At 39.3% G+C, this 71889-nt stretch overlaps 5 protein-coding genes and 1 long non-coding RNA gene across 8 annotated transcripts in view; 4 read left to right on the top strand and 2 right to left on the bottom strand.

The window, feature by feature from the left end:
• The window catches only part of snx12 (sorting nexin 12), a 6324-nt gene extending 4033 nt beyond the window's left edge, over positions 1-2291 (bottom strand). The window contains exons 1-2 of one of the 2 annotated variants that reach the window (XM_038707677.1): positions 1925-2291; positions 29-124 (exon numbers count right to left, since the gene is read on the bottom strand). In XM_038707677.1, coding sequence (XP_038563605.1) covers positions 29-124; positions 1925-2089 — 261 coding nt within the window. In that variant the 5' untranslated portion in view covers positions 2090-2291. The remainder of the gene's footprint in view (positions 1-28; positions 125-1924) is intronic. The other variant, XM_038707678.1, reaches the window with a different exon arrangement.
• Positions 2292-2411: 120 nt separating this feature from the next.
• On the bottom strand, positions 2412-8142 carry LOC119894956 (cytokine receptor common subunit gamma-like). The gene is made up of 8 exons (XM_038707676.1): positions 7989-8142; positions 7298-7388; positions 6887-7059; positions 6478-6611; positions 6219-6384; positions 5821-5926; positions 4168-4228; positions 2412-3888 (listed from the first exon to the last, which is right to left on the bottom strand). The coding sequence occupies exons 1-8, from the start codon at positions 8050-8052 to the stop codon at positions 3637-3639; spliced, it is 1047 nt and encodes a 348-aa protein (XP_038563604.1). The 5' UTR covers positions 8053-8142; the 3' UTR covers positions 2412-3636.
• Positions 8143-19571: 11429 nt separating this feature from the next.
• On the top strand, positions 19572-32743 carry LOC119895151 (sodium/hydrogen exchanger 6-like). The gene is made up of 16 exons (XM_038708051.1): positions 19572-19979; positions 20793-20992; positions 21296-21373; positions 21636-21712; positions 21875-21987; positions 22130-22235; positions 23741-23882; positions 24037-24142; positions 25111-25199; positions 26494-26607; positions 28238-28349; positions 28997-29150; positions 29251-29281; positions 29397-29485; positions 29775-29880; positions 30236-32743. The coding sequence occupies exons 1-16, from the start codon at positions 19703-19705 to the stop codon at positions 30551-30553; spliced, it is 2112 nt and encodes a 703-aa protein (XP_038563979.1). The 5' UTR covers positions 19572-19702; the 3' UTR covers positions 30554-32743.
• A 479-nt stretch (positions 32744-33222) lies between these two features.
• LOC119895746 (four and a half LIM domains protein 1-like) lies at positions 33223-48106 on the top strand. 2 transcript variants are annotated; one of them, XM_038709044.1, is made up of 6 exons: positions 33223-33375; positions 44081-44260; positions 44559-44733; positions 45314-45483; positions 45767-45953; positions 47092-48106. In XM_038709044.1, the coding sequence occupies exons 2-6, from the start codon at positions 44105-44107 to the stop codon at positions 47241-47243; spliced, it is 840 nt and encodes a 279-aa protein (XP_038564972.1). In that variant the 5' UTR covers positions 33223-33375; positions 44081-44104; the 3' UTR covers positions 47244-48106. The 2 variants fall into 2 exon arrangements, with proteins under 2 accessions (XP_038564972.1, XP_038564973.1); XM_038709045.1 differs by lacking the exon at positions 33223-33375 and adding an exon at positions 35323-35340.
• A 12154-nt stretch (positions 48107-60260) lies between these two features.
• LOC119895127 lies at positions 60261-60610 on the top strand. The gene is made up of 2 exons (XR_005443034.1): positions 60261-60427; positions 60560-60610. It is a non-coding gene; the product is annotated as an uncharacterized LOC119895127 (long non-coding RNA).
• Positions 60611-69774: 9164 nt separating this feature from the next.
• Positions 69775-71889, top strand: part of LOC119895982 (adhesion G-protein coupled receptor G2-like) — a 2292-nt gene continuing 177 nt past the window's right edge. The window contains exons 1-4 of the mRNA XM_038709429.1: positions 69775-69968; positions 70661-70762; positions 71027-71191; positions 71623-71889. The exon at positions 71623-71889 is cut by the window's right edge and continues 177 nt beyond it. Of these exons, the coding sequence (XP_038565357.1) occupies positions 69800-69968; positions 70661-70762; positions 71027-71191; positions 71623-71759 (573 nt within the window). The 5' untranslated portion in view covers positions 69775-69799 and the 3' untranslated portion in view covers positions 71760-71889. The remainder of the gene's footprint in view (positions 69969-70660; positions 70763-71026; positions 71192-71622) is intronic.

Genomic DNA, 71889 nt, shown 5'->3' with positions numbered 1-71889 from the left:
CACAAACATACCATTATTGCTCACTCACCTTACTGTCTCTTTCCAGCTCATTCTTTAACCACTCAAAGTCACTGTATCTTCTTCTCACACAGGAATCCTTCAGTTTGAAAATGGGAAGGTTTGTCTGCACAGGAAAAGGAGAAAAAACAAAACAGCACTTGACTTCTCATTTGCACGCATTGTAAAGTGAGAACAAGGCTTGCTGATCAACTGGTAACTATCATGACTGAGCTCTGAAGGTACTGTGGAAGTACTTGAAGAGACAAAAGTTGCTATATTGTGACAAAAACAAATCTCTCTTAGCACCATAATTTGACTAAACTGCTGGCATGAAAGTCAACAATTACATTAGCATGCTAGTTTGAGGTGAGAATGAATTCCCAGAGCGCAATGTCTTATCTTCAAATATCTTCAAATTGGTTGTTACGTCCTCTGAAACCCAAATACATTCAATTTACAATCATTTAAAAACAAATCCTGACATTGGAGCATATGGATTCATGGTTTAAACACCAGTTATATATGGCCATACATAATTTAAGGTGATCTTAAATTAAATGAATGGTCTGTGCATAAAAAGCTTTTGTGTGAAAGGGATTTTTAACCTAATATTGTTTCATGCGATTATTAGAAATACAATTAAAGATGCCTGCCAAGCAAACCTCATTCACACTACACTGAAAAGTTTGCATTTAAGCATCTCTCATTGGTTGCAGAATGGTTGATCCTTTTGCATAACTTTCACATGATTCACTGCTGCAGACATTGAGTGGGAGTGGGAGAATGAGACAATGCTTTTCCAGTGAAAGGTGATGACTGTTTACTGGACTGACCTGGTTTGTTTAGGTTTGCCTAACTGTGAGACAGCAGTGGATACTCAAGTTAACAAAAAATGCCTTAAACTAGTCAGTGGTGTGTTGAAAAAAAACCCCCATTCAAGTGGTGAAAACAGTAACCTTTTCATATTGGGATGTGCCAACTCTCCTGGGAGATAGCCACAGACACCTCATAAATAAGGATCTTTAGTCAACTCAAGCCTACTAAATTGCAATTACAGTGTCAGCATGAGGTTCCTGAAAATATTGTCTTCAAGTAAAGCTGTGTCAGTTATTTTCTGTACCTCACGCTTACAAACGTTAACTTCCTAAAGAGGAAGTTAAACTTAATACACCTCCTACAACCACTAGTTATCATTCATATTCTTATTATTTGTTAAGTATAATAATACACCCGATACAAACGTAATTTAAGAGACCAACTTTACTGCATACCATTTCTCCTGGTTCCACAAAACCAGATATTGTTAATCGTTAGCATGTTAACTCATTTATCTACAGTGGTATGTTCTGTTTAATGTTTAGTTAACGTTGTCGACAACGTTACACGTATAGACAGGGAAACAATTTTAAAACGGCCCTAAGTTTCTTGACAGCGAATGTCTAGGGGCAAGTTTGTTTCACGGTGTCTCATGGGACTCCCTCTTTTCCTGCTATCGTTGTTTCATCCCGTTTCACTGGATTTAAAGCTAACTAGCCACATAGTGGTTGCTTTAAAAGGCACTTAACTAACAATGTTAACGTTAACTCGACACTGGCGACATGCCTCAAAACTATAAATCACCTTTCACCGTGTACGTTGGAAGTCGTTGAAATGTCCACGAAACTTCTACGTATCAGCCTTGATGACTACGTGAAACAACATCTGGCAAATACCACAAGCCAGGCCTCTGACACTCCCCGGTTCTCGATTTTTACTGGAGGGCCATGTTGAGCTACTCCAGCCGCCTAACGCCAACGTCACAGCCCCTCACTCCCTGGGCTAAACGTGCTAACTAGCTAGCAACAACATTATAATTACGAGCTAGCTTAGCGAATTTAAGCTAATTCCGCAACAATGTGTTTCGGTTTTTGGTTTGTGCACCTACCCGCATGCGAACTTCGTAAGTTGTGTAACGGTTCCGTCCAACTCCAACGATTTGTGGATCGTAAACGTCTATTTCCAGAAAATTGCTGGGGGGGCCGTAAGCATCCGTCAGGTCCTGCGGCTTGGAATTCAACCGGCGAGTGTCGGCCACCGAAGGATCTGACATTTTGTCGGGTTGTAATGTGTGGACGACCAACGGCGAATTAGCGTCAAACCAACTAAATGCACAGTAAATCCTTAAATCTCATCTGAAGACATCAATTGATTGCGATAGCTGATCGGTTCAGCTAGGGAAGTAGCTAACTTGTATCTCTTCTTGCGGGGGCCAGCCGCCCTGCGCCCTACCCTTCTTGAATCTGAAAAATGCGTTGACTCAGTTCCGTACTGTGTGGGACACTGCACCAGGGATGCATCTGCACTCCCTCTAATGGACAAGGAGATACCTGGCTGGGGCAGATTGGACAATGTTTACAGTTAGACATTTGATGTAACATATTATATTATTATATATTTATTGATCAAAAACAGAAAAATACAGCAAGGATTACTACACAGCCGTTGGTTAATACAATCTATGGTAACGTTATACGCTAGATGTAGGACACAAACACTAAAATACAAGTAGGTTACAAAAAGCAAAAACGTCAAACCAAATGTTTAAAAAGTGCATTGAAATACATTAAAATGTAAAAAGACTGTGTCATCTGGATATTGTTGTGGTGTCACATTCTAATGAGGCACTTTTTATTACAGGGTTTGTGATAAGTAACAAGTGGCTTAATTATTGACTAATGCTTTATAAATCAATTGGATGACCTTAAGAACAGGTTGTGAAAACTCCCTTTAACTGATGTTTATCCTTTTCTATTTGGTAATAATTACATTACATTTAATCATTAATTAGTAGACACTAATCGGTTTCTCAACCAGCAACTAGGGGTTAAGTGTCTTGCACAGGGACAAATTGGTGGGAATTGAACCCAGGTCTCTCACACTAAAGACATGTCTTATCCACCGCGCCATCACCACCCTTTCCTTTTGTTACTCTCTAATCAGTCATCCCGTCCACATAAATACTGATGTTGTTAAAACCTTTTCCAAATAGTATAAAAGACAAAACAAGCATCATGTTGGAATATCCATAGGGAGTTTTCAGACTTGGCAACCATAAAGTTGCAGACAAAGCCTTAGTAAGCTATTTTTTTAACCCATCAATTATTTTCTAACTATTAGTAAATAATTTTTAACCACTAATAAAGCCAATAACTTATACAAGTAGTATAGATAACATATGCCTATTAACTTGTCTATTTGGATCGACATTTTGTGATTTATGCATGTGGGTGTGTTTCATTACAAACTGTCTTAAATAGGTTGTGAAAAATGGACACATATATCAATACAAAGTTACAGATAATGAACAATTGCCTGGCAGAAGCAAAAATGAACTCACAAGTCAATTTCTTATTAGTAAGTCAGCAAAAAATGTAGAGCTCAGTGCAGCTGAATTGAACGAATTGAAAACTTTGGGGTACAGTGGCTATGAGTGACTCAAATGGTTGACAAGTCTTTAATATATATTTTAGATGAGATAGATTTTAAATTGTCCTAAAACAATAACAGCTTCAGAATAGCATAATTTTTCCATTTTCTAATCCCTGCAGTCATGCAGAATATGTGTTTTTGGTAGGCTAGCCCTGACTGAGACGACTCCTAAACAGAAACCTGCTCCGCCTCCTCAGATGAGACGAGAGCTGCTGAGGTGGAAGAGGAGCAGAGGTCTGATTCGTCTACAGGGATGAAGATGGAGCAGTCGGTTTGGTCAGTGGTGAAAGAGAAGGTGGAGCTGCCAGAGCTCTCGCTGTCGGACTGGGAGACATGGCAGTACTCTCGAACAGGACAGGCACGCTCATTGTAGTTGGCCTTAAAACTCTCTTTCAGGCCTTTGGAGAGTTGAAACCAATCCTTCAAAAAAGAAAAAAAGGTTTGACTTGTTTTGCAGTCACATGACATTCCTGTCACTCACTATTGCACCCAATGGGGTACGTCAACAGTGTTGAGTACAGTCACAAAGCTGCTAGCATGGCTGTTTATTCTTAGTCTTGTCATTTAATTCTTTTGATGACAATAGTTTTTGTCCAAAACTGTATTTGCTACCAAATAAAAAAGATTAGGTTTGAATAAAAATCTTTTGTGTGACTGAGGATTTCACGGAGATGGCACAGAGCTCTGGATGCTACTTACCTCAATGTCATGAGGGATCAGGGACGGTTTGGGAACCATGGGGATGAGGATGATTCTGAGCCTGTATAGGAAGAAGACATGTTTTCACTCTCAGATGATCATATCAACAGCTCATCTACATTATTCTTGTTCCCTGTAACTCTTCAGCACGGCAGTTGAGAGATATGGAAGTGATTTATTCAGTTTCAGTTCTCTGCATGCCCCCACAAGGCATCTTGTGGTGATATAATATCTCAAAATTCTACTTTTATGGACTGGTAAAAAGACTGTTCCTTGAATACAAAATATTGCCTCTTACATGTCAGGTGATGTTACAGGAGACCCACTTAAATTCTGAATGGTCAAAAAAACAACAATGGTCGGGCCAGGTCTCCTCCACAGGTAACCAGGGTACTAGAGGCGTATGTGTCTGCAGCGGCCTGGGTTCGAATCCAGCCTGTGGCCCTTTGCTGCATGTCACCCCCTATCTCTCTCACTCTTTCCTCTAACTATCCAATGTCCTGTCAAAATAAAGGCAGAAAGGCCCAAAAATATCTTTCAAAAAAATAAATACACTCTACCCAGTATTCCTATCATGTGACCCTTATTGTTGGAGGTGATTTTAATTTTGTGTCAAACTCAGCATTAGGTTTATCTAAGGGCCCTCTTCTATCTGATAGTCATATTTCTGCTGCTACACACGAGTTTCAGGTACAGTTATCAGTTACAGATGTGTGGTGTATAGTCAACCCAGACAGTCAAGAATATATTTTCTATTCAAACCGCCCTTTCTTGTAAGTGACCACGCAGCTGTCCAAACAACAGCGACGTAATACTTCTCCCCTCAAGAGTAAAGACTTTGTCTCCCTCATAAGAAAGAATGAAATATGAAATGATATACATTTGAATTGTGTGTTATCTCAGTTTCTACTGTGTGCAATGCCTCCAAGGCTACCTGTTGAGGCTGGATTACTCTACTCTGCAGATGTGAAATGCAAGCGAGCAGAGAAAAAGCTACAATTATGTGACAAATGCAGGAGATTGGAGGAACATCATATGCCTGACTCATCCAACTTATATTTTAGGAAATCTCTTCTTGGTACAAGAGCGGACTTGCAGAGGGTGTTACATGAGGAGACGGCTTATGCTTTTATTAAAACACCAAGGCTTCATTTTGAGGCGGGTGACAAGGCAGATAAGATACTAGCTAATAGACTAAAGAAAATAGAAAATAGACCGGAAAATTTAAGACTTCACTGTGATGAAGTGTGAATGTCAAGTGAATGTCATTCATTCAAACAGCATTATACAGAACTATAAAGAACAGACAGCAAGGCTAGTAAGGAGGAATCTGATGACTTATTTGAGCATTTGGAGCTCTCTTAGTAAGATACAGTCAGATATTGAAACTACAATTATGAAAATGGCTTCTCAGAATAAGACAATATCCCCCATTCTGCTTTCATCATATAGGGATTGTTGATAGAATCCAATGTCCTAATGTTTTTTCAGATATATTGCACGGACATTACACTAATAGCAGTTTGATTATGTACATACTATTGATACTAGCAATACTATCATTTATGAAAACCGAGGAAGTAAATACACATTGGTGATACTCTTTGGCTATACAACTACCACCATTTACATATGACATATGAGCCAACCCACCTTTCGTGGTGCAGCAGTGTCATGACCATGAGGATGAGGGTGATAGCACCCACCACACACAGCACTAGGGTCCACACAGACATTGAACCATTCATCTTATTGATGTCTGTTGGGGGGAGGGGGAGAGAGAGGTGCATTGAAAATGTTTCATTCAGTCATGACACACATGTAGTCAAATTCTAGTCACATGAAAGCATTCTAGCTGACAATGTGTTGCACTGCCATGCCTGTTGCCCCTATAGCTGTATGGTGTTTTAAAAAGATTGCCCACATATTGTTTAGTAGATAAATTGTTGCAGTCTGTATTGGTTGCCATTAGAAGTCAGTAATTACTTCATTGTTCCTACTGTAAGTTACTGTATATGACCTTTTTCACAGCAGACATTTTGCAATTTTACCTGTGCTGTTGTTGGATCCCCAGACCACAGGATGACTCCAGTCACTCCAGAAATCAGAGTCTCCACAATTGTACCCCACTTTGCTCCGCACTTGCAGCTCATATCGAGAACTGCTGGAGGGTAAGTTGATGCAATAATTCTGCTTCGCAACAGTGATTTTAGACATCTGGGGATAATAAGATTGTGTTGAGTAGGGAGATGGGCGGCGAAAGGAAAACAAAAAATATAATACAAAGGAAGGATGAGATTTATAGCGTACCTCCCACTTCTTGTTGTTAGTCCTGATGCGAATCTCACTCTCAACACAATTTGTAGCCGTCTGGTTCCAATAGACCCACAGGTTAGAGTCGGATTCATTCTTGATAGTCAGGTTGGTTGGTGGATTCAACTTGACTGGAGACGACACAGACCATTCAGTGATAGAGAATATACAATGTGACAACAAGGTAATAGTGCAAGCATGAAAATATATTTTTATTGCCTGTTTTTAAATATCAAAAAACTAGCATTGTTTTCCTGGAGAAAGATTATAGATTTAAGTTCAAATTGTGCTGCAAGTAGGTAAACCTCTCCCATCAAATCTTCTTTTAATGGGAGTCTTTAACTCATTAATTGGTTTACTGTTTTGAATAGTACCTCCCAATGCTATATTGAACCCCAGTAAATACCTTTTGTTTTTAGTTCATGCTCTTGTAGAGATCTCTTTTCGCCATGTACCAATTCGGAGTAAAATCTGTAGAATCTGTTGAGCCGGTCGCCATATGGCTGGTTACATCCAATGTTTGTGCTGTTCTCCAACACATAGGTCTCGCACTCACTGACTTCATTGACATTACTGAAACTGTGGAGAAATCACAATTTAGTCACACACAAAGCCAAGTATGCAGCCAGTCTAGTTTTTATAATATCTAAACAGGGATGAAATAATAAGACATTTGCTTACATGGAAACAAACTACAACACTGACCAATACCACACTGACAATTGCAGACCATAATTGTGTATGGAAAGTGATTGCAAACAATTTCAGTGCCAGCTTTTTCTATTTGTTAGGGTAACTGTCATCAAACTTTACAAACCGGCTGTAGAAGGTGTAATTGACCTCTGGAGTTCCCTGCTTATGCCAGGAACAGTGAACATATTGCAGATTCACCACCAAACAGTCCACATCTGTCAGACACAAGCGGGTTGAGACCAACAGAATAGTTTCATGAAGAAAATAAAGCAAAAATCATTAGGGTTACACATAGAGTAGGTAGACCTACACAAATGACAATAGACTACTAACAGCCCTGTCTGTCTCTCAAACATACACTTACAATGAGGAAATGGCAGCGCATGACGTCAAGGGGAATTTAGACAAAATGCGAATAACTGAGGAAGTAAGGCTTTATCTTAAACTGATTTTAATTAAATTTGATAATTAAGAGCTGATTTACAACATCATGGTCTAATCTTATGTCAAGGCCGTTGTGGTTACCCCCTTTATAGTATTGATTTCATGAAAGTTATGGTTAAAATCTCTCATACAGTACATTATGTACATATTAAGATTTGTGTTCACTATAGCTTAGTAACTAAGACTAGATATAAAATTGAATAAAAAAGTGAAGCAGCTTCACATCATGATTACCAAATGTAAAACACTATAATAAGATCTGCCAGAGCACATAAGCAAACTAACTGTTCAGACATATTTAAATAGGCTAAAACAGTAATTGTTAAAATCAAAATTCACCTATAATTTAAAAATTGTTTAAATGTTCTCACCCGGTGGTTCTTTGGCAATCACAGGTCCTGTTAGAAAGAGAAGCAGAAGCAGTCTCGTCGCCATCGTGGCAGACAGAAAAAGAACTCGTTCAGCATGGGCGCAAGTCTACTTCTACATCTGAGTGTCGAAATTTCATTTCATGTGTATGCTTCTGGTCGTGGCTTTTGTTTCCTTCCTGCGGAAACTGTGGAGATATTAGCCTGTAGATCAAGATGACATGCCTGCCTTATGCTATATGGCTGTCATGTTAAATAACACAGACAATTTGTAAAACATTTAAAATGTTAATCAAAAAAAAAAAGTAAACTGAATATAAGCGAAACCACACACAGTATTTATTTGGTCTTCAGTGGCTCTTTGCTAAAAGTGTTATGACCTCTCTCTCTCTCTCTCCCACTCCTGCTCGACACACAGAATTCAATGAGGTAGCACCAGGATGCACTGGACCGATGAAAGGTCCGGCTGGTGGATGACAAACTGTGAGTTTGGTTTGGTATCGTCCGTTTTCAACATGGCGGCCAGGTCAGAAAAGTCCTTATATCAGAGCTGAACAGTACACTATATTATGTTTATGAAAACATTTTAGTCTTAGAAATATGTTTAGAAATATGTCCTGCCTTGACAAAATCTCGATTCTTATTTGATCAGCACTGCCTAGTTTTACAGATGATTACAGTTAATCTGTGTTTTGTGGCGGAACTCCTGCTCTCCATAGAAAATTACAGTTTTTCTAGATTGCTTACACACATTTCTTGAAATTATGCACAACACACCAAACAACAAATTATACTGCCTCAGCATCCTGTCTTTGGTCTGGGACGGGCCAGAGATTCTCGTCCCCCAACTCTTCCTGCATCTCCTACTCCTCCTATACCTCCTCCTCTCCCTACTCCTCCTCCAACTCCTACTGTTCCTTCACCTCTTTCTCCTCTCCCTGCTGCTCTTTCTCCTCCTCCTCTCTGATGTCCACTACCTCTTCCTTCACATCTCTCTGGATCCATCGCTCCCAAACGGAATGAACTGACTCTGGCCCTTTTATCTATCTATTGAAGGTTCTGATTGGTGTGTTTTCAATTATAACTCTTAATTCATACTTTCATTGTTATGAAAAACCGTGAGTGAAGCAGTAATACAACAGACAGGCAGTAAGCTGCTTTCACACCTGTCGTTTGGTTTATCTGGTTCAGACCAAGGGAAAAAAATATATGTTGTTGCATTTTTAATCTGATTGAGTTCATGTTTACACTGGCCTTTTATGGTAAAAATAATATATTCTTTCAATCAATCTTTACACAATGGCCCACCAAAATATAAATACTGCTATCAATATGAGCCAGTTCAACCTCAGTTTGTGTTATAAACCTATGCATTTGTTGATAGTTTACATAGTAATAGTATGTGCCAAAAAAGGCAAGCAAGCATATCACAGCATGAATTGTATACTTTTCTCCAAAGATAGTTATAAGAGAAAACAAACGTTGCACCTGCACTTTTCACACTTTTTTGAGATCCTGCTCTATGAAAAGTGCCCTGAGTGAACTTCTGTTATGATTTGGCACTATATAAATAAAATTTAATTTCTTTTGGCAAACTTAGCTTGAACAGCATTAAATGTCAGAATATTTTGTTACAGCGCGTTTTGAGTTACTTGTTGTTGAGCTTTTTGTCAGCTGTCAAAAAGCACATACACAGTTCTTTCCTATTTAAGCCATTAACTACCTTTAGCTTTTTAACAAATGAAAGAGAAAGTGGAGTGAAAGTCACAACCACATCATTCTTTTTAGATTTCTATGTTTGTCATCTGTAAGGTTTGAGTTTCTGATGAGATGTAAATGTAATAGTGCTAACTTCAAACTCCAAGATATCCGATTGTTTCACTTTTTCTTGACACCATTACGTCACAATATAGACATCACTAGTCTCCCTAGCATTTTAGAAAAATTTTGAATATTCGGAGAGAAGAGTGTTTATGAAAAACATGCACAAAAATGTTTTGACATGGACAGAATATCTTTATAGTGTCATGTCCAGACTTTTAATAAGAATTAAGAGCTAAAACTTACTTTGTGCATGACAGAATCATGTGACATCCAATATGTGTGTAACTTTCTGTATGTGCTAAAAGTCTTGTGGGTTTTACTTCCTGTCAGAGGAAACTGTTTAAAAAAAAATAAAGATTGGTCATACATACATGTTTCTGAAACGTGCACAACACACAGACTACTAACTTATTTATTAGTATATTTTGGGTGTAGCCTACATGAAATTAGTGAATAATAGAACAGAGCCCACTCAATAAAGCTTTTATATACCTCAGATGACATGCTCACAACTCATGAGCTTAATGAGCAAAATCATACACACAATGCTGAGATCAGTCCGTTATGTCAACTATCTGATCTTCCTCAGTGTTACATAAAAAGTTTAACTGCATTGTGAAATTTTGTTTCTAATATGTCCCACAACATAAACAAATGTGTCAGTGACATTCTACTACCAGTATAAATGATGAACAATGTCATCAAGAACAAGCACTCAACCCCCACATATGTGACTAACTTTTAACTTAACATTTAATCTCTGACACCTCTGCTCATTTCCAGTTAATTGGACAGGGTTTTTTTTTGTGGAAATTACTGTGGTCATATTGCTCGCTTTTCTGTTTCTTTACACAGAAAAGGCTGAGGCATTTTTTCAGTTGTGAAAAACTGCACAGGCAAATAACATTTTTGAAATCAAAATTATTCAGAAATATATAATACTTTAAAAAAAGAAAGTAATTAATGCTCAAACTATATGCAAATATTAATAATGCATAAAGCCTCATGGAGCTAAATATCTTCTGATGCATCCGATGTATGATGCTTCAGATACTAATGCTGCATCCAATCACAGCTGCAGCCAAGTTGTAAGACAAGAAATCAGTTTAAAAATCAATACAATTGCTATGTGGGTGAGCAAGCTCATTAATTGCCAAGGTTGCCGTGAGTTATATAAGTTTTATTATGTAAATATTGTTGATACTAACAATACTATCAATTATGAAATCTTACACTTACTTTAACTACACATTGGTAATACTCTGTAGCTAAACTGTAACCCTACATATGAGCCAACCCACACACAGCACCAGGGTCCACATAGACACTGAACCTTTTATTTGAATGGTGTCTGTCAGGGGGAGAGAGAGATAGTTGCATTTTAAATGTTTCATTCGGTCATAAGACATACAGTACCTAGTCAAATTCTAGTCACATGAAAGCATTCTAGCTGAAGTAGCGTCACACTGCCATTCAGCACCATATTTTTTAGACAACAACATGCCTGTTGACCCCTATACCTACAATGTTGAAAAAAATGCCCACATATTGTTTAGTAGATAAATTGTTGCAGTCTCTATTGGTTGCCAGTAGAAGTCAGTAATTACTTCATTGTTCCTACTGTAAGTTACTGTATATGACCTTTTTCACAGCAGACATTTTGCAATTTTACCTGTACTGCTGTTGGATCCCCAGACCACAGGATGTCTCCAGTCACTCCAGAAATCAGAGTCTCCACAAGCGTACCTCATATCAAAAATTGCTGGAGGGTAAGTTGATGCAAAAATTCTGCTTCCCAACACTGATTTTAGGCATCTATGGACAGTAAGATGGTGTTGAGTAAACTCTAAACACAAATGCATAACTTATCACCCAATTCCCCAGACATCCTGGCGTGATCTTCATGAAGCTCTCTACTCAAAACCATTCAATCTGGCTGACAAACAAATTTTTGCCCTCAAACATGACACACAAGCCCTCAAGCCCTCCTTCCACCAACTTCAGCCACCTCAAAACTCTCTACGTTACATAATACAAGGTAGTTTATTCTTAAGATTGCAGAAAGAACAGTACAATTCCTTTGTTGCTTTCCAATCATGAATGCAATGTGTTCTTTGATTACAGTTTTAGTCAATTGCTATCATGCATTGGTCAAACCTGAAGTCACACTGTCAACACTCTACACACATTCAGCAAAACAGAAGTATATGTGGACAAAACTGTGAATCATTTTCATTACTTTCACATAAAATGCATTCAATCACCACTTTCTCCAAAATCCATGAACTCTTTTTTTATTACTACTTTACCACCTGCAAAACACTATATATCTGCAGCACTTTTTTCAAATGCTAACACACTGTGTCCAAAACAGTTAAAAGCACATTCAAATCAGAGGGATGGTAAATATCCTGCATTTCCTGAAATATATAGAAAATCTTAGCAGAATATTTACATAAATTTTACGTTTACATAGTTTATGTTTATGTGCGTGGAAAACTGTATGTAAGTGTTTTGAAATAAATGTGGTTTAGAACTGCAATCTGAGTGTAAAGCACATAATGCTTGTATTTTTGCAGAATTGCTTAAAAGTGTTGATACATAAATTACAGGTTTTGATTATTGTGTCTCAAGTACCAGTGTTACTGTGGAAACAAGTTAGAAAAACTGTATCGCAGCACTGAAATTTCAGGAATTAGTTTTTTGTTTCAACTTATATTTCCAGTCAATTACTAGGCCTACATTCAATGAATGAATGAGTAAAAAACTCCAAGCTGTTTTGCCTCATGATGTTTGTGTTGGTCTGAGAATAGAAGACTTGCCCAGGTACTTCATACCATGCAAGACATTCTGTGCCCAATGCCCAGGGAATGCTTTTCTGCCTGAGCCGATTCTCGTGACCCATAAAGCACAGATCAGCATTTGCCATAAGTAGTTTTTGGCTACATTCCAAAAATTATTGAGAGCTAAGACATTACAGATTTGAACATAACTTTGTATTGTTAAGATGTTTTATATATAAATACATATTTATTTATCGACAACTCATGTAGTGGGTTTATTTGGAACATCCATGGACTTAAGGGTATGCTAGATTGAGTCCATGCCAGACTAGCAAAGTAAACAATAAAAATATTATAAAATAGTAAACAAACTGTCACACTCTGCATTTCTGTCTCTGTTTTCCCCTACACTCGCTCTCTCTCTCCCTGCCTGTGTCTCATTAGCCTCATGTCTTTCACCTGTGTTGCTCCCGCCCTGCTCGTTAGTCCCTGTGTGTGTGTGTATATATACCTGGTGTTTCTGTCTTGTCTTTGTCGGGTCATTGTTCATGTTACCCCCCAGTCTGTCGTGTGTGTACTCTCTGCCTGTAACCGTCTCGTCTCGTCTCGTCTCGTCTCGTCTCGTCTCGTCTCGTCTCGTCTCGTCTCGTCTCGTCTCCTCTCCTCTCCCTGTACTTTTGGATTTTGGATTTTTGGATTTCTGTTATTCAGCCACTCACCTGTAAGTGTGCTCGCTTTTGTTTGTTTATTAAAACCCTTCGTTATACCATACCTGCTCCGCTCTGTGTCCTGCGTTTGGGTTCTCCAACCTGCCTCCACACCACGATCGTGACAGAATGACCCGACCAAATATGGACCCAGCGGACATTGTTAAATTGCCCAGCACCTGGGAGGAACTGGGGGTGCCTAAAGAGGAGCTAACAGCCGAGGAGCCGCAGTTTTTTGAGTTACTCTCTAATATGTGGAGAACGGACCCAGAAATGGCCCTGCTCGTTGCCTCCTCCCGATGGAGAAGGTCTTTTGAATTTGAGACTGTGTCGAGACTTTGCTCTGCAACCCCCCAGTGTGTGACTGCTAAGCCTGCTAGCCCCGAGCCCCGGCCTGCCGGCTGCATGCAGGGAAGCACCCACTCGTCCTGCCCGACTGGCGCTGCCAGTCGCCAGCCTGATCCGCCAGTACCCAGCTCGGCTAGCGTTGCTAGTCCTCAGCCTGTCCCCGGTACTGCTAGCTCCAGGGCTTGTTCCCGGCCTGCTAGCTGCATGGTGGGAGGCTTCTTCCTCTCCCGGCCTTCTAGCACCCAGCCTGCTAGCCGCCCGCCTGGTCATCTCCCTCCTGTGTTGGCTCCATCATCCGGACTGGTTGGGGACTCCTGGACATCTAGCTCTCTGGTCTCTTTTTTGATGGACTTGCCGTTAGAACCAGAGAGCCCTAGGATTGCTAGTTCCCAACCAGTCAGCCACCCAGCTCGGAGTCGACCAGCTAGCCTATGGCCTGATAGCCTGGAGGCTAGGCTCCCCCCAGAGTCCTCCTTCGAGGGAAGTCGCCTGGCCATCTTTTCGGGTTCCCGTGGTGGTCATCGGAGGCGACCAGGTCACCAGCAGCGACCGGTCTGCAACCAGCGTGATCCCAGGCCAGCTAGTGCTACTAGCTTTGTGCCTGCCCACCTGCCTGATCCCCGGCCTGCTAGCGCTGCTAGCAGCCAGCCTGCTCACCAGCTGACTCCTGTTCCCTTGTCGGTGGTCCGACCAACACCAGCTCCGTCGGTGGTCCAGCCGACTCCTGTTCCTCGTGCTCCGTCGGTGGTCCGACCGGCACCTGCTTCGCCGGTGGCCCAGCCGACTCCTGGTCCCTCGTCGGTGGCCCCACCAACTCCAGCTCCGTTGGTGGCCCAGCCGACTCCAGTTCCCTCGTCGGTGGTCCGACCGGCACCTGCTTCGACGGTGGTCCAGCCGACTCCTGCTCCCTCGTCGGGGGTCCGACCGGCACCTGCTTCGTCGATGGTCCGACCGGCACCTGCTTCGCCGGTGGCCCAGCCGACTCCTGTTCCCTCGTCGATGGTCCGACCGGCACCAGCTCCGTTGGTGGACCGAACGACTCCAGCTCCTCGTGTCCGGTCCATGGTCCCCAGCCCAGCTATCCAGTCGGCGGTCAGACCGACTCCAGCTCCTCGTGTCCGGTCCATGGTCCCCAGCCCAGCTGCTCAGTCGGTGTTCAGACCGACTCCAGCACCTCGTGTCCGGCCCATGGTCCTCAGCCCAGCTGCTCAGTCCGTGGACCTCAGCTCAGCTGTCCAGTCGGTGGTCAGACCGACTCCAGCTCCTCGTGTCCGGTCCATGGTCCCCAGCCCAGCTGCTCAGTCGGTGTTCAGACCGACTCCAGCTCCTCGTGTCCGGTCCATGGTCCCCAGCCCAGCTGCTCAGTCGGTGTTCAGACCGACTCCAGCTCCTCGAGTCCGGCCCGTGGTCCTCAGCCCAGCTGTCTCGCCCGTGGTCCTCAGCCCAGCTGTCTCGCCCGTGGTCCTCAGCCCAGCTGCTCAGTCCGTGGACCTCAGCCCTGCTGCAGCTCCAGAGCACCAGAGCTTTGGGTGCCGACCTCCGGAGAGGTCTTCCCGTCGGCCTCCAGTGGGTTTCCAGCCTCTTTGTTGGCCTTCCTGTCGTCCCCCTGAACAGTCCGGCCTCCAGGGCCGTACTCCGGGACGGCCACCTGAACTCTGTGGTCCCTCTGGTCCTCCCGCCCAGTTGGGTCGTCCTCCCAGGCGACCTCCCGAATTCTGTGGCCCCCCTGTTCTGCCCAGCCTGTTGGGTCGTCCTCCCAGACGGCCTCCCGAACTCTGTTCTCCCCCTGATTTGCCCGGCCTCACGGGTCACCCTCCGGCCTCCTGAACTCTGTTGCCCACCTGGTCCGTTGGGTTATCCTCCAGGACGACCCCCTGAACTTTTGTTCCCCTCTGGCCGCCTTGGACGGCCTCCTGAACTGCCTTGCCCTGCCAGTAGTTGGCCCTTTGGGACTTTTGGTTTTGTTTTTCTGGCCCTCCACCTGGCCTCCCTCCGCCCACCCTGGGCCGGCTTGACCTGTTTGTGTTTTTTTTTGTTTGTGATGTTTCATTTTAGGACGTCAGGGGCCGTCCTTTTGAGGGAGGGGTACTGTCACACTCTGCATTTCTGTCTCTGTTTTCCCCTACACTCGCTCTCTCTCTCCCTGCCTGTGTCTCATTAGCCTCATGTCTTTCACCTGTGTTGCTCCCGCCCTGCTCGTTAGTCCCTGTGTGTGTGTGTGTGTGTGTGTGTGTGTGTGTATATATACCTGGTGTTTCTGTCTTGTCTTTGTCGGGTCATTGTTCATGTTACCCCCCAGTCTGTCGTGTGTGTACTCTCTGCCTGTAACCAGCCTTGCTTGTCTTGTCTCGTCTCGTCTCCTCTCCCTGTACTTTTGGATTTTTGGATTTCTGTTATTCAGCCACTCACCTGTAAGTGTGCTCGCTTTTGTTTGTTTATTAAAACCCTTCGTTATACCATACCTGCTCCGCTCTGTGTCCTGCGTTTGGGTTCTCCAACCTGCCTCCACACCACGATCGTGACACAAACTAATGACACCTCGCACAGTACCAGACAACATGATGATCTTTGCTTTATGGGAAATGAGAATTGGCTCAGTTGTAGGAATATTCCCTGTGCATCAGGCACAGAATGTCTCATCCTCTTCAAATTACAAAAGCAACATGTTGTTTTCTTCAATCTTGAATGATATATATTTATTTGTCCCGAAGAGCACACCACAAAGGTGTGAGGGTAGGAGCTTTGCAATATAGGCATGGTGGGGTCGTTCAGTGCGAGGCTGGCCAAGGCAATTTCCTTGTTCAACTTGTGCATTACATGCAGATGAGTGAATAGCTTGATAAGGGTCATCTCATAGAACCACATTCTGGAAGTGACCCTTTTTGTTGCATATATTCTAAACCCAACAGGAAGTCAGCCATTTTGATTCTTTCCCATTAAAACACCCACATACAAATACTGACAGCTGAAATCAATGTAAGCATCGTAGGGAGGGGTGACGGTAACATGTTTTAGGGGTTATTGGTTGCATTTGAAGTAATAAGTTTTACTTCCAATCAAAGTTAGGATGTTAAGAAATCAGACAATGCAAAAGCAATTTATTGATATTCCCAAAGTTATGGTCTTGACTGGTCTTGAAATAAAATCCAGAGTCCTAAATGACCGAGATAAGACCGAGTACAAAGACGGTCGAGTCCGAGACGAGACCAAGACTATCAAAAAGTGGTCTTAAGACCGGTCTTGGTCTCGAGTACTACAACACTACCATCTAGTATTTTTAACCTCCTAAAATAACTTATTTATTTTGATTTAAAATCTTATTTATACATATGAATTTAATTTAATTGTACTCTTTTGTAATTTGATGAGGGAACAAAGCCATATCGTGCCTTCAATTTTAGTTTGTTACAGATACTTTGCCAAATCACTGGCAAAAAACAATGTCATTTTATGTTATAATGAGAAGTTTGAGAATGTTTTTGCTTCATTAAGAAACTGTGGTGGAACAGATTAGACTCTGGTGGGGCCACACTGGACTATATATGAAGTCATATCTATCTATTTACATTGTGGTAATTTTAATGAGATATCATAAGCATTAGTAAAATAAAGAACTAGTTACCAGCAAGTTGCTAATGCCAACCAACATTGTCATGCACCAGAGTCTTTTTCGCTATTTGGAGCAAAGCATTTACCAAACTATGAAAACTTATTTTTAACCACCAATGGAAGTGGGCTATTATTTAACTGACCTACATCAGGGGTCCTCAACTACATTTCTTCAAGGGCACGGATTTTTCTAAGCAGACACTGTGGGGGCCAGACTTTCAAAAACATGTGTAATTGCCATATTACTCTTTAATATTTTCAACTTTACAAAAATGAAGGTTTTTATTAGCTTATATCAGTGTGAACAGACTCCTAAAAACATGGTAGGCCTAGATCCATAATGATAAATCTACATAGGCTACTACATAGGCCTACTTAACTAGAAAATGCTCTCAGGCCGCAAGGAAGCAGTTCACTGAGGAGTGATGGTTAAAATCTGTAATTGTAAATGTAAGTCTGATTGGCATTAATTAACTGGTTTTGAAACTTTTATGCAGCTGCCTGTTATTGTGCATGAGATAACATATGCCTTTTAATACCACTGGACACAGAAGTCTGGGGCAGCTAAAGAAACTATTGTCAGGCAGTTAACTGGTATTTTCCATAATTATGTGAGTAGTCATGATCTGACTTTATGCTGCACACAACATGAGTCAGCGAACAGCGACAGTGAAAGTTGATTACCTGGCTGAGAAGGTGGAGGTGTGCAGCCTGTCGCATGCAGCTTTTATCTAACAGCTCACTGCTTCTGCTGCTCCTGACTGTTGCATTACTCACCGCAATATTTCAATTTGGTCCGCTGTCAGAAAACCGTTGTCTTGTTGTGTAGATGCATTTTGAGGAATTAGTGCTTACAGACCGCATTTCCTGTGACTACTCCAAAATAAATATCAACTTGTGTTTCGCCAGAAGCAGGAGCAGGAAATGTTCGCACTTCGCACGTTTGCACTAGCAGTAACTTAATACAGCATTTTTTTTTTTTTTTTACAGCTTACACTGCATGATAAAGCTGTTCTCTTGTAGCCTATTTGAAGCCAAGTGGTCGCGAGTTTTACTTTGCCCTTTTTTTTTTTTACTTAGTAACGGATGTAATTGCAAAATGTAGCGATGTACAACTTTAAACAAAACACACTTAAGTAAAAGTAAAATTAAAGATTTAAAAAACTACTTTTAAAAGTACAAGTACACAAAAAAAACCCTACTGCATTACAGTAAGGTGAGTAATTGTAATTCGTTATTTTCTACCTCTGAGTTTCAACTTGTTAATGTCTTTATTGTCCTTTTTTATATCTTATTTTATTGTATTGTCTGTATTATATTCTATTTTATTCACTGTACATTTATATGCTAGAGGTCTATTTAATGGCAGTTTTTTCATTTAGTTTTTCCTATATAAAGCACTTAGTTTGTTTATAAAGGTGCAATACATATAAAGTTTATTATTATTATAAGTGTCTTTGACTGAAAGTGTATAAATTATAGCCTAGTTATTTAGAGAGCACTAAATAAAATAGTAATTGGGAAAACAAGAATCATATGCATTTTATTTATTCATACATGTTAGAGAAACACCAGTGATGTGTGAAGAAGATGTCATATGATTTGTTCCAGTTCTAATGAAAGGCAGCAACTAGACGTTACAAAAAATCAGACTTGATTATTCTAAAATCATAACTTACAACAATAGTTTTGACATACACAAACCATCTCAACGTTTTGTACAACATTTTATCACTCACTGTAAATTCACAGAAATTTTGGCAGGGTTTGCCACTCATTAGATTAATAGACAAAATGCATGAAAGTATAGGTGACGGCTACTTCACATGGTCTGAGCCTGAACTTTCCAAAGCAAGGCAAGAAAATAAGAAAGAAAATAGAAATAAGAATAACAACTAAGGTGGTGCACTTGTGACCACCTTATACACACAATACATTTCATCACTGCACTATATATGATCAGTCTGTGTAGTGATTACATAATGTATATCAAAGTTACACAAAATACATGTATTGCAAATAATTTCAGCCAAATTACGTTTTAAAACAATTTTTCATTGTCATTATCATTCTTGTCATTTTTCCTATACTATATATACAAATTGTTTTATTGTTTGTTTGAATTAGTTTTTAGTATTTCCATTTTAGTGGATTTTATTGTGCAATTTCATTGTGCAATGACAATAAACCTCAAACTTCACACACCATAGTGTAATTTATACTTCTGAGTCGAATCGACGGCGTAGCCTCTGCGTAGCGGCGTAGCTACCTCTAGTCATGGGGTGACTTTTACTTTGAAGGACCGGAAGTTTTAGTGTTTTGATAACGGCTGAGGAAGTAGCTGTCATTTGCTCTCGTCTCGCCGATTTCTCGTCCAAGCAATAGTTCTCTCGTCAAAACCGATAGGAATTAAACGACTAATGTAACCGTTTCACAGAAAGCCACAATGGGATTTACAATGAGACGCTTCCTTGGTGTTAAACCGTCGAAAGCGCTCCTGTTGTTGCCTTTTCTGTTGACTTTATTGCTCGTCGGGAGCCAAGGCGAGAGCAATGCGATGGACAATGTCGCAACTGAGAGGATGGCTGAGGAAAGCCACCGTCAGGACAGTGCCAATCTACTGATATTCATAATGCTCCTAACACTCACAATTTTAACCATATGGCTGTTCAAACACCGGCGATTTAGGTTCCTGCACGAAACAGGACTTGCCATGATTTATGGTAAGACCACTAACGTTAGCTAACGTTAATGTCAGTCAGTCAATGCTAGCTGGCTATGATGTCGATAGCTCCTCAATCTTAACCAGAAAACTACTTTGACAGCTTATTCTCAGGTTTCAAAGTTCATGAGGATGCTTCATGGGAGATATTAGCATACTGTTGCTGGGAGTAAGGAATAATATTTATCCAGTATTTTATGTAGCGTTACTGTCAATATTAAAGTAAGTGTATTAGGATTGTGGAATTGCCTTTTTGTGGTCTTTTTCTAAATTGCTGTCTTCTGTCAGCTGTTAAAATATACAATAGATTATAAGGTAATAAAATATATAATAACATAATAAGTTAACAAGTTAAGTTAAAAAAAGCAAACCATTCACCTGCACCATTATCATCTGCATTATCTGTTGTGCAGTGAGAAGCTGCTTTGATGAATCAGTTCATTTGCAATAAATCCCACCCCTTTCAGAATAATTAACTTGCTCCAATTAAATTTTTTTTGTAAGACTCCAATCTTATTAAAGTATTTAGCACACCCAAATAATTCAAAACAGGTGTTTTAAATATAACCTCACCCGATTTTGGAACCAGACAAGCAACCTCAGTGTCTCCTTTAATAGACTAATTTTTATAAACTAGCTTTTATTTTGTTTTTATGATGATGTGTTCTTTTGTCTATGAAGTATTTTGTAAACTTGTTTACTATATACAAATAAAGGATAGTACAAATAAAGGAGACTATTATTATATACTACAAGTCCTTGGCTAACTGCTTTGCCTTCACTCCCTCTCTCTTCCTACCCCCCTTTCTTGAAGGCCTGCTGGTGGGTGTGATCCTGCGGTTTGGCGTCCATGTGCCTCAGAGCATGAGTGACGTGATCCTCAGCTGCGCTGTCAACGCCAGTCCTGCTACTCTGCTGGTCAACGTCAGCGGGCGATTCTACGAGTACACTCTGAAGGGGGAAGTCAGCCGGGGCAAAGGGCACCAAGTGCAGGACGATGAGATGCTGAGAAAGGTAAGGGGATGAACAGATGGAGGATTGAGTGGAGGGTGCAAGTGGTTGTTTTTGACGTGCCGCTCTCGACACAGTTTATGAAATTTTCCGCTGGTGTGCGCCAAAAAGCAGTAAATATGTCTTTTGTATAAATTGATAAAGGCTTGTCAGTATAGGTACATAGTGTACTAAACAGCCTCTGCAAACTCTGACATAAACATAATCTTTGTCTATAAAATGTAAATCATGTTAATTTAACAGGCGCAGGAATTCACTACTTGAAAATAAATTTTTTAAACTATTCTACCTTACCACTGTCTTAAGGTGACCTTTGACCCAGAAGTGTTTTTCAACATTCTGCTGCCTCCCATCATCTTCCACGCAGGTTACAGTCTGAAAAGGGTAAGAGGATTAAAGTACATATGATACGCTAATTATGTAAATCAACAATTCAGATTTTTCCCAAATGAACTAATCAGGTAATATTATTTATTAATAGGCCTCTATAGTATATTGCCATGCACCACAATGCAAGGAAATTATTATGTTATTTTTCAAATAGAGATATTTTTTATCATTGTGATATTTGTCTGTATTGCCCCAGTCTTACTGCTCGTACTAGACAGCCTCTCTTCTAATAAATATGTGTCTTTGTCTGTCTCAGAGACATTTCTTCAGAAACATCGGCTCCATCCTGGCCTATGCTTTCATGGGAACAGTTATATCCTGCTTTGTCATTGGGTAAGTCATTTGGTCATCTCTGAAATGACCTCAGGAGGTGCTGATTTTTTTGTTTTTACACTTTACATTCAGACTCAAATACATTTCATATGATCAGTTTGTTGAACAGGAAAGCAGTGCCAGTGTCTTTTAAGACTTGTGTACATCCTTCTTTCCTTCTAGGCTGATCATGTATGGCGTTGTGTCCTTCATGAAAGTTGTGGGCCAGCTTGGGGGAGATTTTTTCTTTACTGACTGTCTTTTCTTCGGAGCCATCGTTTCGGCAACAGATCCAGGTAGGTAGTGCCATAAGATAATGGTTTCCAAAGACATATTTTTTTTACTTGTCTGTACTAATTATGTTTATTATGGAAGCAGTGTGACACTTTCTTGTTCCTGTTATTACTTTGATGTTTTCTTTTCTCCTCTGTGTCTCAGTGACAGTGCTGGCTATCTTCAATGAGCTAAAGGTAGATGTGGACTTATATGCTTTACTCTTTGGGGAGAGTGTCCTCAATGATGCTGTGGCCATCGTCCTCTCTTCGTAAGCATTAATAAACACAGTGCAGAAATATACACACACAGCAAGTATGTACATTTCAAGAGTAAGAGTGTTTCTTTCCCCTGGTCCATGCTGGCTGTGAGTAGATCACTTCCCATCTTATAGAAGAGACAGAGGACAAAATCCACAGTCCTCTTTTTGTGCAAAAAATGCATCCTCAGTTAAAGCTCATGTGAGGCTTCACTGGTCTGAGTTAGATAAATCAAGTAGGGTTTTTTGCAGAGAAATTTCCTTTTTGGTGTGAAATTCAGCCATTTGTTTTCCGGTGAGGGATAGTAAAACAAAGAGGGTCGACTCTAGCTTTGGAAGATACCTGCTGGTTTTTGTCTGACTGACAGATGAAGCCTCATGTCACCTTCATATGAACTTTTGCATTAGGAAGGGATATTTTCATGTGGCCAATAACTCCTGAAATGAACATACATACATGCCCATACATGTATTGTTTTAAGATGGACTTTTTAACCTACCCTTCAATGTCTAGTAATGTCCTGCACTGTAATGTGGGAAATTCATCTTTTTTGTTTTGTACATTTCACACAAATGGACACTAATCATACTAACATCAGTCCCTGTCATTTCACTGCTTGCCTTCCTTCACCCATCCGTGTCATTCATCGCCTACTTGTACGTATGTATGCAGTGTTCTTCTCCGCTTGGAGAAGCAGGGTAGGCAGGGGGCCGGAGCTGTGCTCTACCCAGGAGACAATGGCACAGTCCTGCCCGAGGGGCCAGAGGAATGGCTGGGTGAAAACCAGACATTGACTCCCCGGTGGGATGTTTTACGTGGTAGATGGTTATAGTGTTAGAACCTGATCATCTCAACTATGTTGCAGATCATTACCTTGAATAGAATGTAGCCCATTAGAATGATCACTGTCCTCCCCTACACCCTGTGGCTACTGCAACCCTTTCATATCTAGTCCTTGTATCATTTTCATTTTCTTTATGCTCTGTAGTCCCTGCAAATTACCAGAAAAGACTGCTTTTTCATTAAAGTTTTGATAATCTATGTGTGTGAAAGGTTTATTACTGCTGGTGATTTGCTTTTTTGTTTTTGTGGTACTTTGGAAGCTTCTCCTCATAAAGGAGTAGCACAGTTGGCTGTTTCTATACTCTTTTTGGATATCAACCAAATGGTGTTGAGAGATCCAAGACCCAGTTACAATTAAGCATGCAAGACCCTGACCACCTCCATTTTTATGACTGTAAAACCCAATTCCAGTGTGTGTGAAGTCTTTGTTCCTAACTAAAAGGCTAACTTAAATTCTCTAAATTCATGCAGTACATGTAACATCAGCCACTATTGGATTTGGGTTGCTGCAGGTTTGATTTGATGCCTGACTTTATCTTGAAAATCTCTGTTTGTGAGCATGTTGTTTAACATTTGACCAATTCCCCTTTCTGGATTCTTAGTAAGTGTGCGTTTAGTTTTTTTCCACGTAAATGTTTTATTTGTGTATACTCTCTGTCTATCTGCGCTTCAGCTCCATTGTGGCGTACCAGCCTGCGGGAGACAACAGCCACAGCTTTGAGGCCATGGCCTTGTTGAATTCCTTCGGCATCTTCCTGGGCGTCTTCAGTGGATCTTTTGCTCTTGGGGTGGCCACTGGCGTCATGACCGCTCTCATATCCTTTCAGCGGTTGATTATCCATCGTGTGCATGTATATTCTCAGATTGCTTCATTTCACTAAGGCATGTAATTTGTATTTTTACACTTCTGCAGGTTGACTGTGGATGTGCCACTTCTTGTTATGCTCCTTGACTTTCAGTTTTCATCACGTGACCAAGTTCACTAAGCTGAGGGACTTCCCATTGCTGGAGACAGCTCTCTTTTTCCTCATGTCATGGAGCACCTTTCTATTGGCTGAGGCCTGCGGGTTCACAGGTCCACCTGCACACAGCACTCATGCATGTCACTTACACAGAGTTTGGCCATCTCATTTTGACTTAGTGTTGGTGAATTACTTGTAATTAATGACATTTCAGTCTTTTGATTATTTTTTAACATTGGGTCTAATTTTACTTAGTTGTATTTTTTCTTACTTGGAAATATTTACAATGAACTTTCATCAAGCACTCATATATATATATTTTTTAGCTTAGGTTTTATTCGTAGGAAGTTTCAACTGTCACTTAATGACTCCATATTTAGTACAGCAAGGACGATGAATCATTAACACGAGGGCAAATGAAACCAACTGAAACACACCCTCAAACTACTTGTTGGTTTATCAGTGTAATGCAGAGGATGTCAAGGTTAATTCATAACCTTTTGCTACTTAAAAACAAGTTGTTAATTAATAATATTTAATAATTAGATGCTTAAATTAATAATAATCAAAAGATAAGGCAGACAGTATTCTGTATTTTTGTTATTGTCAACAAAACCCATGAAAACACCAGAACCAACAACGTGTTAGTCTGGCTCACTACTTCCTGACCTCCCTACCTATTGGTTCTTACTGAAGATGTAAAACAAAATTTCTTTTTTTTTTTTTTTAACTGCTGGTTTTAGCTAACTTTACTCAAACATGAGCAATTATTGGCTTTGTTGAGGACTCTCTAAAGCAGCAGATAAAGACACATTCTGTCCTCTAGTGAGTATTAACAGCAGCAGGACAGTGAACAGTACGTGGGATTGACTTCAAATAAACTACAACTACTACTTTTTGTGGTAATGAAGAAACATGTCAATTCATCAGTGTCTTTTGGCTTTTAAATTACATTTTACCATGAACATCACCAGACTTTCCCTTTAACACAGATTTTTAAATACTTTTGTCCTCCTCCAGTAAAATATAATTCATTGTACTTTGAGTAATATTGAATGTGTGTATCTGTGTTTTTATTCAGGCGTTGTGGCTGTGCTGTTCTGTGGGATCACTCAGGCTCACTACACTTTTAACAATCTCTCCCCTGACTCTCAGGACAGGACCAAACAGGTGATACGCAATCACATATCTTTGTGTACTTGATCCTTTCTTCAGCTTAAATCATTGCTCTCTAAAATGTACACATGCTGCCAAGACCAATACTGCTACTACTGCTAATAATATTGATGATAATAAATAGATTTTATTTGTTTAGAATTTCAAAATAATCATTTCAGATTACTATTATTATTGCAGAAAGTTCTTAGAAAGCTGATGCCATCTATGCACTGAAGTAGGGAGCTGATAGACTTGAATATAGCTCTGTGTTGTCTGGATACGGTTGGAATCAGAGCCGGGATTTGATAAGAACTGGATTTGATAAGTAGAATCATAATCTGAAATAATAAAAATTGAAAGGATACCCAATCCTAGTTTTCAATAATACCAGTTATTGGAAGCACATAGAGGCTAAATAACAACTGTGACACCTAACACCTTATCACCACACAACACGGCAGGATGTTTGTGGCATGAGTATGTAGCACAGCACTGTGTTTCCAATGGGTTAGATAGGATCTAAACTAGTGTAAACTTGTCATCTCAGCAGCAGCCTGATGAAGAACCAAGATAGTTTTACATCTCTAACTCCAAGATAAAAACTGTGAGAAAGTCAGTTTGAGTGCCTGAAAACCAGACTGAATGTTTCTTCATAAACATCATTTGTGTTGAGGTAGCCACTTAGCTGGATGCACACTATGTCCTCAGTTATATTCAGGACATCAGCTGTTTAAGCATTTTAAGAATACTGCAGGTGCTGACAAAGTGTGGTGGTGGATTAATTGTTCTTGTCTTTTGTGGCACTAACTTTATTATTAAAGAATGCAAAAAAAGAAACGCATCACAATTTGGGGTCTGCCAATAGGTGAGAATAGCACTTGACAGTTTAAACATATGTGTACCTTCTCATTTCTCCCATTGTGAGAAATGTTTCAACATGGCCAATTAAATACCATTATTCATGTCACTATCTAGCTGACAATTATTTGAAATCTATACACTTAAAAAACTAGACATTAAACATGGCTGAGCAATAGAGTATATTGATACTTTATTGTTTACTGTAACTTAGAAGTAACTAGAAATCTTGCACACTGTTGGTCACTTATATCCACTTTATTTAGATATTAATCTTAACTGAATTCTGGGTCTTTCTTGTTTTTAGTCCTATTATAAAGATTTTATGGTGTGCAACACCAAAGAACTTTTTGAAGTTTTAAATGTCTAAATTATGTATAAATATAAACTTTCCTGTGATACCTTACATCCAAAATGTACATTATTTTTTCTTTCTCTTTCACATCAGCTGTTTGAGCTGCTAAATTTCCTGGCAGAGAACTTCATCTTCTCCTACATGGGGCTGACTCTCTTCTCCTTCCAGTCACATGTCTTCAACCCTTTGTTCATCATTGGAGCCTTTGTATCCTTTACTAAATGAATCAAAGCCTTCCTGGATGCTCAAGAAATCACTGAGTATCTGACCAAGAATGTTGTTGCATAAAACTACTTCCTTTTTGGCTCCCATAAATGTTTTAATAATGTGATAATTGTTGTGGTTAAAAGGATAGTTTGTGTATTTTGAAGTGAGGTTGTATGAGGAACTTAGCCATTTTCATTAGGGGTGTTAAGAGATCTTGTGCCACGAGATATTTCTCTCACCTGTCTTGCAAGACTCATGCAATTGAGACCCTTTACATGCCATCATGCCACACATCAATTTTGTCACACAGTGAAAAACAAATGTATAACTGATGACAGAAAGTGCCACAATCATGTTTAAAGAGGTTACTTCCCCAAACAAAATACACAAAAGAAGAAGGAAGAATCACACATGCATGTGTGCTGACTCAACATGGATGTAATTACATGAAAAAGTTGATCTACAGAAGTAAACACATCTGAAAGCAATACAGAATGCCTGAGAGCATTACTGCATTATATTCTGTAATATTTTTATATTTTGAATTGTCACCTACCAACTGAATTTTGTGTTTCCCTTTACATAAAGACATTTCCAACATAAATTGATGCAGAAAAGGCAGAAATTAAGTGTATAATGCTCATTTTTTCATATAATTTGGCATTGAAGAATTCTTAAAAATAGTGTTAAAATTGCATTTTGTCTCGTACTCATGAACCCAGTATCATGTCTCGTTTTGTCTCGTGAGCTAAGCATCTCATCACACCCCTAATAATCAATGTATTACCTGCAGTAAATGGCGGTGAGGTCATCCCCAGTTTGGAGAAGCAGACATGAGTCCTGGCAGGCAAGCTAAGCAATGCACTACTGTGGACTGGTGCAAAAAACATATTTTAGCTACATAACAAAATCCATATCAGTTTATATATATATATGTTAAGAATATTTTGCCTCGCCTTCAGACAGCTCTAACTATAGAACGTCCGTATTCTCACGCATAAGCCCAACGACAACAGACCAGCCGTTTGCGTTAGTAACTGTGGCGCAGCCCTGAAAAAACCATCTTTGAAGTCTTCAGAAACGTGAAGTTTGATTTCATTCTGATCTTGCTACAGTACTTGCTTAAAAAGCTTATCTGATGGAGAGGTAAAGCCATGAAGCTTCTCCAAGTAGATCTACAGTAGATAATATACTGACTGTGGATAAGTACCTTAAACAACCTCACTTTAAAATACCCAAACTATCCCTTTAAGTATCACAGGTTGTTGTTTCTTACTTGTTTATCTATCATAGCCTATTACAGTCCATAATACTATAACATGATCACCCTCCATGAGACTACACCTGTCAGTTATGTATAGCAACTCCAATGTATTTAAATACATTATGATACACCAATGCTGATAATACAGTGTTTTCATACAGTACATGTATTTTAAAAGATATTTTAGTCACTGCCTCAGAGAGCCCAAGAATAACAGAACTAACCAACACATTTGAAAGACAGATTTGTCAAACATGAGCTGGAATTTCCAAATTGCCATCTACCCATGATTATTTTCCATCTCAGCTTGCCCGTGCTGGATTGCTTTGCGGTGTGTTGTGACCTTGACCTTCCTGCGTTGCATAGGTGGCCGTGTTTCTGGGGAGGGCAGCGAACATCTACCCTTTGTCCTTTCTGCTCAACCTGGGCCGCAAGAACAAGATCGGATTTAACTGTCAGCATGTCATGATGTTTGCAGGTACCGAGACCATAAAGTCTCTTTTGTCAGCTCTTGGCTCTCAAACTTTGTTACGTAGTAAAGATGAGGAACCAAAAATACTACAGTACCTCTCAGCTGGGACCTGGTTCAATTAAAATCAGTGGAAAGGAGCAGATCTAAGCCTGTACTTAAAAACAATATTTGCCTAGATAATAGTGTGCTAAGACAGTCTCCTTCTAGACCAGCAACACTCCCACTCAGACACAGTATTGTTATAAATATCAGCCCCATACGTCAGCTGATATTTACATTTGAAACTGGCTAACAATAGAAATCCCCTACATGTCTGTACATAATGTATCTTTGTGTCTGAGCCCGCAGGATCACTTCCTTTTATTATGCAGAACATTTTAACTGTTTGTGTTGTGTTTATGTTATGGTGATCGATGCCTATAACAACAGCCTTGAGAGGAATAAATACGTACAGCACATTGTGCAGGATGAGCTTGGCAACATATGTGCAGTAGTTGGGGGAAAAACATCACCCCAGTACATCAACATGACATATATGGCTTTTCTTCAGTATAACAACAAATGAAAATGCGCACATTACCTCACTTTAGGTCTGTCACGGTGTGAAACACAACCACATACTTATTCTCACACTGTCTTGTTGTCTCCTCCAGGTCTGCGTGGGGCGATGACCTTTGCTCTTTCTATCCGAGACACAGCGACATACGCGCGCCAGATGATGTTTTCCACCACCCTCCTAATTGTCTTCTTCACTGTGTGGATCTGTGGAGGGGGCACCACACCTATGCTGTCCTTCATGAGCATACCGTAAGACGGGGCATCTGCTTTTATGCATTTATCTCTCCGTTTGTGTGCTTTTTTGTTCCCTCCTCTATTGAACATTTTTCTGCTACCTTTTCCCTGTCAGGGTGGGTGTGGACTCTGATCAAGACAACTCTGTAAGTAATTAGTACAGATTAAAATTTAAATTCTTTCAGGTTACGTTGTGAAGTTGCTATTCTTAAATAAAAATAAAATAAAACAGTAACTAATTAAAAATGTTCTGCTTAACAGAGTTCAGCAGTGTTGGACGGGTCACAGCGGAGGAACACCAAACATGAGAGCGCCTGGCCCTTCAGGATCTGGTATAACTTTGACCACAAGTATCCTTTGAGCCATGGATCACATATTTAAAATCCTGTCTTCAGAAGTGTGGATGCTAGATTCAGCTTTGGACACCAGAGGGTGCTCTTTGCAAACTGTCAGAAAATATACAACAGTAACTTACTCTTTCTGCACAGGTTCACAGTTTTCAAAGTACTTTCTAGCATTAAATATATCATTTCATGCAGCCTTGCTGTATCAGAGTTAGCACAATTGCATTAGATTATTAAAGATAATTAAATTGTTTATTTAAAACTGTTAAAGTCCTTGACAAAGCCTGTTCTCTAGCTACCTGAAGCCCCTCTTGACCCACAGCGGCCCTCCCCTCACTGCTACTCTGCCTGCTTGTTGTGGGCCGCTGGCACGATGCCTCACCAGCCCACAGGCCTATGAGGTTTGGAGACGCAGGCTGATATGATACTGTTAAAGTAGCACTTTTTAAATGCCCAATCCGTAACTTCTTGACCATCTGAATTGTATATTTACAGATATAACAGTGTCAGTTATGAGTTTGATATTTTTGTGTTTCTTTACTTATTGTTATTTGAAATAGATACCTGCTTAACCACATTTCAGATGAAGAAAAATCAGCTTCATGTCTTGAACTTATTAGAGTCCTAGCAGGTTTTAAACTTGTGTTGAATGTAGGTGGTGGCGCTCCCCTTGTGTGTCCATTTGGATTTTTTATTTAAAGTAGCAGTTTTGTTTTACTCATCTCCATTTTCTTTTTTTCCCTCTCCACACACCAGAACGAAGGTCAGCTCCGCGACGACGACTCTGACTTCATCCTGAACGATGCCAGCGTGAGCTCCATGTATGCCGACGTCACTGTCAGCACGGACGCCTCCGGATCCCACACCATCAACCACAAGCGTGCGTCCAGCACCGGGGGCGGCCCACCTGATGAAGGTATGGATCACGAACTCGCATTGGCAGAACACGAAGTAGCGATCAGGGGCACACGCCTGGTCCTGCCCATGGATGACCCAGTCGAGCCCCCAATCACAGTCACCCTGCCCCCGCCTCCTTCCCCACCACGCTCCGACCCTCGCAGGCACAGACTGTGAGAAGGCTTGCACTGTCAGGATACCGTTTGTAGTTTTCAACACAAATCATCTAACTTGATTTCACAAGAAAATAGCATCTGTTAGTTGATTTGTTTGGATTTGTGACAAACGGCCTTAACAGATTGAGTCCTATAAAAGCACCACCTTGCTAATGGTTTTAAAAAAGTCTCATCTTTGTGACTTGAGGTGTGCATTGATTTAACTACCCATTAAGATGGATTACTATAATGTTGAATATGATTGTACTACATGTAAGCCACCATTCCAGGAAGCTTAACAATGAGGCTATGGTATTAGTGAGTTTGTTCTACTGTGGTGATATGCCAGTGCTGCTCTCTAAAAGTGAAACTCCCTCCAGCTATGGGGCGATCCCTCAGCGTTAAATATGCAGTTCATTTTTTTCTCTGTTGTGAAGTTGCTCCTGACAACAGGACTTGTATTTGTCTACTATTAAGGTAAGATGACCTACAATAACTAACATTTAGGGCGGCATGTTTTGCTCTGGTACCACTTAGTAAGGGGTGTTAAAGACCCCTCACACTACAGTTACATTACTAATTTTACTCCACAGACTTGTAAGTGTGCGGTTTGTTTGCCTCCCTCTCAAACTGCTTCCACAACAGAGTCAAGCCGCTTCTCCACTATCTTAAATTTTAGCACTGCCTGCCTCTTTCTCTTCTTGATCAGACTTTTTCATTTATTTATTTAAAAAAAAAAAAGATCAAAAATACTTTATTTATAAAATTTATTTTGTTTATTTATTATTTATTTATTGTTTTGTAGTGGGAAATAAGTGATTTATCTTTAAAAATGGGACTGCTTGGTGGTGAAAGGCTGTTATGCACCTTTTCCTGTCTAATGTGTGCATATTAAAATATCTCCTTCCTGTTCTGTAGCAGATCCTTCTACTTTATACTTGGAAACTAGAGCTTCCATTGTGTGTATTTTACAATTGTGTGTGTGATTGTGTGTAGCTGATGTCAGAATGAAACTGTCCAAATCTACTGACGTGGTTATTAGGGCTACTGTCTGTTTCTGGGTTTTCTGTCATCATCTGGTTTAATTTTCTGTCTAAAAAACCCCAAAACACAACAACAAAAAAAAACAAGTAACTGCCGTGTCTTTGTGATGTTGAATCAAAGATGACTGAGGGCTGGCTGAACTGTTTTGAATTAAAGTGCCTATTCAGAAATTCAATTACTTAATGTAGATTTGTACATATTTTGATTTGCTGATGTGCAGTAAGATGATTCTTGGTTTTTATATGACACTAAACCTTTTGATGCTGTTGAATACTGTTTTGCCAGCTTATGTAGGCCATTAGGTGATAATCTGTAATGTATTTGTATTTGATGTATTCAAAAGGTGGAGAGCCTAAAAGAACGCAAATAAAAACACAGTCCTTTCATTAAGGGGAAATAACAAGTATCATATATATTTTATCAGATATAATCTTTTTCTGAACAATGTACCTATGGAAAATGTATACATGAATGCAACAAAAACCTGGCAACATGTTTTTGGCTTTTTATTTGCCAGTTAGGTCAAGAGAAAGACACTGTTACAGTAGGATACCACTGACTTTTTTTCTCCTTGTTGGGGAAACCAGCTTGTTGGTTCTGTTCCCACCTCAGTGAGAGATATTTTGCACTAAGGCATCTCCTTAGTTAACTGAGATCCGTGTCTGTCCTGTTTTCTGCAGATCAGGTTGGATATTTATTTAAATTCCCATGCATTTCTTTTTCTTTTTACATTCAAGCAGAATTCTTTGAGTTTCTACATAATCATCTGGAGATGTGGGAATGAGTGAAGTAGCATTTTGTTCTTTCAGTAACGTACCCTTTGGTTTTCATTTATTGTTTAAATGTAATTGTAAACCATTATAAACACACTTTGTTGTACAATTACAACAGATGTAACCACACTTAAAACTACAAATCAGAACATGTTTGATTTAGTTTTTTTACTGTTTGTAGAAACAGTTTAATGACAGTTGTATTTGTGAAAGGTACAATTGCAATAGGTCTATATAGGTGAATGTTTTTAAAATGTGATTTTTTGTTGATTGGGAAATAATCTCAGATTGAAAAAAAAAATCTCTGTGTATTCCTGAAGTTATTAACAGTGTCTCTTCAGTCAGACATCTTGCAAATGTACTAGAAGAAAATAAAAAACAATTCTTGAAATGGACACGTCTTTTTTCATTAAAATGTTGCAGTCCCATAATTACCTTCCTGCATTGTTTTGTTCTACAGCATTAGGCTATTTAGGGAATCTCATTTTTTATTTAATTTTCCACCTCTTCAGTCAATTAAGCAAACCGCATCCACTGATGAAAGACTGTGAGATACAACTGAAAGCTCCACAAAAAGTGGATATCAAGTTAATCTTGTTTTTTGTCTAAATAGACATTCACATTCCATTTTCTGCTTGTTTACAAACCATAAAATGATGTTGGCTACAGTAACATTAATACAAGGTAGTTAAGTGAGGCTACTGTCTTTTTTTTTTTTTAGCTTGTTTCCACATTTTCTTGAAAAACATGGTGTGCCCTATCACTTATTTCAAATGTCAGTGTTCAAATATTTACTTTTATTTTGAAGGTAATGTCACCCCGCTTCTTTTCGAACGTTCCGCTACTCTTATTGTGACGGCAACCCTTCCTATTTCCGGTCTCAGACTGGCAGTTTGCGTGGAGCTTGACGCAGCTGCAGATGGCAGTACTTATAACGTGTGAGGGTCTCGTTAAAGCGGAGTTCCGCTGCCTCCACACAGTTCAGAGAGCACCGCTCATCCGCGCCGCAGTCATCACCTTGAATCCGGTAAGCTGGTTGATGAGCACCGCTGTTTATTACCGCACACAGTCTAACCAAATCTCTTTTTTTCTGAAACCTACTTTTAGTTTTAGACTACCCGACCTGCAGGGATGTCTTGTTTGCACTTGAGCATGCATTTTATATGACGCCTGATGAAATTGTCGGCACAACTGCGAGCCGCACTTCATCTTTTATTAGTCCAGTGTTAATATGTGGCCACTCTTAAGGTTGTCGCTTTTAATGAATAGCCAGGTTATGGCTGATCCCCTATACCTGCAGTATTATGCCACACTAACAAATGTACAGTAGCGACTCTTCCTCTTTCACACATCTTATGATTTCATACACGTTTCACTTCCAAAGCAGCAATTTGATATCCGGAGAGGAAACAAGCCTTAACGTTGTCTGGGGCGTTGGCCATCTCTGTCTTTGTAAGTTTGTGTGTGTGTGTGTGTGTGTGTGTGTGTGTGTGTGTGTGTGTGTGTAAGCTACAGTTACATGCTGACTTGTGGAAGCCTAATCTGCTCCTGAAATCTGTTTCCAGTTAGGAAGTCTCTTTTTTTCACTCAGTGATGGAACCACTGAGGCTAAAAAATGCATCACAGAGGTCAATTAAAATTCCTGTACCTCAATTTTCATTGTCCTGTGTGTGTGTCCATGTAAGTGGTGCATATGGCTTCAGTGTTGGCTCCTTATTCAACAAGAGGCTGTGAAGTAAATTCAGGATCCATATGTGACATATGTGAAGTCTTTATCCTAAACACACACACAGGTTTAGGGTGTAACAGTTCACACATGACCGATTGTGTGACTGCAAACCTTTAAGATATAGGAATAAAACTATTAATTATTCATAAATTGATAGAGGAAAAGGTCATTTGTCTGGTGAATGACCCCAAAACAAGACTGAAAGGGGAAGGAGACATTTTCCAGTGTGATTACAGAAGGAAACAGCTTGCTGGACGTTGTGAAATAATGCGTTCATAAATGTTGCAACTGAGTGTAAAATGTCATCTTAACATAAATATTTTGGATATATGCAAGTAAATGGTGCTTTTAACAGTAATGTGGAAGTACATGCAGTATTTCTACACACTATTGCACAAACACACATACAGTAAGTACCCCTAGGCCCAGATGTGTGACCTTTCGCTGCCTCACTCACACACACACACACACACACACACACACACACACACACACACACACGAAATCCGTAGGGCTTTTTTGGCTCGATTTGAAGCTGATGCCTGCATGTTAAAGAAATTACCATGAGCTCAGTCCCATAAAATACATCACAGGCTCATAAAACTTTATGCAATTTGTCTGACTGCATGTCATGGTAACTCCCTGTTGTGTTTCGCCTGTTGTGACTTTAATAGGTTAGAATGAAAATGGGATACAGACTGTATGTCTTTCTTTTCACTGATCCCCAACGGTAAACTACATATTTTTAGTAGAGGCTTCAGTGGAGTTCTGCAGTTTTAATCCTCTGACAACATGAAGTCGAAATAGGTTTTGATCGAGAAACTCGGCAGTGTGTTATCTATGGCCTGTAGCCTGTTGTGATGTGCATGGGCGTGCTGACAATCAGTGGTTGTGAAATGGACAGGAAAGAAAGCTTCTGTATTATGTGGAAGAACTACTGTCCAATAAATATGGAGCTACAGACAGGTGATGGTAAGGTTATCTTAGCTCAGCATAAAGACTGGAAACAGCTAACAGCGCTTTGTCCAAAGGTAACAAAAATATTTGTAAATATAAGCACCTCTAAAGCTTACCAATTAAAATGTGGTTATGCACTGGACTATTTCTTGGCCGGGGTTAGTGACTTCCTGTCTTGCCTTGTCTTCACTGAATTTGCCAGGCAACCAGCAGCAACCACAACTTGTCATTTTGTTACACTGTTTTTTTTGTACAGATAAAGCAAACAAGATAGAACATGTTCATCGTTGAGTTTTTGAGATGCTGGTAAGCAAATTTTGTTACTTGTAGACTAACCCAGGCTAACTGTCTAAGCTAAGCTTGTAGTCTCCTGCTTGTAGCTTCATATTTAAGGCACAAACATGAGTGGAATCAATCTTCTTATCTAACTCTTGGCAAGAAAGCAAATAAACATATTTCCCAAACTGATACAGTAACAGAAGAAGGGCACATTAGGTGTACCTATGGTAGATTTTGGAGCAACCACCACATTCAAAACACTAAATGAGGAAATATCTTTGTGAGACTGTTGTTTCATCCCTTCAGTATAGTTAGAGACTTGAAAAATCTATGCCAAGGGATATTTAAGTTGTTAGCCTAATGGACTTACTAAGACATTTGACTATGTTGGTTTTTCATTTAATTTGGCAACCATCTGAGTTTACTCAGCCTTGTGGTTTCACAGTTAAATTGTTGTTAAACAGGGTCTGGGGTGTGGTCATTGTTACGGTCAGAATATGGAAGAATGGTTAGAAACTGAGATATGCAGGGATTTTGTTGGTTGGAGATTTATGGAGAGAGATTGGAACAGTTTGGAAGCAAACAAGGCCCTAAGATAGCACTGAGGGCTTAAATGTCCCATTAGATCACTTTAACATTCAGTTTTACCGTAAGCTTTGGACCTCCAGCAGTGCTCCTACAGGACCAATGTTGGCAGCGCACATGCGCACACAATGTCATAAATATTCATGGAAATGGAAATTGGTCATACATTGCTGCTGAAGCTCTCTAGTTTAGTCAGCTGCTCTGTTCTGAAAGACGCCTCAGTTACTGAATTGACAACTGTGGGGAGGGAAAGGAGAGAATAGGAGATGAGTGCAGGAACAGAAGCAGTGTGTAACTGATGAAGAGAAGAGGTTGAAGTACAGCTAACCAGCAGCTTCTGCTAAAACCATCACGTGTTGTAGCGAGACATGCTGCGTTTCTTAGACCTCGCTCTACATGACTCAGATCTGGTGTATCGGCTTTATTCCACCGTCTGGAATGTGGCTCACCAGAGCCAAATAAAACAATTATCTTTCTTTGGATGCTGATGTGGAGCACAAATGTTTAGCTTCTCAGTTTCCAAAACTGATGTGTATTTATTTTTGAGATAGAATGACTGGAATCAGGGGATGGGAATGCTCTGTGTGATGTTGAAGCAGTTGGGCCATGATTTGGGAGATAAAGTGATCTTTAAAGTTGCTCTTATCTGTTATTTATTTAAACAATGAATCAAGTGACTGTGTTAGTGCGCAGTTTAGTATTAAGGTTTTCTATTGAGTTATGTTGTGACTGCAAATTTAAAAAAAAAATAGTTTACAGTAAAAATCATTACTATTATTTATTTATGTTCTGTGCATTTTTTTATTTAGTAATTTTATACAATTCCCAGAGTATTTGACACACACCAGAGGAGCCTTAACTTACTTCTGTAGTGTAAGATAGTTATATAGACATTTGTATAGGCACAGCCAACTAGCTTGTGAAGATTGAGGCCTGTTTATGAGGGCAGCCGCTTACTCACTGACCTTGATAATGCAATGCATTGTGGTCTTTTGAGGCTTTTGTTAGTTCAGACATTGATGTATCTCTTCTTCTTCTGCAAAGGATGTTTTCTTGTAAAATAGTTGAACATTGCTGGAGACTTCTGAATATAGTAAAAAGCTCTTGCTACTTCATTCTGAAAGACAAAGATGTGAAATTTACTTAGAAAGCTGAAATTTGGCCACAAATTTAATTAATCGATTTTAATCAGGCTTAGCTTCTCAAATCTTGATTCTAAGTTTTTTCTTTTAGCCATCTATGATCGGAAATTGAATATCTTTAGGTTTTGAACTGTTGGGTGGGGGAAAAAAGCAATTTGAAGACATAACCATGGGCTGTGGAATATTTTATTGGGTATTTTTCACTATTTTCTGACATTTTGGAACAAAAGAAAATAACTTGACACCTTAATCGACAATTAAAATAACTGTTTGTTGCCGTCGTAATAACATTTTTATTCAGCTTGCTCTTTCTGAGTAAAACAATCTAACCCTAATCAACCATCACAACATCTTTATGTTGTTGCTCATTACTTGGCATTTAAACAATCGGAGGAAATGTAGCTACATAAAGAGGAGTAGGCAAGTTGAATAGACATTTTTAAGCATTAACGTAGCACAGATGTGGATTGTGGTTTAGGATTAAGTTGAATATAAGGTGAATATTTTGTACGTTCAGCGTTCCAACCCTAATCTATTTTTAAACCACCAGGAAGTCCCATTAAGAGACACGCTCCACTGGCTATCCAACCACATTAATGATTACAGAGTTTCTAAAAGCAAGTCTGCATGGTCCTGGGGTCACACCTGCAGCACACACTGCATGTCACTAAAGTTCAGCCAGGGTTTATGGTATGTGAATCTGCAGGCATTAATGATATGTTAATGTAGACACAATATTCAGTGTGTGTGTGTGGCTGTACTGTGCCAACGTCACCGTTCTGATGGAGACTTCCTGTTTCTCGGCTTTCCACCACATTCTTCAGCGATAAGCTCATGCCAACACACACACGGACACACACAGATGTTAGGTACAAGCAGACACTCTCACACTATTTTCGTTGGTCTGGTCATAGCTGTTTTCGTCTCTTATCTTTCTGTTTCTTTATTTTTGCCGTCTATGTCTCTTTCCCATCCCTCATGTGTTTTAACTGTGTGTTAAGATTTTCCTCTCGTCCCCATTACATGATGTCACCTCTCTGTGGTTCCTTTGTACACCACAGACCTCCGACCGCCATGTAGTGACTGGGTCTGGACTTCTGAGAACCAGCACTGAGTAGTAACTGTTATAGTCAGGTGAATGAAACTTTAACAGAGGTGGGAAAGGATACACACACACACACACACACACACACACACACACACACAGAGAGCCACAAGACAAGACATGAAGGGATCCGGAGGTATTAAAAACTAAATCACAGGAAGTTTTACAATCTTTTAAATGGAGTGGTTGCAGACTGCTTGACTACACACACACTGCATTTACTTAACATTCATTCCCCGGAGACTTAACCCAACCTGAAAAGGATAAGACTGGTGATATTTTAATTATTGTCAATAAATGTCATGAAAAGACCAAAACCAACAATGAACTGATCCCACTAACAGGTACTCTGTGTAGCTTATTCCTCTATGCCAAAGAACTCTGTTTTTGTCAAAAAGTATTAACAACACATCAATGAGCCACAGTGTTGCACTGGATGACATGTTTCTTACCATGAACACGGGCACTGTAGTTTATCTGTGACTGAAAATAGTCTTCAACAAACGCACAATTTACTCCTGTTTGTGTTGAAAGTAAGAAAAATGAACATTAACGCCAAACTTTAACCTTAACCACTACATGCCCAACCCTCATGTGAACCATAAACCAAGTCTTATGGTGCTTTCAGACCAAAAGCAAAGAGAGCAATGGGGGCGGCGCGTTTACATTCAAAGTAAATGGAAAGACGCAGAGAGCCGCGATTTCCTGTTGGGTGGTGCGGACGGGGCGATGCCGGCAACATGATTCTGAGTTGCGATAGCCTATCAGCGTTGAGATTATCAGGAAGCCATCGACGGCTTCAGAGCCTTGTTTAGAGAGGACCAGGCAGAGTGGAGAAGTAAGTGCGGGGAAAAGCCGAAGACAGAGCGGGAGCAGCGCTGCAGCTTTTGGACAAATAAACACCCGTAGTCTGACTGGTTTATGCTCTGACAACTACGGCATTTACTCGCGGGAGGAGCTCGGAGTAAACTGCTAAATTAGCTTTTTACTTTTTAACTTTATTCCAGCTTTGTATTGTACTCTGAACAAGTTAGAATAGCATAGCCCTGATTGATCCTCACTCCACATTTAGAAGTTGTTGTCATGCTGACAGACCTGACAAAGCATGAATTCATATGTTTAACAAATCTGCATCATATTGTAGTTATTTCTGCATCAGTTTGATCCGTTTATTGCCATTTAATCACAGCAAAATGTTTATTTGGCAAAATGTTTATTTGGGGTTCATGCAGCTAGTTTATTCCCGTTATCGTGTTGTGTGTGAACACACTTGGCAGTTGTGCAGCGATAAAACCCCCGCAAGGAAAGCGTTGCGAGGATTAAATTTGTGTTTGGTCTGAATGCACAGTCAGTCCTAAAATCTAATGGTTTTTCCCAGTGGTATGCAGGTTTTTGCCCCAATATGGGAGGTGAGTCCCCATGATGTGATTTTCAGATTTACGTCCCCACATTGTGATAAATACAAATACACACACAGAGTTGTCCTTGGCTGTGGTGCTGCCTCCCAACCCTGCCTCCAGCTTCGACTGCGTGACACAACTTAATTGCACATTTTAGCTGTTTCCATGGCGATCAAACAAAGAGTTTTGTATTGGCAGCTTGGATACGAGAAAATGATGTATACGTGCTGCCACGCCATGACACAGCGAGAATATTTATTGCAGAAAAACCAAGTAAAGACATGAAGCAACACTGTCTCTCAGAGCTGCCTGACGTCAGTGTAACCTGATTTATTTCCTTCGAACCTGTGTGGATACTGGCTCACTTCCCGTCAGCCATTGTTTGACTCCCATCAGATAACATTTTCATGATGCTGGTAGCCAAGTGTTATTGTTGCCTGCTCTACAGCCTTAGACGTACACAGTACTTAATGTGGCAGTGGTCTACACAGCCACATTAAAAAAAAGACAGGGACAGAAAACTATATATTGATTGTTATTAGTTTAGGGAGAGACAGGAAGTACAACTGAAGATAACAGGTAAATACCAGACTGTGCCTTTGGCCAGGTTGACTTGCTGTCTTCAAGTGGAGATGGATAAGTAACCTCACTCAGTCAACAAATAAACCAACTTCTGGTGTTTCCATTAATAAGTAATGAATTAACTGGTCACCCAAAGGGAGATGGATGTCCGCTCCACATGATGTCAGTGTCCGTTTATAGCTTGACTGTCTGTTGAGGAGACACGACTACAAAAGAAGCTATTTAATCAACTTTATTAACAGCAGCACCTTTAACCTCAGACACTGTCTAACAGCAGTCTGACTCTGGCTAAAAAGTGTAAAAATCTCTTTAGTCTAAGGTGGACTGGATATTTTACTTACTGTATTAAAATGTTATTTTCTTGGCTTATTATGTTTCAGTTACTTGATTAGGTTGGAGAGTTAAAGTGTGACTCTAAATGCTGTTTTAGAGACTTTTCCAGAAAAATAAAATAACATTCAAACTGACTAAAAATGGACAAGCAGTGTTCAGTTTTTATGCTCCATATATCTGGAACAAACTCCCAGAAGACTGCAGGTCTGCTGAAACTCTCAGTTCTTTTAAATTAAGAATTTTCTTTTTACCACTCCCTTCAATGAACTCAAATGTAAGGCTGTAGATTAATATTGTACACTGCACTGTGACTTTTACTGTCCTGTTTTACACTGTTTTTATTTCCTATTTAACTCTTTAAAATATATTTTACCCTGTTTTATTTTCTATTTCACCCTTTAAAAATTATATTTTAATTTTATTTTTTTCAATTTCCCTTTGTTGCTTTTATGTTTTATGTAAAGCACTTTGAATTGCCTTGTTGTTGAAATGTGCTACACAAATAAACTTGCCTTGGCTTCAAATGATTAAATTAAAAGATATTTAAGGCTCAGAATTTTCAGAATTTTTGCTGTTGTCTGCCTGGATTTTTAGCTACTTGCTTTTTTGTATAGACATGGTGAGGAGTAATGGTTAGCATATGCCTCTGCTAATAGTAAGTAATTCAGAAAAGTGGGGAAAAACCCAAAAGACCCACTGAGTTGCACTCGAAAACAACAGAATGTTTGTCCTACAAGTGATATTTTTAGCCATGCTATCAGTGTTTGTCAGTCAACCACTTTGATCCAGACTAAAATATCTCAACTGTGAAATGGTTTGCCATGAAATCTTTGCACAATTGTCCCCAGAGGATGAAAACAACTGACTTCGGCGATCCCCTGACTTCTCCTCTAGCGCCACCACGAGATTCACATTTGTGGGTTTGAGTGAAATGTCAACACTTTAAGACATAATGATTGCAAAAGTACTTGTTAGTTTGCAAGATTTATTTGGTAATTACGCAAATGCTATACTAAGATGGTGAACATAATAAACATTTCTTCGTAGTACCAGCATGTTAGCTTGGCTTAATCTTGTTATAACCCATTTTATTATGAGATTTTCAGCATGGATTGATGTTTGTGATCTGTGTTTATTACAAAACATTTCAAATTTTTATGTTGTATAATAGCTGTTAAGAGACCAAAAAAGAAGAGACTAGTGGGACAAATATGAAGGTCATGAATCTTTTCTCTGGTCCACCATCCTCCCAGATCTTTACTCAGACCTTAATCCTCAAAAAAACAAACCATTTTTAACTTAAACCCTTTACAATTTGAAAACTAGAAAAACTTGTAGTACAAGTCCTTGACATGAAGATCATATTACAGGACCTGACAGACTGCCTTTAACTGCATCTGTCCAACCACGATTTCACTGTCGTGTCTCCTTTCCAAAGCATCAGAATAAGTATCACCATTAATCTTATCTATTGGCCCTAGCCTATAGAAAGGAATCTCTGACACATCTGTGATTTTTGCCGAGAGTTTAAGGAAAGTCACAAGAAAAGGGAGGACTTGGATGTTTTTGAACGCATCCAAAACTCGTGGTAACGTCACTCCTCAGCCAAAACCAGAACTTCCTCATTAATCTGTGCTGACATGCCGCTCCAACTGCGAGGCCAACGCTAGATTTTGTGGTTTTGGCGGTCTGCTAGGGAGTGGTCCAAGTAAGGTGGAGTGTGTGCATATGAGTGTATGTGTGTGTGGGTTCTGTCAAAGAGTTGTCAACGTTCCAGATCTCACCACATTAGTCATACCAGGCATTCCTTCATGTGTTCACCTCACTGTGCTAACACAAACACACACACACACACACACACACACACGCACACACTGCTCTCTCACAACAGTTTAGGAGAATTCCTTGCAGTCGGCCAGCGTGAACTTAATGTGGGTGAACAGACTTTAGCCATGTCTTCCTCCACATTTCTGTTTGTTTGTGTGGCTGTGATTTTGCCATCATGTTGCATTTTATTTGCCATGTGAAATCTTGACCCTGTAATCACAGCTCTGTGATAAGTTATGGTGATCAACATGGTGATTTTGGTTCTATGTTTAGGAAGTTTATGTGTGTTGTATTTTGGGGAGAAATTTTTTTTGGACTGTTGTGTGAGAAAGCAGTTACATAAGGAGGCTTCAGACATTGAATCAGGCCCCTCTTCTGTCCAGTTTTGGAATTTAAAGGTCGACAGCAGTGCAAGAAGTGTTTAGATTCGTTACTACTACCGTAAAACTACCCATACATGATACGCAATGTAAACTCCATTACAAGTATAAATCCTGCATTCAAAATATTACAGAAGACAGAAGTCATATAAGCATAATTTGTAAACAGCATTTTAATGTAGTAGTTCGTCGAAGTGGAGGTAATTTAAACAACTTTTGGTAGTTAAATTCATAACTATGCAATATTAGGATGAACATAGTAGTGGTTAGAAGTATAAAGTAGTACAAAATGATAATACCGAAGTAAACTACAAGTACATCAAACCTGTACTTTATTGTAGTACTTGAGTAAATGTACTTTAATTACATTACACTAATAGACTTGGACTACTAGATTTGGGACTTTGTCACCTTTGAATTCTGCTGCAGGTCTTTTCAGAGTTATCCTAAATTTTTACCTAATTATCCTCTGATTGAGTATACACATGTAGCCAGAGACTATGGAAAAGCACTGTACAACAAAAGCAGTAACATTATCTTATAGTTACAGCTCATTGGTTTAATGTTTTTTTGTGATTTTCAATGAAAAACACTGATGTTTTAGGAGCAGATGTTTAAACTGATTTTTCAATATAGATAAATCACCACTCATAATTAGATATAATTAGCACTTCTAACTTTACTTGCAGACTTAATGTTTGGTAGATCAACTAACATTGCCCTTTAGACTTTAGTATTTAAAATGCCAAAATCTGATTTGAAACCATGAAATAAGGTTTTAAATTTCATCATCAGATTACAGGATTCAAACTTGTACTGTGGCCATTTGTCTTGACTCTCAAATCTTCAGCTTTATTGCTGTAAGTTATCAGTTGTGTGCGTAGTTTTATCAGACAGAGATAAGATGTATGAGTGAGGAGGGCCGAATCACAAACAGAATACAAAGGCACTGTGTCATAAATGCCGTGCACACATTATAAAACAACCAGGTGGACATGCACATAGCAGATATGTACACCTGGTTGCTATGCTTTTACATAATACAAATATTTCAGCATCAAAGCTGGTGAAGAAAAGCATCTAATCAGCAGCCTGCAGCAGCAAATATTACAGTGCTCATTTGTCCAACTTTCTCCTTCTCTTCAGTCACAGTAAATGTGTCCAGCGCCCTCATGTGGTGTCCTCGGCAGCCTTTTATGTTGTCAGGAAAATCATGTCATTTATCAAGTTAAAATGGCAAACATTTGGGTTTCACCTTTTGAAATGTGAGGCCTGGCAGCTTTTTCTCTGTTTGATATTATTGTAAAGTGTCGCTGTTCTTGCCCTAACAGCATAATTTTAATGTGTCTACATGATGAGTTAAGGATGAGCGGGATGTTCACCTTTTCTCTCTTCTTGTTTTATTTGTTGTAGTTCTGAGTCTCCCTTGGAGTGACGATGGCAGACAGCTCGCACTGCTTCTACTGTCGGGATGACCTTGGGGGGAAGAAGTTTGTCCGCAACGAAGGCAAGCCAGTGTGTGTCCGCTGCCACACCAAGTTCTGCGCCAACTCCTGTGCCGAGTGCCATCGACCCATCCCCCTGGAATCAAAGGTGTGCGATTGAGTTTTCTATGTACACTGAACAAAATTATAAACGCAACACTTTTGTTTTTGCCCCTTTTATCATGAGCTTAACTCAACTAACATAGATTTTGACAGATTTGTGAACAGTATTTGAGAGAAATAGGCCTTTTGTGTACATAGAGAAAGTCTTAGATCTTCTGCTCATAATGAAAAACTATAGTGTTGCATTTATAATTCTGTTCAGTATATGTATTACTCATCAGTGTTGCTTTATTTTCTCTCCACGTACCTCTCATCAAACTCTCCACTGTTCTGTCCTGCACCAGGAGCTCAGCCACAAGGGCCGCTACTGGCATGAGGAGTGTTTCCGCTGTGTGAAGTGTTACAAGCCTCTGGCCAAAGAGCCCTTTAGCACCAAGGATGACCGCATCATGTGTGGGAAGTGCTGCTCCAGAGAGGATGCTCCACGCTGCCATGGCTGCTATAAACAAATACTTGCTGGTAAGACAATCAACTTCAAACTGTGATTTTGAACTGTTTGAGCTTAGTTACCTTACTGACAGGGTTTTGGGAAACTGGCCCATCGGTCAAAATACTGAAGTGATAAAATAATTATTGAAAGCTTAATTTTCCTTGAAAAAACTATTAGCACAGGCATTTAAAAACAGATGCAATACAGAATGATTTCTAAAGAATTTAACTTTCTTCATACATTTATGTACCAGAGAGCAGAGGTATAGTCCTGCTCATCATAAAGTCATCACGTTAAAAATGATTTTTTCCAGCTAACAATTACTTTCTCAGTCTATCAGTGCTCATCATTCCCCTAAAGTGGCATTTCTAAATTGCTTGATTTGAACAAATTCAGAAGTCACTTTACAATGACATCAAACAGAGAAAAGCTGTTTCTTTCAATAATGGTACCAAAACCTTGTAAAAACCCAATTTGGTTTTGAAAGCGGCTCAATTTTGAAATTGAGCCACTGTCTTGTATTGAGCTTTACAGTCGAGTTGTGTTGGCGATTTGACTTCATTACCCGTTTCTCTGACCTAATAGCTCCCCATCTCTCATCTTCTGCAGGCACAGAGAGTGTGGAGTACAAAGGGAACTCGTGGCACGACGAGTGTTTCACCTGTTGCAGCTGTAAACGACCAATAGGATCGCAGAGTTTCCTCTCCAAAGGAGATGACATTTACTGCAACCCCTGCTATGACAAGAAGTTTGCCAAACACTGCTTCAGCTGCAAAAAGGTTTAGGTTTATTCTTTTTCTTTTCAAACAGGAGGCCAGATCCACATTTCTCAGTCTTCCCATATGATAAAGCTTTTCAAGCAGTTCATGTACTTACAAAACTACAATAGTAAAGTAAAGGGAGGTTAAAATCAAGAGTGTGGTAGCAACATTATGAACCAACAATTATTTTCTGGACTGTAGACAGTTTGTCAAAACCATATTAATTTAAAATAGGATTTTAACATTAGCACAATGGTAATACATATGTTCATACATTTACATCTTTTGCATCTGTCTCTAGCCTATAACCTCTGGAGGAGTGAACTACCAGGACCAGCCGTGGCACAGCCACTGTTTTGTGTGCAGCTCCTGTTCCAAGCCTCTGGCAGGGACGAGTTTCACCAACCACCAGGACCAGGTCTTCTGTGTTGACTGCTACAAGAGCTCTGTGGCAAAGAAATGCAGCGGCTGCCAAAACCCCATCACAGGTTGCTTGAAATTAAAACATATTATGTTATAATATATAAATGTAAAAACAAAACATATGAGGCTAAAATCTGCAACAATGATTTTTTTTTTAATCATTATTTTAACAAAAATATTTCATGCCAATCAGTGTTACTAATCAAGTAAAAATATTAAAGGAAACGCATCAGCAGACTCCAATATGCACAAATGTGTTCATTTGAGACTACACCTCCCCAGAGATCTTTGGTCACATGTTCCAGCCAGAACTTAACCAGTGATAGTCATGTTCCAATTTAGGGTCGGGAACCCTCGAATGTGGGTCCTCGAGGCAAGACTTTATGTCTGTATGCCGTGCTTACATCAGTTGGAATAGTATAAATGGGAAAGATTCCCACGCTTTCAACTTGTGAGTGTTTAAGTGTTGCTCCTGTTAAGGTAAAAAACACAGTGGATTGATTACATACATACTATATTCATTAATTCTGGGTTTAATTATCATGAATGAAGGACTTTAGACTATTCCATGGGGCAGCGTGGGCGACCAGGAGAAAAATATGGAGTGGAACTTAGTTGAATGAACATGATTTATGTAGGAAAAACAAAAAACAAGAGCTTGCTGACCGAAATAATTTCTTTTATTTCAATTAAATTCAACAAAGTAGAAGTTAAATGGTGACACAAATATGATTTACATGTCGGAAAATGGTAAGGACCCAGCATTGAAATGAGACATTCCAGCCTCACAAAAACCAAAACTAATCTGGATGTTTTTTGTCAACTCTTAAAAAATGGGACACGTTTATCATAAAGACGTAGGCCAATAAGGTGTTCATTAGGTGGTAACCTATACTACAAACTGGGTAAACATTGATAACAGTTTGAGTGTATAGTACAAGTCGTAACTTCCAGATGTGTTCCATTCATCTATAGAAAAAAACAATAGATGTCTGGCACATTCAGTCACCAAAATGTGAATAAAAGGTTATCCACTCCTGATTAGAAAAACCCAGCCATTGAACATTCACTTGTTTTCCAGATTGGAGGTACTTTTCCTGCTGTTACAGGGGTGGTGAAAATGATTACAGCTGCTGGCTGAAGTAAAGAAAGGAGGAGGAAACAAAAGTGACAGATATGTAACTAACTCTCCTTTCCTCTTAGGTTTTGGTAAAGGAGTGAACGTGGTGAACTATGAAGGCAGCTCCTGGCATGAATACTGCTTCAACTGTAAGAAATGCTCCCTCAGTCTGTCCAACAAGCGTTTCGTAGTCAACGGGAAAGACATCCTCTGCCCCGACTGTGGCAACAAGTAGAGACGGAAAACCTGGTCACTTTTTTCCTTTCTTTATACATAAAGTCTCCTTTTCAATATTTGCTTAATTTTGGGGTGATTAACCACAAAGTGATGGAACAATTGGGACCAAAATGTAACTTGTGTCCACTGTTGATTGTTTCTTCAGATGCCGCATGCAAACATTAAAGCATGTGATGCCAGTGACAAGCTTTGTCCTAAAACATAGAAATCAGAGGCTTGAAAGATAAATAGTATGTAGCTAAGGCTGGCAGTGTAGAAGACTGTTATGACATAAAATATATATGATATAAAACACATAAAAACAACTTAACAGTCAATTACAGTAAATGAGCAGCAGATTAATGCATTACTTACCTAAAATAAAAGTAGCTCTATACTGAGGAAATGATGTAGGTGATTTTACAGATCACAATTTTATTTTTAAACTTTTCTTGTGCTTTTTTATGAGCTGATGGTTGAGAGTCATCACTTTGTGTTAGTATAAAGCTAGACGGCACCATGTTTTTTTTTTTAAACATACATTTAAAATAAATATGTGAATTTGGATCATTCTAAATGTATTTTTTATCCTCTTTTAGCAGAATTAACTGCTTCCTAAGTGGCTTTAATGTTGTTTTTCTATTTTTGAATGCTGATATTTTTCCTGTGACCAAAAAAGTGATTTTTTTAAATAACCAAAATGATATCTATGTAGGTGATTGCTGTTTAAGGGATTACTATGCTCATTGTACATTTTAAGTAAATAAACTTGGATGCACTTTTATTAACTGAGGAAAGTGGAAATTTAAATATCAAATTGGAATATATACAATCTGCATGCCTTCATGTGTTGCTAAAATAAAAAACTTTCTACAAAGCTGAGCATTACATTTGTTTTTATTAATTTAATGTTATTATGTGAACCTAACCCTTGTGGAAATGGGAATTGAGTACTCTACTGTTGAAAATACACTTACCTGCCACTTTATTAGGTACACCTGTTCAATACACAAATATCTAATCAGCCCATCACATGGCAGTAACTCAATGCATTTAGGCATGTAACAGAGCATCAGAATTGGGAAGGTACAGGATTTAAGGGACTTTGAACGTGGTATGGTTGTTGGTACCAGACAGGCTGGTCTGAGTATTTCAGAAACTGTTGATCTACTGGGATTTTCACACACAACCATCTTTAGGGTTTACAGAGAATGGTCCGATAAAGATAAAATATCCAGTGAGCGGCAGTTGTGTGTACAAAAATTCAATGTGGATGTCAGAGGAGAATGGGCAGACTGGTTAGAGATAACAGAAAGGCAACAGTTACTCAAGTAACTCGTTACAACCAAGGTACGCAGAATACCATCTCTGAACGCACAACACATCAAACCTTGAATCAGATGGGCTACAGCAGCAGAAGACCACACCGGGTGCCACTCCTGTCAGCTAAGAACAGGAAACTGAGGCTACAATTTACACAGGCTCACCAAAGCTGGACAATAGAAGATAGGAAAAATGTTGCCTGGTCTGATGACTCAGCTGCGACATTCAGATGGTAGGGTCAGAATTTGGCATAAACAACATGAAAGCATGAATCCATTCTGCGTAGTATGAACGGTTCAGGCTGGTAGTGGTGGTGTAATGGTGTAGAGGATATTTTCTTGGCACGCTTTGGGTCCCTTAGTACCAATTAAGCATCGTTTAAAGGCGACAGCCTACCTGAGCATTGTTGCTGACCATGTCCATCCCTTTATGACCTAGTGTACCTATCTTCTGATTGCTACTTCCAGTAGGATAATGGACCATTTCACAAAGCTCAAATCATCTCAAACTGGTATCTTGAGCATGACAATGAGTTCACTGTACTCCAATGGCCTCTGCAGTAACCAGATCTCAAACTGATAGAGCACCTTTAGGATGTGGTGGAACGGGAGCTTCACATCATGGATGTGCAGCCAACAAATCTGCAGCAACTGCGCAATGCTATCATGTTGATTGTTTCCAACACCTTGTTAAAAGTATGCCACCAAAAATTAGGCAGTTCTGAAGGCAAAAGAATCAGAATCAGAATCAGCTTTATTGCCAGGTATGTGTACACATACGAGGAATTTGACTCAGGATTGTACATTGCTCACGATGTGCTTACTTATACAATAATACAATAACACAATAATAAAATAATAATAAAATAAAATCTGACACAAACTACAGAATAGACAACACTAATATACACACTATGAACAAAACAATACAGATATATTGACAAATAGTGCTGGTACTAGCAAGGTGTACTAATAAAGTGGCCGGTATATTTCCCTGTATAAAAGGAAGATGCAATAAGCCTTTTCTAGAGCAAAAAAATAATTATGGTTTTACAATTCCTGGAAATATTGATGGTATTTCTTAATGTTACTCACTTTTCACAGAAACACAGACACCAATTTAAGGTCAGGTTTTATATGAGCTTCATGGATTGATTTAGTTTTACATGTGCAGACAGAGTGTTTACAGAAAGCAGAGCATGTTTGTCAAAACTAATCACGTCTCTGTGTGGGATATCCTTTCCTGTCTTTGCACACAGGTGCACACACATAATTAACACAACTAGCGGACCAATCACAGCAAGAATACACTTGCCTCCCCTCCACACAGGGTCATACCATCTTTGTATGCAGAGGCAGGTTTGCGGTTCACCTTAAGCTTTGTCTCAGAGCCTGTTCTCTGAAACAAATGAGGCACTTTGAAGTCCTCTGCAGTATTTGCTGCAATTTTGAGTCTTTCACAGGATTTACCTTCACCGATCTCCTTTGATTTTAGGATTATTTCATTTATGCAGGTAAGTACTTCTAATTATTTCAAATGACATTTTAACAAAACCGTGACACTTGCACTTTAAAACCAGTACTGGCAAATGTTTAGGTGATTACAACTCAAAATACTCAATTTTATATTAATAAGAAATAATTGAATGGGATGAGAATGGGGTTTTTTTGTAACTGAAAAATACTAAAAGGAAAAAAACTTTTTTTCAGATTTGTGATGATTTTTCTTCAAAAATTCCTGAAAGTGTTCATCACTTTGTCTTTGCTGAGCAGCTGTGCCTCTACTGTGGAGCAAGGTCGGAAATGTTTTGAGTTAAAATACTTAAATATGGGTGGATGGGGGATTCACAATTCATTTTATAATTATTTAGTTATATAAGAATAAAGACAAGTGACTCTTCCGGAGATAGAAGCCTATTTCTCAGTGTTTATCTTTTAGATTACAACCTGCGTGGCTGAACCCACAGTTCTGTGAGAAAGTCACTGTGTTCATTCATGTCACTGTGTTGACGTGTCAAGCATATCTAAAACAAACATAATACACAGTAGTTAAACACTATATGACTATGCACTTACATATATGGCCCCTCTAAGTTACAGATGAAAGGTCAAAAGCTTGAAGCAAATATCAGAAACTAAGGACAGTTATAGTGATATATTTACCAATTTAACTGGTAACTATCTGCCTCTCCAGCTTCCATAGACTGGAATTCTGATTATTTTAAACATCCATGAGATTACAGTTTTTCTCAATTGCTTATAACCAGACTATTGAACTAAAATTTCAAAACCATACATCCATTTTTCAAATAGCACACCTATTTCCCTAAACTCTACATATAAGTGTATCCCTTTATTTCTCATTGCCAACACCATGTGGTCATTGAGAAAGCACTAACATTCAATATTGTTCACTCAAGTCAGCAAAGCTTGAGCTCAATTAGCACAAAACTACCCAGGTGGAAACACAAACTCATTATTGATAACACACCAATCAGAAGCTTCAATAGATAGATAAAAGGACCAGAGTCAGTTCATTCAGTTTTGGAACAATGAATCCACAGAAATCGAAGGAAGAGGTGTAGGACACCAGAGAGGAAGAGGAAGAGGAGGAGGAGGTAACGCAGTATGGACAGGAGTAGGAGGTGAAGGAAGAGGAACAGTAGGAGATGGGATAGGAGGAAGATGAGGAGGCGGAGCAGGAGTAGGGCAGAGGAGGAAGGAGGAGGAGATGGAGGAGGTGGTGGTGAAGAAAGAGGTGCAGGAGGGAGGAGGAGTAGGTGGTGAAGTAGGTGGAGAACAATAATTTCTGGCCTGTCCCTGAACAAAGATGGGACGCTGAGGTAGAATAATTTGTTGTTTGGTCTGTTGTACCATACAGTACACTAAGGAATGAAAAATGTGTGCAAATGTAAACATTTATTATTTCTTTTGATGTGTTCATCAATTGAAAAGGTTTCTGAGGGGGAGAACCACAAGCAACATTACTAATAACCAGTTTTTGTAGTATTGTTTTGAATTTATCTCACCAGTGTGTAAAACTGTGTGTGCGTTTTTGAGGGCTTGTGTGTTATGTCTGAGGGAAAGTTTGGTTTTCACCAAGATTGAATGGTTTTGAGTGGAGAGCTTCATTTTGACCCAAGAATAGGATGTTTGGAGAATTGGGTGAGAAGTTATGGATTTGTGTTTAGAGTTTTGAGAAAAAGAGGCATAATTTCAAGAAATATGAATCAAGAAAAACTGTAATTAAAGTTGTACAAATTGATGTTTCTCAATATGGCGACATTACTGACTTTCCAGTAAACTGCAGGGATTTCTAACCATTCAAGTCAGCTTTGTGTAAATCTCAACAGTAATATGTTTTTTAGAGTACTCCGCCGATTTAGCATTGCACTCCTATAAAACTAAGCCTCATGATGGACAGTTTAAAAAAGGAAATGGTCAAAATCAAAGCATCAGAACCAGAGATATAACCAGGTTGTTTTCGTTCTTCAACTCTAACCGATGCTGACCGGCAATTTATTAGATTTCATCAGCTTCCTCTGGAGCCACAATTTATAAAACTTTTTTTTCTCCACTTCCCAAGACCTATAAACAGACTCTGATGTGTAAAATTTGTGGAATTCCTACTTTAAAATGCACTATGATGTGACGCTGGAAATGTCATTTTGTTCTATCCCATGTTAGCCTATATGACTTTAAAGTTTGGATTAAGTAATGTTTATGTCGCTTTTCTCAGTACTGCATGTTAATTATTTACGGTCTGTTTCCGTCAGTCGCTCAGTCCAGTCTATGGGGGAAGGTGGCTGACTTCACCTTCAGGTGCAGCCACTGGAGACTAAACCCTCAGGTCTCCATCCCCGCCCTGCAGGAACTCACTGTCTGCTTCAGTCTGAAGTTAGAGGTACTGATGACAACTCCACTGCACAACACTGCTAAAAGTTACACTGCTATGACTTCCAACGGGGTGTAATATTTCATCAACCATATTTAGGTCTGGGCTTTCTCGCCATGGACTGTCTTCATGTACCATCATCCGGAGGTTCAGTGTGCTGAGCTGGGTTTGGGGGTAAAGTCGGGTCGTTTAGTGGTCTGGCTATTTGGAACGGAGTGGACTGCGCCTGAGAGACTTCATCTCTTAGATTGGTACTCGCTGTGCCTGACCTGGACACATACTAAAGACAGACCTGCCCTATACGTCAACGGCAACCTAGTGGACATCATGGCAGGTGGGTTAAATGATAGACAATGGAGCTGGAAGTTACTTAACTCTGGATGGTGGCTTTAGCATCAAATTAAAAAGGAAAAACCAAGACAAATGTTATAGTGTGGATTCAGGGCACCTATAGCCTCCAGAACAGCTTCAGTGCTCCCTGCGAAGTCTGTGGAACTCCACTGGAGGGATGAACACCATTGCTCCACAAGATATTCCCTCATTTACATAAAAACAACATTTATTTAATCCAATAATATCATCGAGATCAAGATTTTTTTTGCAACAGAGACCTGACTGCAGCAGATAAAACAAACACAAACAGCCAGACGTAAAAGGACATCAGAGACAGACACAGCCATTACTAAAGAGATTTGAAGAAAGTTTATATCATATAAACACACACATATATATATATATATATATACATACACACACACACACACACACACACACACACACATATATATATATGGCATGCCATTTAGGAAATATATATATATGAAGTTAGTCCATCTGAATATATGGAATGAACCTTGAATATATTGAATGACAGTCTGAATATATTGAATGAAAGTCTAAATATATGGAATGAATATATGGAATAAAAGTCTTAATATATGGAATGAAAGTTTGAATATAGTGAATGAAATCTGACGTCATTGATGTGAAGTGTGACACTGTTAGTGATCAGCAAGAAAGTGTCCAACGTCCGCAATTTTGAGCAATGAAGAGATTATAAAAATACTGGCGAATGCATGTATGAGCCAAAATACTGGAAACCACATCCAGTACCGTTCTCCTGATCTAGAAATGTATTCTCTATTATCGTGGAAGACCAAATGCAGGAAACCTCCCAAGCAAGGCAGTTCCCGTTTATCAGGCAAACTGAAATACGCCTTTAACCTCACAGGTGCCCCCCACAACAACCCCTGTATACAATCTTCGTATGTCCACCCAAAAGGGCTCAGGCAGTAACTTTTTAAAGAGTAAGATCCTGTGTTTAACCAGAAATAGCTATTATATCGCTCTCTTCAAAGCCACCGAACTCCATTGACAAAAAATGTTACTGCTGCCCGGTTATTTTTTCTGTGACTTTGGTGTTTAAAAGATTAGTTCGGATGCGAACTAACTTAAGCTGTTGTGGGGGCACGTGTGAGGTTGAAGGCTTGTTTTCCTGATAAACGGGAACTGCCTGGCCTGGGAGGTTTCCTGCATTCGGTCTTCCACGATTAAAGAGAATAAATTATTTCATCAGGAGAACTACTGGATATGGTTCACAGTATTAGGGCGTGTACATGCATTTGCTAGTGTGTTTGTAATCTCTTCAATGCTCCAAATAGCTGACACTAGATTTCTTATTCGCTCATAGTGTCACAATTACATCCATACGGATTAATCTCATCAAAAACACAAGATGGCGCCAGTGCCTTAATGACGTCAGATGATGACTTCATTCCATATATTCAGACTGACAAACTTCATATATATATATATATATATTTTTCCTAAACGGCATGCCATTATATATATATATATATATATATATATATATATATATATATATATATATATATATATATATATATATACACACACACTCACCTAAAGGATTATTAGGAACACCATACTAAAACTGTGTTTGACCCCCTTTCGCCGTCAGAACTGCCTTAATTCTATGTGGCACTGATTCAACAAGGTGCTGAAAGCATTCTTTAGAAATGTTGTATGGAGATTTGTGGGATGCACATCCAGGGCACGAAGCTCCCGTTCCACCACATCCCAAAGATGCTCTATTGGGTTGAGATCTGGTGACTGTGGGGGCCATTTTAGTACCGTGAACTCATTGTCATGTTCAAGAAACCAATTTGAAATGATTCGAGCTTTGTGACATGGTGCATTATCCTGCTGGAAGTAGCCATCAGAGGATGGGTACATGGTGACCATAAAGGGATGGACATGGTCAGAAACAATGCTCAGGTAGGCCGTGGCATTTAAACGATGCCCAATTGGCACTAAGGGGCCTAAAGTGTGCCAAGAAAACATCCCCCACACCATTACACCACCACCACCACCACCACCACCAGCCTGCACAGTGGTAACAAGGCATGATGGAGCCATGTTCTCATTCTGTTTACGCCAAATTCTGACTCAACCATCTGAATGTCTCAACAGAAATCGAGACTCATCAGACCAGGCGACATTTTTCCAGTCTTCAACAGTCCAATTTTGGTGAACTCTTGCAAATTGTAGCCACTTTTTCCTATTTGTAGTGGAGATGAGTGGTACCCGGTGGGGTCTTCTGCTGTTGAAGCCCATCCACCTCAAGGTTGTGCGTGTTGTGGCTTCACAAATACTTTGCTGCATACCTCGGTTGTAACGAGTGGTTATTTCAGTCAAAGTTGCTCTTCTATCAGCTTGAATCGGTCGGCCCATTCTCCTCTGACCTCTAGCATCAACAAGGCATTTTCGCCCACAGGACTGCCGCATACTGGATGTTTTTCCCTTTTCACACCATTCTTTGTAAACCCTAGAAATGGTTGTGCGTGAAACTGAGCAGATTGTGAAATACTCAAACCGGCCCGTCTGGCACCAACAACCATGCCACGCTCAAAATTGCTTAAATCACCTTTCTTTCCCATTCTGACATTCAGTTTGGAGTTCAGGAGATTGTCTTGACCAGGACCACACCCCACACATATTCACATACATATATATATTAATCCCATTAATATAGTGACATAACGTCCACTGCTCACTTTTAAGGCTTAATAACAATGAGTTAAGATCAGTTAAGAGCACTGATATTTTTAGCTACTTCAGTTACAGCTACACATTCAGTCGGTCCACTATTGTCTGCCACTGTCCCATTTTTTTTATTACTGCAAGTGTTGTTTTTTATTTTATTTAAATTTTTTTACACGTTATGCGATTTTATTTCACGTAACCTCCTCACTGTTGCTCACTGTGTGTTAAGTATGGTGCACGAGTCTTCTTCTCCAATTGTGAAGCCTAATAACCATAAACTATGTGCTACCATATTGCCAAAATGTAGTCTACCTGTGGCATTTTAATGCAGGCTAATGAAAAATATGCAAAAAACATACAAAAGAACATGGAATAACTGAAAAAGGACTTTGGTTTCTGATCGGCGTAACCGTTGACTGAACAGATACGGCACCAGGATTAACTAAGTCTGGCTGTTAGCCTGGTCAGGAGCAGGCTAGCTGCACAGAATAAATTGCCATGGTAACTTATATGCTACTGCTTTCGTGAAACCGAGTCACTGCTTAATTCAGCTAGGATATCTGGAAAATCCCATCTTAATCCACTATCTTGGTTTTATGAAACAGTCCTCTGGTGCACAGAAGCATCTTGAGATGTTTGTCCACTCTTTTATTGAGGTTTTTCTTTTAATTTGTCGCCCATCTGTAGGTTCAACTCCCTCTACTTCCCTCTCGTGCAGCAAACTGGCCCCCAATGGAACGCTTACTCTGGGCCCGGCAAACATCAACGGGAATAACCAGATTGTTCCATTTAAATTATCTCTGTTTCGTCTATGGGGGCGAGAACGCAGCAAACGGGAAGTGACATCACTGAAATGTACAGATGGGGACGTGGTGAAGTGGGAGAGAGACAACTGGGACTCTCTGATCTGTCCTCCGCTTCCTGATTCCAGCCTGCAGTGTGGTGAGCCAATGGAAAATGTCCTTTATATCAACTGGAATGTTTTCCCTCATTATTTGCTGCAAAAGTAAAATGCTTTTGTATCAAATTTTATAAACCCTACATTTACCTCAGCACCTTCAAGTTCTGCAAGTATCGACAAGTTGAATATTTCTCCATTCGCTGTCTCCCACAGTGTTTATACAACAGTCAGTAATGCAGTAAATGGTCTGTCAGTTCCATCAAGCATTTTAAAGCTTTTTCCTACCTAAGTGACAGCCTCGGTGGCTGCCTTTGGTTTACTGTATGTCCTTAGCCCTCAGATTAAATATTGACCCCGTCTTTTTGTCAGTTAAGTAAATATAGAAGCCATTCTGTGATCAATAACAATGAGATCAGAAGAATTAATCACACAGCTGTCACAGGTTGTTATTTTCTGTGTGCAAAGCTGGAACCTGCTGTCATTTTACCATAAAACTTAATGTTAAACAATTAGCTTTAAGTAAACCTAGACTTCTTGATTTGATTGAAAATCTTAATTATAACATGGAGTCAACACTGACAGAGTTTTAAGAATGTAAATATTAATCAATTTAATTACCAAAATAACTTTCTTTTTTAATTATTAATTCTGATTTCTTGGCTAGGCAAGAGCAAATAACAACATATCTTCATTTTCATGTGTATCAATTAAGTGAAGGTTGAGAAAAAAAATCTTCTGACTGGTTTAAATCAAAACATGTAAGAATCACATAGATTTTACCTTACATGAAACATATCTGACAGATTTGCACACAGAGCTTAGAATTAGGAAATGTCCTTCACAACAATACTGAAACATCTGCACTTGATATGAACAATGAAAGAAGAAGGATTTTTTCCAGTATCCATATAAATCCATTTCACCCTCAAGTTCTGCTTTTCAAATTGAGCTGGGGCTCAATGAACTAGAGGCTAAACACAAAAAAGGTTTCCATTATCATCTGGTTTTACATTTCTTATCTTGTATATACCATAATGGATTTGCTTATCATAAAGATATTTTAGATCCAAAACAAAGGTGAAACCAATTTAACAAGAAAATAAAAAGCATTTAGGATTTACTATAGAAAGTACAATTATGCTAAAAATACTGTACTAAAAGTTATACATTTTAATGGTATATGTTTCAATTGTTGTTGTGTTTAAATGCACTTCTACATTGTCTTTACTTATATTTACACATACTTTTATGTTCTCTCCGGCAGAATGGTCGATTTATGAAGTAAGACTGATGTTTGCCATCATCCGTTACGATGGAAACAACACAGAGTTCTACACAGCCAGAGACATCGCTCACTACTGGGTAAAAGAAACAAACAAATATACAAAAACAAAAAAAGTTGTTCTGTATATTACACTGAACACCGAAAGGGTTTATTCCTGCTGTCACTTTGTGTAAACGTGGTGGTGCTTTCAGCAAAATGTTTAGGTTTTACCACAAGGCCAGTTTTGACAATGCAATAAAGCCTCAAGATTTTATAATAATAAAACTGTTAACAGGTTTGAGTTCACGTTAAACCTTCTTTATTTTACAAAATATGTATGTATAAAATTTGTACAAATTACAGGGTTGTTGGGTTGGACAGCATTATATTGTACAGGTGATACTTTGACTTTGTTTACCTGCAGTAAATCTCAGTGGCTGTAACTGCTCTCTGCTCTTTGTTGATCCTGTAGCTCAGTAAGGTGCTGCCAAAAAGCATCTATATACACGGAGTGTTCGTGTTTGAAGTAACCAGGTATGAAAAGCTTCGAGTTTACAACACTGACATGACTCAATGTATTTTGTAATAAAATACAAAGTTAATTAAACAGTACTTATAGTATATATACATATAGTACATGACAGAGAGGAGGAACAAAGCATACAGAGTTTCTCTCATCTCTTAAGCAGATCCAGTAAAGACGACGGCCTTGTATATACATCACATGAAGACAAGCTGGTAAGCAAGCACATTAAAGCCTGAACGATAGATTGGCTGAGTCGATATATCAACAGATATTACTTTATTGGTATGCATTGGCCAGTAGGTGACAAAAAGTTGCAGTAATGACATAGTAAGTGCTCTCTGGTGGACATACAGAAGTTTGTCCACCAATATTGGCCAATATAATTGTATCAGTTATTGGTAATAGTCTCAAAAATCCAATATCACTCAGGCTCTAAAGCATATAGGAATTTTTGCCATCATAGGGATAATGTGTAGCTAAAATCTATTTTTAGTGTAACTTTAAATGTGTCTTTTAATCTTCAGGTGCGGTGGGCTCCCCCTAATAACAGGTAATATAGTTTGTTTACTGTTTCACTACTGATTCTGTCCACTCAAAAATTAGTTTTTCTTATCTTTATGTCCCTAAAATGTCAGACCTTGACTTTACTGACTTGTACCTGTGCAAAGTTTGTCACTACAGAGGTGTTTTCACATTCCTTTACTGAAAGGGGAGATGTCTGTACACTTTCCTAAATTGCTGTGCGAGAGTTTACACTACTGTAGTGGAAGTTTTGGCAGCTAACACGGTAGAGAGTGCAGTTTTTGGGTATAAACCGGACCCTGGAGCTTCCTTCCACTGTCTACTATGTATTAATAATGTGACAATGTGAAAGCACAGTAACATCGTTGCATGTAATATTCTACGTTTGACAACCAGTAATGGTTGCATGCAGCTCCTTTAATGATTTTTCTTTAATGGTTTTCTAAATATTATATAATCTGATAGCCGCTGGGCAGTAAGATGGTAAACTAAAGGATGTTCAATCAAATCAGTTTCATTGCCAGGTATGTGTACACATATGAGGAATTTGACTCAGGATTGTACATGATGTGCTTACTCGTACAAAAATACCATAACACGATAATAAAATAATAATTAAATAAAATCAGACACAAACTACAGTATAGACAACACTAATATACACACTATGAACAAAACAATATAGACATATTGACAAAGTGCAGTGATCAGAGTGCAAAGGATGCAAGAGTTAACTATTATTCTCATTATGTACATATTGAAGGTGGATATGATATACAGGTACAGGTATGATGGAGCATAGTGCAAAGGATGCTGGAAAAATAAATAATACCTATGACCTTATGACCTTAGGTAGGTGTATTGGTATACGGTATATACAATATGACATAGTATGAACAGCACTGAAATAGAGAATGGTGAATAAGTAAATTATAAGTGGAAACCAGTAGGTGACTGATTAGAGACAAAGTTACTGGGTTATTGCACAGGAATTGTTCCTGACACTGTGAGTCAGAAATCAGCTGTTCACTAGCTGTTCAATTTATAACTCAAATAATATTCCTTTTATTTTAAAATGTATCTATATGCAAATGATTAATAGTATGTGTGTATCTAAATTATGATCATATGAACAAAATACCAAAAGTGAAAAACACGAGATGTGTTCACAACTTATGCCCACATTAAGGCCATAACAAATAGACTTCATTTCATTCATTTGCTTCATTTTAAGGGGGCACAAGTCACAATATGCAGAGGACAGTAACAACACTATATCTCCTCTGTAGGTTTGACTGTCTGGTTCATGTAAGCATCATCCCCAGCTTGGATGTGGCAGCTGTGCAAGAAGTGATGTACAAGGTCCTTCAGATCACCTACAATGACCCCAGTGGTCTGCTACGGCTGCTGACTGATCCCAACAGCATACACACCAAACCTATTGGTTGGAAATAGTTCTTACCACGCATGTGTGTTTGTCTAAACTTTGCAGAAAAACTTATTCTGGTTCACAATAATATTTCCCCTTTCTAGAAAGTTTTGCCACCACCACCATCAGGCCTCCTGTTGTGGTTACAGACCCGTTTCCAGTCACAACCACCACATTTAAAACCACAACATCCATTCCTGCCACTGGCACCAGCACAAGTACCTCTTCGAATGTGGCCACAACCACCGCTTTCACAACAAGCCCTACAAATGTTTCTGGTCAGTCTGATTATTTACAGAACAGCTCTCCAGCCCGGTTTTGTGTGGATTATTTTGAGCTGTAACCTACTGGATGCCTTATGAAATGTGAATGTGAAAAGTGTTTTTTTTCTGTCTGGATCTCCTCTGCAGAGCTGTATTTTGAGGTAAAGGCGAATGTTTCCATAACAGGAATCTGTGACGCAAAACAGATTCTTTCCACCTGGGTATGTCCGACAGAATAGCATAGCTCTTTAGTTTTAGACATACAACAAAGAGTTGACTTTACCTGTTTTAAATGTGGTCTCTGACTCTCCACAGCTCAACTCTAGTCTACCTGGTGACGTGATGATGGTTTTTGACCTCCAGCTGCTCCCCAAAGCTCAGAGGTACAGTACATGATGTAGCTGCCACACCATCAACTCACCGTCTATTTCCACACAATCTGATACAATTTCTTAACTTTCAAAGTGATTTAATTTAGTGACTGATCTCACTTTCAGACTGCACCCTAACCTGCATTCAAACCTCTCTACCTCTGAGGGAGTAAGTAAACATAAAAAAATGTTTTTTTCCATGCTCTGAATTTATAGAATCTTTTATCTTATATTTAATCTTTTACTTCAGCCTGATTTTGAAACACCATAGAAGCATTTTCCAACATTCACCGTCCCTCCAAGGATAGCTAAACATTTTGAAAAAACAGCTCATTCACTTTCCTGCCAAGAGTTAGTTGAAACACCTGACCAACGGCAAGGTGCACTGATTTCCTTGAGTCTCTACTGGTTGCAACCTAACAGTAACAACAAGACTCTATGACGTAGCTGACCCAGCCATGGGTCGCCAAACAACAGTATGAAACGCCTTATAAAACCACAACATGTCCTTTTTACATTACCTTTTATGTACCGATTAAACAAATAAGATGTTTCCCCCTGCTTCCAGTCTCAATGCTTTTTAGATGGTGAACAGATCTATGAGTTAAGAATGGTGAATTTGCTAGAAACCACTCTGGAAAGAAGTATTAACTTCTTTCCAGAGTGGTTGAATGAAATAGAACAGACAATGAAATCAGTGAACACACTGTGGCAAAATGTATACATTTCTCTGCATTAATATAATTTATATTTAGTTGCACTCACCACCTTGTATTTTCTGTCTTGATTTTTAATACTTTTTAAAAACTGTGTCAATATTTTTTTTTTCCCAGGTGTTCATACATAGAGTCTCAAGGTATGGATCATGTGGCTCTACACAATTTCACTTAGATTAAGAACAAATTAAGCACAAGGAAAATTAATACAAAACACAATAAGGCAAATAATGAAACGGGCTGCACAGCATCTTAATTGTGTAGGATTATGATTCAATTTAGCTTTTTAATTCATTCATCAAATATGTCCTTTTAAGGAAACGTTTACTGCCTGAAAGATTATATTAAGACTAACTTTGATTTCTTTCTTTGAACACTTTTTGTCTATAAAAGATCGACACAAATAGTTTACTCACTCATACGGAGCTATTTGCAACCTATAATTAACTATTTCACTGTCTGCAGAGAGAGCTGTATTTTCCAGGTTCATGTTATGATGTCGTCAGACACAACGGAAATGGCACAACAGATAAGAAACCTACTGCTGATGCCTTATGACAACGGATCTATCTCTATAAGAATAGAGAACATACAGATAAACCACATATGTGAGTATGGCTCAGGGAAAGATCACACAATATACATTTTTAAATCTGAAATTATATTACTTAATAATATTCTTAATTGAAATAATTGATATTAAATTCTATAAAATCAAAACATTTTTTAAAAATCAGTTTGTCATTCTCTCTTATTCCATCTGTGTCACTGTCACGCCGTTTTAGTGATATTAAAATGCAAGGCAGAAACCCATCTGACAAGGAAAGGCCTGTTTGAGTGGCCTGCCACTTCAGGAGGAAAAAAAGCAACTCATCCGTGCCCGAAAAACCCTCACCGCTACGCGACCCGAGCGTGGTGAGTGCACAGACACATCATTCTTTCATTTTGCTAGCTGCTTAATTATAAATAAAATCACAATTGTAGCGCAGTCCAGGGTGTTAGAATAAACAAATAAAACTACCAGTTGGGGAAACAGTGTTCCAGTGAGTCCTGGAACAATTGCAGTAATTTTCAGAACCTAGAAGTTATTTTTCAAACTATTTCTCTCAAATGTCAGTATATGCTGTTTCTCTCTATTTGACATCATGATAAATTTAATAAATATTTTTGAAAATGTGATGGGCATTTTCTGACATTTAGTAAATGATTGAAGGATTTCAAAAATAAAAGAATAAATATTAACAAAAAGTAGGAAGAATCCTACGCAGAGGCACTGTTACATTTGTGATATTTTACTTTAGTAGGACCAAAAGGACTATGTCTACCATTCACAAGGTAACATTTGATTTGATTATCAAACGTTACCATTAAATAATTTCAAACAGGAAACAAATTTAATTTCAAAAATTAAGAATGAGCAAGGGTTGTCTGCTGAATAAACACTAAGTGAGGTAGTAGTGAGGCATGGCGGGGACATAACGTATTTTGAAGAGGGGATGACCAAACTATTTTTCAAGATGACACTTCTCTTCTTGTTCGACAGTAGCAGTAACAAAAACATACCCAAGAAAGCTTATTAAATTAATACCCACACATTAAATACTCTGGTTGACACTCAATTGACACTTTCTGATGTTTAAAGCTGAAATCCAGGTATGTATTTACATATGTATGTATCCAGGTATGTATGTTTGCACCTGTATGAAGTTTCCTGCCATTAAATTGTACTGCTTACTGCTGTCACTTATCGCTGAACTAATGACCTGCGAACAATTCATCATGCAGTCATACTGAGAAATGTCTACATGTATTTAGCTGGTTGTCAACATGAATTTAACACATTAATAAATACATTTATACGTCTATTTGGGTATTGATTACATCCGTTGTTATATATTTACATGGCTGTCTCATTGTGTTCAGGACACTCCCTGTGTGTTGACTCAGCATGACAATGCTTATTGATGGCTGCTCATGAGCTGCAGAAGGCTGTGCTGTAAAACCATTTATCAGGAAGTCGGTGTCACTAATGACTGTCGTTAATAAATGGGAGATTGCCAGGATCAACAGCCTCCCAGCAGTCTAAGCTCTGTCTTAGGGGTGCATTTTGTGCCCAAGTTTTTTGCCCAGCAAAAACACACCATACAGATACCTAGCTTGTAAAATATAAACAAGACAAGGAATAAAACATTTGGCAAATATTCTGTTTCAAAAGCCCTCTCCCTCTGTCCTTTCTTGTCTGACAGTAAACTCTGCCTCAGTACCCACTGGATGGTCGCAGATCTGGAAGACTGTTCTCTAATGGTGGAAACCATCCCTGATCTGGACCATGTCGAAGTCACTGCTGGTCTGTTACACACTTCACTCGTCTGTCTTAAGTTGTAGCTGTCGACTTTTAAATAATTACATCATTAAGTCTCAAATTTAAGGTTAAAAATGTTTTGTTAAAGATACAAAAAATTCATAATGATGAATTCAAAATGCCTAAAAACCGATGTATGCAAAGCCAGTGGGTGGCTGCTGCTCACCAGTGAACTGAACCTTGCTGCCGGTCAATGTGGCCTGGTTGATTCTGTTTTGTACATTTAATTAACAAAAACTCAATGAAAAGATGAAGATTTATTCTATGATGGACCTGTAAAAAAACAAACAAAAAAACACCACCAGATACATAATTTCACAAGGTATATCATTTGTCTCTAGAGAATGCACTGGACGTGGTGGAGATGATTGAGGGTTTACTAAGCAACCACTCCACACTCAACTACCAGGAGCTGGTCACCGTCCTCAACAAGCTCGAGGACATCGTCAACATCAGTGTGGTCACAACAACTCTGGGCCAAGCTCTAATCAACATCATCTCGGACATACTGGAATCTGACAGCAACCTGGTGCCTTTTACTAACACGTAAGGAGGGAAAACTGAATCAAAAATCCAAATCCATTCTCTCAACTTTTCTGTTTGACGTCTGTTTGCCCCCCTTCTCCGTCTTCCTCTCCAGGATCCTAAATATCACAGAGGCAGTGGGAGACAGGATGGTGGGCTACGAGGGCTCCTCCACCTTGGTTGCTCCGGCCATTGCTATCTCAGTGGTGGATGTAGTCCCTGGACAGTTTGGAAGTTTGACTTTTGGAGTGTCATCTGACCGCGCTGGCACAAAGCCTGAGGTTAGTAAAGTAACAATCAAGAAATGTCTTTAATCTGTCTGAACCCGAATTTGTTTTTGATTATCAACAGCTATGTCGTGTTTTTTGTAAAGGTTAAAATATGATAAATTATGACAAATACAGCTGAGCCGTTGTCCAATAAAAATGTCTCTCACTATTTGGTCTGATATAAGGAAAGTTTATAACGTATCCATTTAACCTCTTAACATCCACTTTTCACCTTTTTCCCCCCACTGTCTAAAACAGAAGAGATTTGAGATACACTAAAATTTTAAATATGGTTTTAAAAAATTTATACTCTGTAGAATATACAAAATGTAGCTTCTTCTACCAAATGTGCAATTTAAATACAGTGGTGCATCGGCAAAAATGCAATTTTATCTGTACTTATTAATGTAACTTCTCTCAAAGTGAGCATCACTGCTTAAACTCTGTCTAACTTTCACATTCATACATACAGTATATTGTCACATAAGAATCTGCGGGCGGCTGTGGTTGGCCGTTAATCGGAAGGTCGGCGGTTCAATCCCCGTCTCCCCCAGGCTGCATGTCGCAGTGTCCTTGGGCAAGATACTGAACCCTGAATTGCCCCTGGCGGCTGTTCCGCCAGTGTATGAATGTGTTTGACTGGTGAATGCAGATGTAGTTCAAAAGCGCTTTGAGTGGTCGAAAAGACTAGAAAGGCGCTATACAAATACGGAGCATTTACATTGCACTTTGTGTGTTACTATTTAAAGCAGGCCAAGTCTGAGCTTAAAAGAGAGTTAATACATTTCTCTCTTTGTTGTAGATTTTCATCAACAGCTATCCCTTCAATAGCACAGTGGCTTTCATTTCCCTGCCGTCTGTCCTGCAGTACAGCTTCCCACAGAACAGCCCAAACGAGAGCCCACCAAGGATTACGTTTCAGTTCTACGGCATCCCGCTACTATTCAAGGTACTATTTAATATGACTCCTTTCTCTTAAAGAAACAGGAGTAATGTGCAATTCTATCAGAATATTTAAGGCCCTTTCTTGATATCAGGGAATCAGTGTTTTATTTATATTTTTTATAACATTTTGTTATTGTTTCCAGAGCAGCCAAAAGGGACAGGTTCTCAACACCTTTGTGGTGTCAGCCAGTGTGACCAACACCAGCTCGTCAATCAAAGACCTAGAGGAATATGTCAAAGTTACGCTCCATCATCTCATACCCAATACAGTAGGATCAACTGTCCTTTAAAAATATTGCCACCAAAGGACATAAATCTGCTACAGAGTTATTGCTGCTTGCACTGCTGTCAATATGATGAAAGAATGTGTTAGCAATGTCTTTAATTAACAAAAATAATTAATTTCCCTCTTTTGTCCAAGCTTTACAAGGACGTACAGTGTGTGTACTGGAACTTCAATAAAAACAGTATGTCCTGATTTAAATGATCACAACTCTTCCATTTATAAATGCTGGATGAACTGTGTGATACTAAATGTCTGTGTCATCATCTAGATGGACATGGAGGCTGGGATGATTACGGCTGCAGAAAATACAACAGCAGCTCTGATTACACAACGTGCCTGTGTGATCATCTCACACACTTCGGAGTTCTTCTGGTATGAACTGTATTTCTTTTACTATTTCCTGGAAAGCACGCTTTGGCCTCGGAGTAACTGTAGCACATTTAAAAGTGTTGGTAACAGTAGTGGCATGGGAAGCAGCAGTATTGGTAGTTACTATTAGTAGTATTAGTATATTATTAGGGGTAGTGATTGCAAAGAGATTCTAGACAAAAGTGGTTATACTTAGATTGTACCAGCAGAGGGCGCACAATGCACAATATATAAAAACTACTGTCAAGCAAAATTTGACACAAATTCATTATGAGCCCAAGTGATTATGAGATAGGCTTCCTGTCTTTTACAGATAGCAAAGACACATTACTTTTAAAATCAAATATAACTTTCAACATAACAAAACATTCTTTTGACAAATTTGCTCTTAACATATTTCAAAACTGTAAAGATATCAGGGCTATTACTCCTGTTGTTGCTGAAACTAACACTTCAGCTGTGTTGCCCAATTCTGCCACTAATTCGCCCACAACAGTGCCAGAGGGAGATAGTCATTTGAGTGTTTTACTGAGGGAATAGAAAGAATCAAAAGGTTTTCATGCTAGTTTGTTTTGGTATTAGGGACAAGAGCACTTACTGTTGTTACTGTACAGGATTTCCAATCTGTGCCAGTGAGTTAATGTGCAGGGACACTCATGCTTATTGTGTGTGTCTGTGTATCTAGGATGTCTCCAGGACTCCGGTGGACCCAGCTAATGAGCAGATCCTGACCATTATCACCTATGTTGGTTGTGGAGTCTCATCGGTCTTCTTGGGAATCACTGTTCTCACTTACACAGCTTTTGAGTGAGACTCCGACCACTGAGTTGTTATCTTATAATTGTTCTTTACTCATACAATGGCTGTGTTTACACGCAGACAGTAAACCTGTTGGTAGGTCTTAAAGGCCATATCAACTCTAATGCAGATAAATGTGAACACTGTATTTTTGTGTTACACCACTGGGTCCATAGTGAAATACCCAACAGTCTGTCCTTACTTGTACAACAACAAAAATGTGTTAGACCCAGGCTGCTGTTTCTGAAAGTATGACTACATTGTTTTTCTTAGTACATTTTTGTAATTGCTTTGGTATCCGACTGTGGTTCTGTTTGCATTTATTGTGTTATACCTTTTGTTTGCCTCGGTCTCAGGAAGCTCCGTCGAGACTACCCCTCTCAGATCCTCATCAACCTTTCCCTGGCGCTGCTGGGCTTGAACCTGGTGTTTCTAGTCAACTCCTGGCTGTCCTCCTTGGGTCTATATGGGCTCTGTGTGGCTATAGCTTCCATGCTGCACTACTTCCTCCTGGCGTCATTCACTTGGATGGGATTAGAAGCCATAAACATGTACTTTGCGTTAGTCAAAGTCTTTAATGTCTACGTGCCCTCTTATATCCTCAAGTTCTGTGCTCTGGGTTGGGGTGAGTTGTTTTTTTGACTGACTGCTTTTCAGTTAGTTGCTGGACAAAACATTGTCACACTCAAACACATCTTATAGCATTGTCTGAAACATTCATATTATTATTACTTGGTCTGTGAGACATGCTGTAAAAGTATTGGAACTGTCTGCTCAGGGATTCCTCTGGTGATATGCATCCTGGTGCTCATCATCAACAGGGAAGCCTACGGCAGTCACCTCTACACAGATGCTCAGCCTAGCTTAGCGCCACTGGATAACTCTGACACCTTGTGAGTTTTGGCTTCATCCTATAAACAAGTCTTGATACGTTTTTTTAAACACAGAGGTTTCAATCAGCAGTGAGAATTTTAAAATCTTGATACCTTCTATACTGTTTGGCTGCTGTTACACAGTTAAATTATACACATGACGTTAAGTGTGTTGAAGACTTGTAGGTCAAATGCAACATTAATATCACCTTCCTCTCAAAAATGTGTTATTGTTGCTTCACTTGGATGTTTGACCTTCACTGTGCAGAATGATGTATGTTTACGGTTTGATACTAAAAGGCTGTTTTCACCTGCATCTGTTGAAGGGGGAAAGTTTTTCTGTGCTCACTTTAAATGAGACATTTACCAGATGATTGTGCAGCCATGTGTAGTGATGCCCAACCTCCCTCTCGCTCCTCTCCTGCTTGAAGCCTCTCCTCTCCTCGCCTGAACCCATTGGTTCTTTGTCATCCCCCGTCACAGTCCTGGTCAGAGCTGCTGTACCTCAGCACGGTATTCCCTGTCTTTAGACTGGCCTCCGTCAGAGACAGATGCTGTGTTTGGTTCACTGGGAGGCTGCTGAGCCCACTTCTGGGACCCGCTCCATTTCTGATGCTCATTCTTCTTAGTCAGCTAATTTAGCTGCATGGCTAACTGTGCTGACCAGCTAACGGCAGTAAGCAGCAGTTACGACCTGACATGTGATATGCTTCGCCCTATTCTTTTAGAGGAATGAATTTGACAGGTTAAGAGTGGTCTCAATTCTTCACGTTGTACCATTAAACTTGAAGTGAACAGTATTCTTGATTATTTAGTGAGTAAAAAGGAGTGGATGTAATTTTAAGAATTTTAGACTGAACTTAGCGTTTTTTGTGAAAATCCTATCAGAGACAAATCCTTATTCTAAGCAGAGTACTAAGTCGTAAAACATGTCTGGAGGGGGTCTTTTAAGCGTTCATATGCAATTACTTTACTAACTTACACTAACTACATACATGACTATTAAATGTTATTTTCTGGTCCCATTATGAGTTTATTTTAGATTTTATTTTGTCAGCCATGTTTTTAATATATTTTATTAGATGAGATTAAATGTATATGTTAATCCAAAAATCATACAAATACTCAAACTTGGTCATTCCCCCCCCCCCCCTTGGATAAAATTCACAATTTGTTATATATTAGTGTTAAAAACATCAAGCTAGTCTTACAGTAGTGACTGAAAACATTAGAGCATGCACATGATATCAAAATGTTGAATAGCAGTTCAACTTTTTGCAAATGTAGCTGCGAAAAGTTTAAGCAATTCCTCTTTTTCATTAATTGTAGGGGGTGACAATCCGAGTACAAATATGTTTCATTTATTTATCTCTATCCCTTTCCCCTCAGCTGTTGGCTCCACAATGATGTGACATTTTACGTGTCTGTGGTTGCATATGCCGTACTCGTCTTTCTCCTCAACATTTCGGTAAGTAATTTGAACATTTCATTAAAATTTTGTACATAAGTTAAAACTACTAAAGCACTGGCCTATGTCCACATTTCTTTGGTTATCACAGCATCCTAATTATCTTTCTAATTTGCACACAGTTTCAGAAGGAATATCAGCAGGACTTATCAAATAGACAGCACTTGTTTTGGACCATTCTTGAAAGCCAATAATATATAATGCACATCTTAAAATCTGATCATTTCAGGCTTTGAAACCCATGTAACCTCACAGGACTGAGTATAAAATATACATCAGAACCTATCCTGCATCAAAATTTTCCATTTGAGGGCACCTGGAAACTTATCTTTTATTCCATTATTGTTCCTGTAATTTACGCCTCTCCTTTTAGGTTTTTATTGTGGTTCTGATCCAGATTCGCCACATGCGAGTCAACAGGCCGGCTGGGACCAGCAGGGGACTGATGCGTGACCTGAAGGGAATTGCCAGTATTACCTTGTTACTAGGACTAACATGGACTGTTGGCTTCTTCACCTGGGGGCCAGCCAGAGTGGTTTTGCTGTACCTCTTCGCTGGACTTAACACCCTGCAAGGTTTGTTTTGTACAGAAATGATTACTGATATATGCTGGATAATATATGTCTAGAAATGTTAAGAATACAGCAAATGTGTTGTATTGGCAACTTGTACAGTTCAGCTGCTTTAAGCAGTTCGTTGTCAGGGATCATCCTCTGTTGCACCCGACAGTGCAACATCACTATACAGCCTCATAAACAGGTGGCATCCCTTAAGTTAAAACAGTTGAAATGAACAATTTAAGAGAAATTTGTGCAGTTACAGTAAGAGGATTTGGTGAATCTGACTTCGAACATTCATACGAGTAAGTGCTCTTAACTTTTTTGGTCTTCTTGCATGAGGCCTGTTGCACGTGTTGCTGTGTGTTTACCTATTGAGTGAAGGTTTGCTAAACACACATGCAGTTTTCCCCAACAGCCCACTTCACGTTCACAGTTGAAAGGAAACCAAAAAACTCCCTGATAAAAAAAGCAGGAAATCAAACAGAGGCTGAATGATGCAAGTATTTCACAACTGCCTTTACCTCGGCTCTGCCTTTGTTAGGTTACTTTATTTTTTATCTGAGAGTGATGCAACGCCCTCCACTTTATACTTCTTCGAGAGCAATGCCTTGCTTAAGTGCAAATTGAAAACTAAAAGAGCTACCAACCAAGATTCAACCTTGTCGTCCAAAGAGCATGACCTTGTCTCACTTGGGTTTATATTCCAGGACTTTTCCTCTTCCTCTTCCACTGTCTGATGAAGGAAAATGTCAGGAAACAGTGGAGGATTCACCTCTGCTTTGGACGTTTTCGACTTGAAGAATATTCTGGTACGACAGCCACACAAAGTATGATGTGACTTAATTACATCACTCAAGTTACTTTTGTTGTAACTTTCAGATATTCTCTTAAATTTCCTAATTAAAATATGTGATCTGTAAACAACTTGGTACTATGCAAAAGCTTGAGCTCACCAGTAATGAACAGCTGCTTCCATGTAACACCTTGGCTGTCCATCAATGTGTTTAGGTTTGTGTTGTCACTGTGTTGTGAAAGTTTTATTTCTGTTACCTGTTTTTGGTGTTGTCACCCAGAGGGGAGCAACTCTGGGTCAGTTGGAATCACAGCCAAACCCAGATCCAATCCTCCAAGACCATCAGTACCATCGGTCCACTCGGTCAAGTCCAGTTCCACAAACAGCACATCGGTTTCCTCCGACTCCAGCCAGAGAGACTCATCCTGCAAGAGACCAAACCTGGGTGAGAAAATGAAGCATAGTCTCTCCAAAGCAGCACATGTCCTTGCTACTGTTCAACGTTAAAAAATGTATACAAACAAATATAAAACATGTTATAAAGATAAAAAGCCAAACTTTATGGTTCAATTATATTTCTTAAAGAGTTTTAATAAAAATGTTTTCAGGGACATTTACTTTATTTCATCACTGCCAGTTTGTCAGTGAAGGTCACTGCATACAGCTCTGCACACTGCAACTGACGTTTAATAATTACATGAAAGCTGGTTTAAACACATCTGAATGGACATAATTGTTATTTCTTAAACATTTCCTTCACCATCTGATAGCTCAATTTAACTTTAACCCCCAACTCCCAATAATACATTCACAAACCACATATGAGAAAATGTTTTTCACACCTCTAAATTATTCAGATGTTTAATTATCTTGCAGGCCTTTTTGTGAATTCCCTGGTTCTCCCTCGGGCCCAGAGAAGCCCCTCAGGTACAGGAGCTCTGAATTCCCAGAGGGGGATAAAGCCAACACCTGGCTGGAGGAATCACTCGCTCGGCCAGCAAGAACAAAGATAAAACACACAGGGTGCACTGTACATATGCATTTGCATACATACACGCAGAGACTTGCACATCCCAGTAACTATAATGAAAAGCTTTAAAACTGAAACAGCAGCCTTAACACGTATTGTACTTCAATTTAGAT

Source organism: Micropterus salmoides, unplaced genomic scaffold (genome assembly GCF_014851395.1).
Source record: "Micropterus salmoides isolate LMB-PRFRI ecotype aquatic unplaced genomic scaffold, ASM1485139v1 Ms_hic_scaffold_9, whole genome shotgun sequence".
NCBI classification, from domain to species: domain Eukaryota; kingdom Metazoa; phylum Chordata; class Actinopteri; order Centrarchiformes; family Centrarchidae; genus Micropterus; species Micropterus salmoides.
This window is presented reverse-complemented; position numbering and strand designations above follow the sequence as displayed.

Bases quoted from the DNA above. Each gene is read 5' to 3' on its own strand.
- LOC119895151 (XM_038708051.1), top strand. From the start codon at position 19,703: ATGGGATTTACAATGAGACGCTTCCTTGGTGTTAAACCGTCGAAAGCG. The intron at 20,993-21,295 runs GTAAGGGGATGA...CACTGTCTTAAG, and splicing joins ACGATGAGATGCTGAGAAAG to GTGACCTTTGACCCAGAAGT. The intron at 29,881-30,235 runs GTTTGGAGACGC...TCCACACACCAG, and splicing joins CCAGCCCACAGGCCTATGAG to AACGAAGGTCAGCTCCGCGA.
- LOC119895746 (XM_038709044.1), top strand. From the start codon at position 44,105: ATGGCAGACAGCTCGCACTGCTTCTACTGTCGGGATGACCTTGGGGGG. The intron at 44,261-44,558 runs GTGTGCGATTGA...GTCCTGCACCAG, and splicing joins CCATCCCCCTGGAATCAAAG to GAGCTCAGCCACAAGGGCCG. The intron at 45,484-45,766 runs GTTTAGGTTTAT...ATCTGTCTCTAG, and splicing joins ACTGCTTCAGCTGCAAAAAG to CCTATAACCTCTGGAGGAGT.
- LOC119894956 (XM_038707676.1), bottom strand. From the start codon at position 8,052: ATGGCGACGAGACTGCTTCTGCTTCTCTTTCTAACAGGACCTGTGATT. The intron at 6,612-6,886 runs GTATTTACTGGG...TGTCGTCTCCAG, and splicing joins GCATGAACTAAAAACAAAAG to TCAAGTTGAATCCACCAACC. The intron at 4,229-5,820 runs GTGGGTTGGCTC...CTTCCTATACAG, and splicing joins ACACTGCTGCACCACGAAAG to GCTCAGAATCATCCTCATCC.